General features: G+C 32.7%; 4 protein-coding genes across 5 annotated transcripts in view; 1 reads left to right on the forward strand and 3 right to left on the reverse strand.

Moving 5' to 3' along the window:
- Positions 1 to 1,939: 1,939 nt before the first annotated feature.
- LOC124353997 lies at positions 1,940 to 5,514 on the reverse strand. Its single transcript, XM_046804105.1, has 2 exons — positions 5,311 to 5,514; positions 1,940 to 2,621 (listed from the first exon to the last, which is right to left on the reverse strand). Exons 1-2 carry the CDS (start codon positions 5,425 to 5,427, stop codon positions 2,007 to 2,009), a joined length of 732 nt encoding a protein of 243 aa, XP_046660061.1. The 5' UTR covers positions 5,428 to 5,514; the 3' UTR covers positions 1,940 to 2,006.
- Positions 5,515 to 9,122: 3,608 nt separating this feature from the next.
- Positions 9,123 to 22,286, reverse strand: LOC124353998. The gene is made up of 9 exons (XM_046804106.1): positions 22,182 to 22,286; positions 20,064 to 20,213; positions 17,941 to 18,027; positions 16,523 to 16,798; positions 16,029 to 16,304; positions 15,424 to 15,654; positions 13,650 to 13,760; positions 12,029 to 12,076; positions 9,123 to 9,345 (listed from the first exon to the last, which is right to left on the reverse strand). The coding sequence occupies exons 4-9, from the start codon at positions 16,790 to 16,792 to the stop codon at positions 9,223 to 9,225; spliced, it is 1,059 nt and encodes a 352-aa protein (XP_046660062.1). The 5' UTR covers positions 16,793 to 16,798; positions 17,941 to 18,027; positions 20,064 to 20,213; positions 22,182 to 22,286; the 3' UTR covers positions 9,123 to 9,222.
- A 762-nt stretch (positions 22,287 to 23,048) lies between these two features.
- LOC124355634 (aconitate hydratase, mitochondrial-like) lies at positions 23,049 to 47,970 on the forward strand. Its single transcript, XM_046806797.1, has 11 exons — positions 23,049 to 23,069; positions 25,867 to 26,044; positions 28,664 to 28,836; positions 29,489 to 29,618; positions 34,225 to 34,382; positions 35,611 to 35,869; positions 37,959 to 38,164; positions 39,768 to 39,865; positions 41,222 to 41,318; positions 44,587 to 44,838; positions 47,510 to 47,970. Exons 1-11 carry the CDS (start codon positions 23,049 to 23,051, stop codon positions 47,645 to 47,647), a joined length of 1,710 nt encoding a protein of 569 aa, XP_046662753.1. The 3' UTR covers positions 47,648 to 47,970.
- Positions 47,971 to 66,019: 18,049 nt separating this feature from the next.
- LOC124353999 overlaps positions 66,020 to 72,089 on the reverse strand; it is a 15,367-nt gene continuing 9,297 nt past the window's right edge. The window contains exons 3-4 of one of the 2 annotated variants that reach the window (XM_046804110.1): positions 66,806 to 66,944; positions 66,020 to 66,514 (exon numbers count right to left, since the gene is read on the reverse strand). In XM_046804110.1, coding sequence (XP_046660066.1) covers positions 66,214 to 66,514; positions 66,806 to 66,944 — 440 coding nt within the window. In that variant the 3' untranslated portion in view covers positions 66,020 to 66,213. Of the gene's footprint in view, positions 66,515 to 66,805; positions 66,969 to 72,089 lie in introns of both variants that reach the window. The other variant, XM_046804109.1, reaches the window with a different exon arrangement.

Genomic DNA, 72,089 nt, shown 5'->3' on the forward strand with positions numbered 1-72,089 from the left:
TGCATCGACATTCTTATCAAGGACCCTCCTCTTTAGAGTGTTTCTAGAACAGAGAAAATTTTTGCAGCAGTTGAATACGCCATTCCATCATTTTTAACAGCTTCAAATAGCTCTCTGCATCGCAGCTGCATCCCATGATTGCTGCTGGGTTTTCCTCACGTATTTGTAAACCATTTCCAAATCTAAAACAAAAAATCTAAGTTGGCTTCCTAGTATATGAAATTATATCAATATAAGTATTAATTTTGCTTTTTTTTTGTTGCTCCTCTTACAATGTTTAGTAGGCATTATAAAAGTGTTACATTAGGTTACTAGGCATATAATTAAAATTTAAATATATTTATACTAAGTTAGGTATATAATAATAATATGTTGCCTGTTACTGTCATGCCTATTTAAATATTTAAATCAGATATATAGACGTAAAACAGCCTATAATGTGGGTTAAAATAATAGTAAACTCTTGTTTAATCTATAAACATATTATTATTAAGCAATGTACATTGCTAACTACGATATTCAATAACACTATGTAATATAATATTGTTAAATATAAAAGGTTTTATAACACAGCCATTCTTTAATACACTTTAACGTTTTTGCACGAAATCAAATCCGATAACATTTTATTTAATTACAAAAATTAGAATTTACATACTATACTTCAGAGTAGCATAACATTAAGAGAATAATAATAATGGATTGTATGAATATCCCAATAGAAACAATCACGGGCAAAGTGGACATCTTGGCCACTTTGCCCACTTGCCTGAATGGCCATTTTGCCCTAAGCGACGCCATTAATTTGGATCGCTCTACAACAAAATCAACTGAACCTATAAACTCAACTGAAACATAAAACTAAGGGTAAATGTATACGTTTCTTAAGCAATGTGCTTGATAAACCTCGGGGAATCAAAATATAAATACAAAAAATATAGTATTAAGTACATACCTTAGATCACCAGTAGAAAAATCACTGTTTTCTTCATAAAATCTGCAAACACAAACAATCGGCTTCCACACTTTTCTCAGACACACGTGTAACGGGCTGCAACGTAAGTGACCTGACTGCCGCTAGTAGCAGCACCTTACAGACAAAATAACCCCTACTGACCACTTTTGCCCGTGCTGGCCGCTTTGCCCGTGTCTCCCCTACAAATATCATGTAATATTAATCCCTTATTTGTTCGAAAAATATTACATAGCACAAAAATAACACAGCATTAAAATATTAAATAGTGTGCACTAATTTATACTAATTCATGTTTCACCGTTGATTTAGCTTCTTCTTTCTCCTTCATTTTCTTAGTACGTAGGTGTAGACTATTATTTCACGAAATAAAAACATTTTCCAATAAATAATTATTGTATTTAAACTTTTTACACCAGATTCTTCTATGATGTAATGTATTGTACAGTATTGAGACCGTGTATAAAATGTATTATTGTACATTGTTGTTCTATGACTTAATTTTTATGTTATTTTTCTAATATTATATAAATAATTAATAATTCTAATTTTATGAAAGAGTAAGAATTGTTTTGTAATCATTCACACTTTGGCAAATGAAGATACTAGATAATGTAAGAATGTTATTGTTTGATAAACACCTTGAAATTACATTTCTTTTAGTAATTTAAATATATTACAAGGTGGTGGTTTTTAGTAAAATTTCGAATAAAACTCTACTAATACATAATGGGACAGTGACGTTTTATAACTACCTAATTAACTGTATTATAATAGCACCCTCAAATGCGTGTGTGTGTTTTATTTCATATCATTTTATGGATCATTATATCTATCGTTACATATTTAAGAGTTTCACAGACCCATTTACTTTGTGAACTAACTATTATTGTATTTGAATTTTTGTTTGTGGTAATATTAGTTTGTAAATAATTTTTTGTGACTTAAGAAATCAAACATAGCAAAATAAATCAACATATTTGTTATCTTTATATACTTTCACCACAGAAATTCTTATTATTCATTCATCGAATTATTTGTTTTCAGATTGTTTGAGTAAAGTTTTATGAATTTTGTCAGCAGGCATTCTCAAAATTGTTGTTAAGTTCAGTGGTCCCCCGTACATTCTTGAACTCTTTGAGACTCGATCAAACGACTGGTTGTGTATCATCATTTGTGCCAAATCCAAAGTGGATGCCACCTTTGATGCATCTTCTTGTAGATCGTTTTTCAGAGGATCCTCTTTCGTGAGATCATCTTTCGGCCTGACTGTTGTCAAAATAGGGGTACTAACTGCTTTGTAGATGTTCAGAAAGTTAGAGTTATCATCTTTTATCCCATGGTCTAGTGTTGATTTTTCCTTTTGAAGAACTTCCTTTACTTCGGGACGCAGATTCTGTTCAAACGCGAGTTCTGGAAGTTCTGCGAGACTGTCGGGATACAGCTCTCGGTGTTCCTGGAGCAGTTCAAGTCTCTCTCTCATCCTGGTGAAGTTCTTAGCCTGTGCTGCCGTCTGGAAGTAGTTAAGCTGAGACTCTGGAGGCAACCCGTTCAAAAAGTTCCCTAGCGTGCATTGTTTGATTTTCAGGATCCGGAAGTAGACCCTTTGGACACAAACTCCAGCACAGCATTCCTCCGTGTAGGCACACTAGAACAATATATGTGTGAGAATACACTATAAAGAATTTTATACACTTAAATAATTTCAAAATTTTCAAGAAAAGCAATTCAGGTTTTATTTGAAAATTTCAAGTTATTTTAATGTTATACTGTATAACAAATCCAAACTTATATAAACTCAAATTCTATAAATATGAATATGGTAGGTGTATCAAAAATCACGTTTGAAATTTCTATACAGTATTCTACAGTTCATAGTAAGATTTGCCTATTTTTGGCCAAAACATTATTTTGAATGATTTAACTATTTATCAGATAGTTATCTGATTACAGACAGTAAATCTAGAGCTGAACTGTTTTGTACACGAATGTATATAGCGACTATTCTGTGAAATTAATTTGGGAATTTGTTTGTGGAGGAACTTATCTCAAGGAAGGACTCGTTCGTCAGCGATGCTAGATTTGGTGTGGGTCGGTATAAAGGGTAGCAGAATGGTTTAAAATACCAGGTTGTAACTTCTATCGTAGAACATACTTGAAAGGCAAAATTATTTTAAGGGATGTAGATAATCATTTTAGATTAATATTAGTTATGTTACTGTCAATCAATGAGACAAATATAATGAGAATGGCGTATCATAGGTTTTTTGAGCTCATTGGTTGGAACGATAAGACGAAGCAAACGTAATGCTATCAAGCAAATGCATAAGAGGCATCTATCCACGAAATCTTTTCTGATAAAAATGTACTAATCTATAAGACACTATTGAGTCCCAAGTCCCTCGACACTTTAAAATCAAAATATTGTGTATTTTCTGGGACACATAGAATAAATATCCAATCCTAGGTTTCAGACTAAACCTAATTCATCACAAAATTTTGTGAATTGCCACTGTTATATAAATTAAGTAAATAATTTTCTTAAGCATCCAGATATTTTGTGATAATGTTATTTAGATTTCAAACTGTATGTATACTCAGCTTATTAGCTTCTATTGTGTAATAACTAAAACAAGGTAGGAGTACGCCACACAACTTCTCGCGTAACGGACTTCGCTCAGGTTGCGTGCTAAATGTAAATTTTAAGTTTAGACTTAGACTGTACTCTGTTTGGTTTTCACTTTTCGTTCTCAGGCAATCGTACAAAAAAAGCAAATTTTACATCTTCCGGCATACAAAAGAAACATTTCGCCAGTCTATTAGTAGGTTGTGTAGTAAGTGATAGGCTTCAATGAACCTCATTTTTATATAATATGTAATATAGTTTACTGATAAAATGTTTCGTAAGATATCTTGCCACACAATACATTCAAATTGTTGTTTATTAAGTTAGGTTTCATAATAGAGTGTTTAGATAATAACAGTTCTAGTGACCAAGGAGGGAGGTGCTACGACGCAAGAGTGCGCTGAAATAAACTCTTGTCATCGACTTTTTTGGAACTCTATAAATAAAGGTAAAGGTTAAAATTTTACAAATTTATTCATTCTTCTATTTTCTAATTGCCATCATGGTTACCCATAAGACCAATGTAAACATATTTTTTTAACGCTCAGCCAAATCCTACAGAGTGAAATGCAACATAATCGAACTCAGCGTTGCCTATAAAGAAGTGAATCATTTAGCAAAATTTCAAATATACAGGTCAGTTTGTTCTTTTGATAACGTTCGGACGGACAGACACATATACTGTACAAGAAGACAGAAATACACTTTTTCCACCCCCTCGAGGGATACGTTTAGTTAATGCTCAACCAGTTAAATAAAGAATTCCTACATGCAAGGTCAAAAATCTCCTAACTGTGAGACACAAGGCGTTTGAAAGTCATAGGGCACTAAATGTTCCGAATACAAAGTTGATTTTCAAAAAGAGTAACATACGAGTGTAATAAAATGCGTCTCCTACAAATTAAAAAAGTACGACCTACATAGCATAATTATAATTAATAAAAAAACAGTACACTTAACGTATGCAATAAAGCATAAACGATATACTATTTAAAAAAAAAAAAAACACTCATAGGCCTACGTCTGGAAGTAAAAATTAAAATTGTGAAACACATAATACTAAGGGGAAGGGTAAGAAGTACAGCACATGCTAACATTTTATTTTCATTTGGTTTAACTTAACCGAATAATTGATAAACAATACAATTGATTCCCAAAAATAAAACTTCAAATCAGCTTCAGAGCGCAAAAATATTAAAATACAACACTATATGAGCGGATCGAAGAATAATATATTTTTCCAAAAGTTTTATCTTCATATAGTAAAAATAATACACCGTTAAAAATTGTTCTAGACATCCTATAGATGGCAATGGACCCATTCAGAGTATAACATTCTATTTATTTTGATTCACAACTTAACAAATACAATTATTTCATTCTATTGTATCGGTCCATGATGCCATATTTTTATAGATAACATGCGTTTTGAAAAAATAAGTTCAGAGGCCAAAAGGCTCATACAGTAATCATGCAAGTCTGTAATGTTCATTCCCTTTGGCACTTCAGGAATATGCACATAAGTTTTTAATGTAAATATTTTATGTTAGTTGAACATATAATAGTAATTTATAGAGACGACGAGGTTACTCTTGAGTACTATTTAACTGACATTAAATATATACGATATTAATTTTGTATTTTGGTTTAATTATAACAATCCCAAATACCTTTAATGGCTCCTTTTAAATTTTGATTAGTTTTTACTTACCAATAAATTTACAGGTACGCAAGAGGGCTGAAAATTAAGTCCCCAGGAAAAACTCTCTATTGATTTCAGTTGGAAAAACAAACACAAAAACCAACACTGGAGAAATTTTTCTTGCATTTTGTTCTCGTTTCATATCCGCAACCAGTGGAAGTACTGAGCAGAGTACTGCACAGAAATACTTGTAACGACACCGTGTGGCTATCATAAAGATTAACAGTGATATCATTCTTGTTGTAATGAGGTGGACATTAAACTATATTTAAACATTGTAAACTAAATGTATCGGCGGAATGAAAGCCTTAATTAATGGATGCAGTAAATCTTATATTTCGTTTATTGAGACGTCTCACTCTCATACATAGTATTACTTTTATTTTCAAGGATAAGGAAAATGACATCTCCCCATAAACCCATGAACACTAGTTTGATACATAGTTGTAAGCTATATTCTATGAGTCTATTATATATTTAGTTCTCATTAAGACACTTCCTTTGCACAGTTCTTGGTGTGTAGGTTGTAACTTATAACAATTAAAAAAATATTGTACTTGTACATTTTCAAAATGTTTTATACTAACTAAGAAAATAATAATTATTTTTTTTATTACATATCCTGCATTAACAGAAATTATAACAAAATCTACAATACATTTTTGTTGGCATAGGAAGCTAAATTAAAATTTGTGTTCCATTAAAGTTTGTGTTTTTTGGGATGTACTAAAACACAATCATAAAATACTAACTTTATAAAAAACAGTAAAATATGACAAATTTAATATATTCACATATTTGTAGAATACAACAATTGACATATTATTTGTACAGTGGAAATATCTACCCAAACTCTATATAAATTAGGAATAGGAATTTGTAATTATACGGAGGAACAGGCAGGTATAGAATAATAATTAGGTTATTTACAGTTGCATTAGTCCCGTTTTTGGATGCAAACTGAAACCAAGAATACATACTCGTATAGTGCATGAACCAATTAAGGAAGTAGCTGTAATACCAATACGTTTTAGCTTCGAAATTATAGTAGAAAACCTTTGTTAGATCTAAAAAATTCAGAACTACAAGATTCTTAAAACGCACTTCTCAGCTATATTCTTTGAAACCCTCAATACAGCCTAACCAATATTTTTACTTAATCTTAAACCATATTGGCAGTTTCCACCTATGTTTTCTCGTTTCATTTACTCTGAAAGTCAAATTTTAATACATTAGTATATAATATTTTACCTATGATAAAAAGAAGAGGTATTTGTCTAAAGCTACTCATAACTGTATTTGTACCAAATTTTGAAAATTAGAATGAGATTTGTAGTTTAAAAAATTTAAAGAAATTTTAAAGAACAAATATATATATATATATATATATATATATATATATATATATATTTGTACACATAACGTAGCTATGGTTATGGAAGAGTTAATTCAATGTGAATGTTCAATTTAGCTCTAGTTCACTTCCCTCTTATTGCAGCATCTGGAATCTCACTTCTGGATTCGGGAGTCATGTTTGTCTGAAGGGATCCAAAACAAGTCGGTGATGAAGAAGCTCAAAAAGAACTCTTTACATCATACTATAATATAGTATAGTAATAAAATGTAGTATAATCTAGGTTAAGAGGGAGGTTTCATGGAGCGGGAGATCACACAGCCCAGTACTAAGGTTCTGAATAAGTCAAGATCTACACACTCTATACCGATTGGGAAAACCACCGACGAGAGAGGCGCTTCAAGCCTTTTTTTGAAGGTAGAGGCGTAAGCACCGAATCCGAAGACAAGGCGACGTTCGCTGATGCAAGGATCCATCGAGCCGTTGATCCAAAAACAGTGGTTGAAATCCAGGACCTCGACGGGCTGTCCACAGAATTTCAGGTCACTGAGGCCATAAGGAAAGTTGTCTCGGGCCTTTGGGGGAGTACTTTCAAGCTACGGCTGACCAAACGTAATAGAAGCCAGCAACGGATGGAGGTCGACGAAATCGGTGAGAGAATCGCCAGTAAATCACTGAACCGTTTGCACATGAAGTAATGAGGCAATTCCACTCGAACCTGTAGGGTAGCTGACCGTTCTAAACATTGCTTTCACTGTGGAAGAATGACCATAAGAGACAGGACTGCACACCCCTTCCCTGTTTTCTACCTATATAGCAAATAAGTTTGGCGTTTGTTTCAATTGCCAAGAGCACATACCGGGCTCGTGACAGTGGGACATTTTTAAGGCCACACTCGTAAACGGGCAAAGGGTAGCAGCATGTAATCTGGCTCCTTTAGTCAACCGTCAGGAGATCTTGGACAGCTGATAGGCTACTTGATCGCCGGAGTCCGATGCGTTTCAGGTCTGCGAGCAGTACCGAGACAAAAAATGTCTTGGATGATCGATACTCTCGGTACTGACGCTTTTACCGTGGAAACCACAAGAAGCGCTGGTTTGGAGTTACGGGCAAAACCGAGGTTTCGTTTGGGCATAATGTGAGGACGTAACTATTATAGTTGCTACATCACACACAACGAAATGACTTCCATGCACAGATCTTCCGCCTTTAGAGGAGACGCGGTGAAATTTATAGTGGTAATGCTATGGGGAGTGCCAAGGAACCCTGCTACTCGTAAGACAGCATTTCGGAGGCGCTTGTTACATCTACGATGAGATCTAACACAGGTTTATTCCACGCGGAAAACCGCGGCGCGATAAGCAATTTGTTTACTGGTGGACTGACGAGCTAGCAAATCTTCGCAGAGCCTGTATAAGCTATAAGGGCAATAGATTCTGCAGACGTATATGTCGTAAATCGGGCTATAGAGCTGCTCGAATATATTTCCCCCAAACCATCAACCGAAGCAAGTACTACTGCTGACGGAAGCTGAGAGAGTATTTTGATTCTAATCCATAGAGTCTGAGTTACAAGATTTTAGCCCAAAAGTTTGGCGCACGCTCACCTCTTTCAGTAATGGTTGGAATCTTTCAACTAATAATTTAAAAGAGCATTCCACTCTTCAGCGATGAAGAGCTGGAGACAGCAGGTCTCTCCCTCAAGAATCACAAAGCTCCTGTTCCGGATGGGATTGCGAACGAGGTTCTTAAAGAAGTTTTTAACACCAAATCTGAAATTTTACTAAACGTGTACAATACCTGCCTCTCCGAAGGAGCGTCTCCTTAACAATGGAAAAGAGCAGGTTTGTACTTATTACTAAAAAGTATAACCTTGACCTGCCATCGTCCTACAGGCTATTGTGCAAGCTGAATACGGCGGGGAACCTGTTTTTGTTGATCCGTTTCCGACTGACATCTGCCATAGAAGCTGGCATCAGAAAGTGACAGTTAATTGTGTACGCCATTGAGGAGGTCTGGAAAGCCATTGAAATGGACGCGTTACAAAGGGTCACGTCTGGAGACAACACGCACTGTTGGTGCTTTTTCGGTGTACTCGTCCTGGGCAATTCGTCCAGGGAATCGTCTGGGCTAAGAGGATCGATCTAGACCTACACACGGTCTAGATCACTAAATCTTTTGATAGCTGGATTGGTGCAAACCCTGAGAGTCAAACTCAACCCTAGCCTAAAGTGTAATAAGCAGTGTCCGATTTGGAAATTTGAAGTACAGAGCACGTTATTAGTTGGAAGTTCAGGCTAGTGAGAGTCCCACATTATAGGCTTGCCACCTGTATGCGGAAATGCGTTTTCCGTCCTCTCCCCAAAACAACCTTCAGTCTCAGCATTCGGGTTTCCTTTTAGTTAAAATTAATGTATCTTAGATAACACTTTGTGAGTAGAAGGTTTAGTCTTCAATTACAACATCGATTCTAATGAAAATAAACTTTTATTTTTGTTAACATAAAGTACTATAACTGTAGATCAATATTATTTTGACACTTTTCTATCCAATTCCTAAAGTAACCTATTAAAATATTTCTGCTGTGGTGTTAGTTTGAGTAATTCTCATTGATGGGGTAGTTGGTGATGTTCTGGTGCTCCTTCTCAAGACGCTGTCAACGAAACTCATAATTTTGTTTCTCATGAGACCCTGAAACAATTTATGAATTTATGTTTCATAAGAGAGTCATGTCTCTTATGACGCAGAGTTCCATACGAAACTTATAGTACCACATTAATGTTATTGTGTATGTTAATAATTATCTATTGTATATTTAAAGAATACCACATTTGAATGAGGCTTTATTATAATTTAATCACGCAAAAATATTCTGATAATCTCACAATCGACATATGCGAGAGCCGGTTATCAAGCTGTCTTTGGCTTAGAGCTTTTTATCTATGGGCTTTGCACTTTTTATCAACACTGTCGACGTTATACTGCACTGACTTTCTCTCTTGTTTTGATACATCCTTGCAGAGGCCAGTGGTCCTCAAGGATAGGCAGAATAAGGCTAAAAAGAGGATATGCTTCTACTTTTGTTACAAAACGACAAATATACTCACCTTAAAGCATTTAAGGTCTTGGGCGTTTACATTTCTTTTTAAGAAATAAAGAGATTTGTTCAAATATTGCCAAGTTTTTTAGAACCTTGTATAAATAGTTATAATACTGAATACAAACAAAAAGTTATAAGAATGTTTTCCATATGTAATTTTTTAATAAAATAATGTTATAACCAATGTAATTACAACTGTTTAAAATCTAAATTAAAAATTTTAGTACAATTACTTGTAGTTCTTAGCTATAACTTCATAATTACATTAGGGATTACGTCAGTGCGGTCTGCTCATAAGACAATTATGGTAATTTTAAACTTCTCATCTAAATTTCTCCGTTCATAGCGCGTCAAAACATTACGCACTTGACAACAAATCTTGAGATGTATGCTATCTGCCTCTTGTGGAGAGCCGAATTTATGGGTTCGCTAAGTGGATGACGTATGGACGGTATGGACGGTTTAGTCGCTCAGAAAATACTGCTTATACCGTATGTATTTCTGTATTATCTGAATATAAAATACAATTTGTGCAAACAGTAGTTTTTCATAGAAGCCCAAAACAGTCAGTAAACCAATTTTGGACATAATAAGGAAGAAATTAGGCCTACGTGGCTGTATACCACATTCGGTACCAGGAAACCAACACATAGGCCCACCCATATATATGTACATGGTCAACCACTCCATCATTCAGCTTACATGAAAGGTGTAGGCTATTGAATAAATCAATCGTGCTATTTACATTGTACATGTCAGACGTGGATAATTAGAATGCAGAAGAGAGGGACGTTGTACATGTACAAGACATAACACGAAATGAGTACACTACAACGCGTAAGAACGTAGCCTTTTAAAACAGAAATGATGAAACTGAGGTGTCTGAATGTGCCTGTGTTAGATCCAAATTGCAACAAAAAAACCAAATTTAGCTAATCGCCTTTACATATAACGAAAGACCCATAATGAAAGATATATTAATATTAATATGACAAAATATTAAAAAATGTCCACTATATAATTTTACAAAATTAAAACACTGTATGAGATCAGTAAATGCCACAGTTACACTGTGTACGCCTGAAGTATACGAAATTCCATCTAGTTGTGTTTCAGTATAAGTTGAATAAATAAAAGATTTAGTAATTATCATGAATCGTTAACGAATTGATCAGAATATGAAAAAAATCTGGCATAGCAAACATTTTAAAAACCAATCATGGAATAAAATTCTACAAAACAAAATATTTGACAGATTCCGTAGGTCTGCCAATAATTCTGGGATAACAAGAGAAAATTTGCAAATAATTTAGAAAGAAAACAACCAACAAAGGAGAAATTGTTGTATTTATCTTCATACGTAAGTGGATGTGCATTCATTTTAACATGTGCAGTTTCAGTTGAACACCTTTTAACTACATCTTTCCACAGCTATACCGAAACAACTCGAGATTTTAATTGCTTTGGCAATGTTTCGACCCCACGTGGACTCGGAAATTTGGAAAATAACATCGGCCGAGTGATACTAAGAACTAAGGTTAGATCTGATTTCGTATTGAACTTTAACTGGGGTTTGTTAAAAGTCGTTCAGGATATGATTTGGAACCAAGTTAAATTCATCTGTAGTTCTCGGTACGTGGGAAATATAATGCTTTACTTTGTTATTTCCACATTTTTTCTCCAACAGCTCTTCTCCCAGTTTTTCATAGATAATGCCACCCTAAAGATAAACCTGTTCTCAATTTTTAGCTGTTATTTTTTGTTTATAATAAATTACCAATGTAAAATAGAAACTTAAATTAGACTTTATGCACTTTCTACAAAGAACATACAGGATTTGTCACATTTTAAGAAAAGGTGTACAGGTAAAAAACATAGCCTATATGTTAATTAATCAGGCTTTGATAATATGAAACCGATAATTTTGGAAAAATGCAGAACTAAAATTCAAAGGCTATAAGAATGCCATCATTTACCATTTTGATGTTAACACGAAGCAATTCAAAATTGATATCTTAAATTCGATTGTAATCACATTCTCCATAATACTAAGCATTTCTGAAAAAGATTCGTCTTATATCTCAACAGATTCCTTGAGTATTAAATAGAGTATATCTGATTATACTCTCTGATAGATACTTCTAATATTTGATAATTGCATTAATTATTTCCATCACATTACAATGAAAGATAAACTAATGACTCTTTCACAGTTTAAACAAATATTAAACCACTACATTTAAAGTTATTTTCTTCATTGCTATACAGTCTTACCAGCAATATAGACTGCTTCGTCTCTGAAGTAATTGGAACTTTCCTTTTCTGAAACGAACAGAAAGCGAACATATAATTTATTTATATTACTGGGAATATTACTTCACATTAATTTATATAAGAAATAGCTAAAACTATTAAGAAGTTTGATCGCTTAAACGATGGATGTTTTAGTTGCTTAGTTTGTAAACGAAACACACTGGCACGAGCGCGAACATATGGTGTAAGATATATTAGTATTAAGCATAAACTAACAATATTATATCAAACGTTAGAATACTGCCTCATGACATAAACATTAAGCCAAATATAATACTTCATCATTAAGGGATTTGTACAGTATCAGGGGAACGGTTATATATTAATAACTAAATTCATACCCTATTTACTTATTTATATTTTATAAATCATAAAATGGAGTTCGTGACTTCACTTTTTTTGCGTGAGAAACATATCTTGGGGTATATATTATATTTGTACTATGTATAATATGTATCGTAAACTTGAAACTTTTAAAAATATTTTAAAACCATTCCTCCAAATATAATGTATTTCGTAAAGAATGTATTGAAAAAAACCCAAACTATAAAGAAAATATGTTAATGAAAATTCAATCTCTGAAAGTGATACAATTTATTTGTTTACTAAATATTAAATATCTGAACGGTAAGGTTCCATTAGACACAAATTAACAAGTACAGTTATTACCAAAATGTTGTCCGGAAGAAATATGATGTAAAATTTGTCTTTAGTTTATTAATTGAATTATATTTTTGTATATATTTTTGAATGTAGTGGCATTTTCTGGTTTTAGAGTGGTCCTAATTCTTTTCAGTGCTTCAATTTTTCTTTTCATGTCATTTTGCATTTCATTGTATTCCACATAGAACCGCTCCTAAAAATTAATTAAAATTAGATGTAAGTGGTGAAATGAAAATTAAATTTTAAAGAAAAAAGCAATAAACGATTTAATATGTTTATATATATATATATATATATATATATATATATATATATACAGAAAATAATAATTTTGTGTTACTTATTATACATTATTGTTAGTTATTTATTTAGTAGCAATTTGAATAATTAGATTATAGGCTAGTTAGTAATAATTAAATTTGTAAGAATAGTACGATAGTTTGTGTTTTAAAGCACTGTCATTAAATAGCAGATTTAAATGAACCGTCCGTTAAATTGTTTACTTGTTATTATTAATGAGAAATAAACAGTTTTACATAACTATATTTTTATGAACCATCGTATTTAATTTCTTCAGTAACATAAAATGTTAAAATAATTCTTGCCAACATCAACAGATAGAACTTGGAAGCTCCATGCAGAATATATAAAAATACAAATGTCATGGATTTAACCAGTATTATTTAATTACTGTTAGTACTCGTATGAAAGAAACACCAAGTTTATATTACTTTAATCACCACTATCACTCTGTTTATTGGGTTACAATATAAATTGTTATAGACACTGATACAGACAAAAAATTTAATAAATATCATTGATAGTTATTGATTACTATGTTCCTACTTACGTTTTAATGAATTGCCTAATATAACTTTATGTTACAACAAATTTATGACAACATCAAGTGTGATGGTACCTCAGAAGTTGTCCAGTCAGAGTCTTTATCACCGAACGATCCCTCTAACTCTTCGGCTTTAATAACTTCCTCCATTTCCTGTTTCATTTGCTTCCTCTTTTCTCTGATTTTCTGCAAGTAATCATGACAATGTCATTAAATCTGTTACTTTATTTTGTTTAAAATGTCTTGCTACAGTCCATAAGTTCAGTAAAGAAATTAAATACTGATGCACAGAAGTATGAAACATTTAATATGCATACGAAGTCGAACTATTATGTCCTGCCTCATTAACATACATTTTCTCTATACTATATCTATATTAATTCTATTTCTCTCTTTATATACTTTCATTGTTTAAGTATAGACTTAAACAGTGAAAGTATATATTCTTAGAACAGGCAAGTATAGACTTGGCTGTTCTAAGGACATTTCAGTTTAATATCGCAAGTTAACATGTGAACTGTCACAGTTGGAAGAAACAAACTACTGGTAATCGTTAAGTAAGCTAATCTGCTAGCAGAAAAATTTGTAATAGTGGGTTCATCTTCGGATCTAGGGGGGATTCAAAATTTCATCTTATGTTTTAAATGGATAATAGCTCACTATAATATGCCAAGGGAGAGGAACTTTTCTTCTCTCCCTCTCCCTTTAATACGTATTATTAACATTTCCAGTGTCTTTATTTGCCCAACTCATCGTACACCGTTACATCATGTTTTGACATGGAGTAAATATCTAGTCTTGGAGGTGAGAGCCAATTTCCACAGTACAAACACACAACTTGGTTTTTTATCGATAGAGTCAAGACCTTTAAAAAAGACACCATTGTCACACGGGCTAGTTTTAGTCAAGGTCGAAATTGGAAGGAGTCGAAACGATTCTTTGTTTCTCACATTGTACCTTCACAGGTCGGGACACACATAACCGCGCCACGCCCGACACGTGTGTTGGCCGTCATAAGGTGAAAGAATTGCAGCGCAGTTTTCAACCATTAAGTCCACACATGTCCGCACCGACACCAGACCGTCGTGGCCGCACCGTCACCGATAAGGTCGGGACACACATACCCGCACCGTGCCCGACACGTGAGTCGGCCGAGTGTCGGTGCGGGCACGGCTCGGTTATCGTGAGGCCACACATGTCCGTAGGCAGTCCAAGCGCAACAATCTCACTGTTGTACAAGAGCATATTTCTTTTTAATTTACAGTGACAGATACTTTAAAAACACGTTCAGCAAGTTAAAAAATAGAGACTTAGTCTTTTTACAATAACTGGTAAAATGTAGTAAATATTTGTAAAATATATACTAAAGTATAATGTTTTTTTCAAACTCAAACCTTACGACTGCAAATAAACTATTTTAATCTTCAGACTGTACTGTAGTTAAAAGAATAAAATAAATATGAAAGGTCATAGAAACAATTTAAATCCAAGTCCTACAAAATACAGGGAAAAAATGTCACAAGTTAATAGGATACACGCGTGAGAGGAAATCCCCCATCCTACTTTCTTTCTGACCTTAAAGTAACATTTAGAGTAGAACTTATTATTTAGATCAAGATGTAAAATAACAAAGCTCTATAATTTTCTATGTAAATCCATTATTGAATTGACGAAAAGCATGGATGTGAAGTGATCTCTATAAGAGATGTTTTTAAAGGAAGGTTGGCAACTCAGACAACAAAACAGCGAGGACTAGAGATGTTTAGTATTAATGAATACATTAAAATGTATAGAAAATAATTGGATCTGAATTACTAAGAAGCCTAAATTGAGTATGTATTTAACTTACGTTTCTTTGATCTATTTTAAAAGTCACAGTTGCCACTTTGGCCAGCGTGGTGTAAGTTGAAATACATTGTTCTGTTGTAATCAGTCTCGAATCTGTGGACTCCAAAGTATTATTTGTGGATTCAGTTGTTATTTTCTGTGTAGTTGAACTATTCTCAACAGAAATATCAGTTGTTGACCGATTTATTTTCCAGTTTGAATGCTCTACTGTTCTCACAATTGTTGGCCTTCCCTGAAAATAGACGTAATTGATATATAGAATAGTAATAGAAATAAATTTTATTGAAATACATGTATGCTTAGTATACTGAAGAAAAAATAGTTGCACAAGTACTATTTTAATGCCAAGTAGTATTATTATTATTCAAGTTACTGAAAATTAGTCTCTGTTGCAATAAATTGTATTCCACAAAATACAACAATTACACAATTTCTTCAATACAAATTACATAAATAGGGCAGTAATTATAACATATAGACAATATGTCCTTCATAATGGTAGGTTTTAACGGAAACTGGACATTATGTATTGGATGATTCTATTATCACTTAATAAACAATAAAATTCTTCTATTTACTTAACCAATTAATAAATATTAATAATACCCTTGTGGATGGAGATGTAGGTGATACAGGTGATAAGGTAGATATTTCTAAGTCTTCCGCCTTTACTAGTGTTACTTTTTTTGTCCTGATCGGTTTAGTTTTTGTAGGCACGATTTCATTGTCTTCTTCCTGAGATTGATGTGTGGCAAAAGCAAACTTTCTAACTGGTTTTCTCCTTTTTCTAATTTTTTTAGTTTCTCCTTCAATATTTTCTTTTACTTGCGAGATTTGCTTTTTCATTTCTTTGGAGGACGGGGTACCTTCAGTTAATTGCACCTTAAAAAAGACAAAATGCAAATAATTCGAGAATAAAAAATTTTAAATATATATTTTAAATATTGAAATAATTTGACACAATTTGATATTGAAAATAAGATTTCAGCAGGATTTCATTATAGCCGATTTTACTAGGTAAATGACAAAATCCAAGTGTTCTGTTAAAATTCTGTAGTTTGGACCTTAAATCTTGCCAGAAGACAAGAACGGTAACTGACCTTGGTGGTTTTCCTTTTACGGTATTTTCTTGTCGGTGTATCTGTCGTAATTTTTGTTTTCCTCCGAGTTTTCTTCAAAGCCGTCTTCGCTGCTTTCAACGCTGTTAGTGACTTTATACTAGGAGGCCTTCCATTGCTACCCTGCTTCTTTGAAGATTTAATGGTATCGCCTTCCCTTCTTTCTCCATTACTTTCGTCCTGAGAAGCCACGAAGGGTCTCAGTTTCTTGTTATGCCTCAGGAGTTCATTTGGATCCAGTAGTTTCTTCATGTCTTCCTGAAAAAGCCAAATGAAACATTGAGCTCTGCGCCTGTTGGCTTGATTGAATTATTTTAATTACTTGCTTATTGCACTCGTAAATCATCGATGGTAATTAAAAAATAGGTTGATATCTGCAAAGATTCTATTTTGACACTCAGTAGAAATGCGCTTAAAATGGTTAATATTGGTTACGGAATTATAGAGGAAAATAAAAAAAAAACTTGTAATTCGTCCCGGTATACGACATGGCCGATATTTTCAGAATTTCATATCGACTTGCCTTTATCCCCCCTCCGGATTTTTTCTTAAAAAGGAAATCTAAAAAAGCAACATGAAAGACCTACGTAATAAGGAATGTTCAAGTGTTAATTAAAAAAGTTTTCAAAACGTAACTATTATGTATATTTTGTTAAATATTTTTAAATAGGCTTATTTTTTTGATTTAAGACAATAATTTATAGTATACCACTTAACATTGGTTTTGTTTAGAGTTTGGAAGATAGTTTTGACCAATGGATAGTGAACTTCATAATTTACATGTACTCCAGCCAGCCTTTATTCCAAGTACAATTTTATTCCAAATACATCTCGTAGTTTTACCTAAATGTATACTGTAACACCACATCTCACAAAAGGCTCATTAAACTTTTAAATCTTAGTTCTTATTTTATGATTGACAAATTTATTTTTTTAAAGTTAAGCAACTCATCGGCATGGAATATGGTATATTAGAAGTCTAAAATCATTATCTATACAAATAAATGTATTAGTTATCAATTAAATTCTATGTTCTTTCAGTCATTTTAATGACATTAATAATATTTCCACATAGAAAGATTTGACAACAATCATAATTCATTTACAAAAACATAATCAAATCAAATCGAGTTTATCATAATGAATAAAGAAGACACAAGAAAAAATATTTAAAATAAGATATGAAGAACTTTATATATATAAAATACGGATTAATATTATATTAAAATATACTGTAAAGAATACCTACATGAACAGCAAAATCCGTGCGTAGGCATGAGTTGTTTAAAATTTCGTACTGAGAACTAATTGGTCAATAAATATTTACTGGTCAATGAAATCTACAAAATTATCAGAACCACAAAAATAATTAATTATCATACTGATATTTGGTTTTATACCTCAGAAGATGTCCATATTGGTGATTTTGGTAGCTGATTAACGTTCTCCAAAACATGTGTTTCCTCTTCCTGCTGTTTCAAAAACTCCTGAAATTTTAAAGTCTAAATTGAATGACAGAATGAAATTGTACATAAAAGTACTCTGATGGCATTTCATATGCTATTAATATCTTACAAGTAATTGAGATAAGTTTATACTACATAATATATGCAAGTAGTAGGGTAAGAAAATCAATTGAACAAGTAAGCGAAATTAAATTTTTCTAGGCCATACAATGTTCATTATACACCGTATGGAAATATGACTAAAATAATCATTTTGGAGGGCAGGGGGCAGTGATGGGCATTGTCGAGGGAAGGGGGGTAGTGAAGAATTAATCTCTACCTCCACTGAACAATTATTTTATCATATTATTTAGCACCTTTTAGTACATTTTAATTGCGAAAGAAAGTATTGTGTTACAGTTTTTAGTTTATAGCTTTTGAAAATCCGTTTGTTCTGTTATAACTTACAAAATGTGTTTTCCTCAAAATTAATATTGCAGTCTGTGTATTCATGCATTTGGAATTGTATGTTCTGTTTTAAGCATACTGAACGCGTAATAATACAGAGTGTGCCTAAAGTCTTGTAACACTATAATATCATGGACGTACTTTAGAGACAAAAGGTTCGAACAAAGTTATAAAGTTTTAAAAACTCTATCCACGAGTGTTTTTTTTTTCAATTGGTTTTATGGGGTCACTTAAGATGAAAAAGCGTATATTTAGGCACGGGTAAGATGTATTACATAAGAAAACAAAAATCTTTTGTCGGCAAAGATTTTTGTAATCCTGACTGTTTATAGAAAAATAGAACAGCGAAATGTAAAATATGATCATTTTTGACAGGCACGAATGTTTCTGAAAGAGAATAATAAAATTTAAATAAAGACTCTTAATTAGAAAGGTCATATTATTTTCTGTAAAATTAATGGGAAAATATGAGTTTTCGTGAAAAAAAAAACACAGAAACAAAGATTACACATTTTTAGGACTAAGCAGTGTGCAAAAGATTATATTTCTAAGTTTTGGATGGAAGTTTTAAGGTTTATTAGTTAGTGGAAGTTAATCCTCATTATTACAAAATTCTTTGTCTATAGGATTTTAGGTGTCACGTATGGTTCTTCCATGGCAACGCAAATTGTTCAGGTGATGTGATGCATTTTCAAGGTTTACATAAAGTTCAATTGGCTATCTCTTAAAGTTTTGGATTAAAGTTTTAAGGTTAAGAATACTTAAATGTTTCTATATCTATATCTATGGATATTTTACCTGTTTTTAGACGAACGCGCGCAATCTTTTAATAATTCCTACATGATTTTGCAGAAAATAATATTAAACAAATAAAATTAAGTCATATTGATATTTGATTTTGATTATTTGCGTTCAGAAAGTTTCATACATTCCTTGTTTGAAGTTTGCTATTGGCGGTGGAAGGTCTGAAAGGATAATAAAATTTCCGACACGAGCAAAAGTTGGGCATTGAGCTTGTACGGGTGTGACGTGTGGTTGTGCTCAACTTGTGTGCAGTAACAACACCTGGTCTCATTTTCTCTCATCTGGACTTGCAGTTGTCGGGTGTGATTCATTTCTTTTACTTTTTTATTGGCGGTCCATTGCCGCACGTTGTAAGTTTTAGAATACATATTTATTGCATGTACTCTTTTTCTTTGCACCTGACGAAAAGGGTAGATTTTAATCCCAAACCTTGGTGTTATACATTTTGTAACATATAAAATTTACACAAATTTACGTATCTTGTTATCCTTTCATACTTGTCAAAAAATTATCCTCTACGTTTTGCTTGCTATTTTTTCATAAACCATCGGGATGTATTCGTGGCAAAAATATGGTATCCCATCTAAAAATAAACAAGCTATCCCCCCTATCTCTCTCTCTCCCTCTCCTCTTTATCTCTCTCACACCCTCTCTATATACACACACACATATATTTACAACGATCATTGTAATATTCAAATATATTTAAAAAGTAAGTTCTTGATTAACGCTCGATGTTCAGCTCATTACGTTATATATTAGATTGGAGATTGCGATCAGTCCAACGCCATACACTTTAAGCTTACCTGTTCCAACTTGGCCTGATAGGCTTGTAGTGGGGAGAGAGAGGTAGCATCTGATTGGTCGCTTACTACGAAGTCCCCAACCCCAAGAACTGGTTCTGGCCAATCCTCCGGTGGGGGCTTGAAATTGATATTCTCTTTTCTACGAGAATGCTAGAAATATTTTTGAAACGTAAGTTTAACATGTCAATTATGTCTTTGTAATTTGTAATTGTTGGTAATAAAATTATTTAAATAGCCTTATTTGAACGCCAGTGGGTATTTTTATTTCTATAAGAGAGTCTTAGTTGAGTTAAAAGATAGTTCTTCCCCAAATTCTAAAGAGACCTATACTGTAATGGGTTTCGTCGTTGGGGAAATCAAAATACATTAGGAATAAGACTGAAACTCTTTCCCATATAAGTTCCCAGTTACCTAATTTGAAGCACCGTACATTTTACATAACCCCATTAAAAAAATAAACGTTGGAGATTACAGTCACAATGCAATGCTAAGGGCCTAATAACGATGATCTCAACATAGTTTATTGATCAGTGCCCATCCAGTAACCAGAAAATTTCAGAAACACAAAATTTGACAAGCATCACGCTACGTAGTGATATAAAACAAAAATAAAAAGTCCAAAATTTAATTCTTATGTTTTGATTATATTTTGAGCAACATCGAGTCAGCTGTAGTGATATTACTTGCCTATTTATTGTATACGTAATGAAATATTCTGTGAAAATACTGAGATCAAACATCAACGACGATGTTTACCTCAAAATTTCGAAATACTGGCTAAACATCAACATGTTGTATTAAACAATAGTTCGTTGAGAGTGCCGGAGAGTTGTATATTTGATTGTATAATACAATGAAAGATGTCATGGGGAAAATAATTCTCTCGTTTCGAATCGTTAATCGAACTGTCGAAGGATGCATTGATGCCGGGGCTTCATGTTGCTGTTCTAGAGTGTAAAAAAATAAAACATTAAAAAATTACAAACTTCAAACCAGATATTATTGAAATGACCACGATATTTCTTTACTTTGATTATTATGAACTTACAGTTTTTGAGAACATTTGATTAAACTTAATAACACAATATTCATTCATTAATAACATAAGTCACTAATAGGTACACGACTAGTGCAAACAACGAAAGCGATGAGAATTGAGCGATGAGGAAAGACCTACGTTAAGGCAATTACAAATTACCGTTCAAGAGACGAGTGGTAGGCAGGCGTTCATGGTCATTGCTCGTTGTCTCTCTTGTTCGAAGCGCGGGAAGTGAGGTCTGAATTATGTTTATCAAACCCCACGGTCGTAGACAGACTCGCCATTCCGAAAATTTACGAAACATGAGTCTTGTGGTTACCATACGTCAGTTGTTTTAGTTAAAATATCAAACAAATTAAAACAAAACTGAACTATGTTACATTGTTCGACTACAGCTTCAGTTTAACGCAAGTTAAAATATACCTTGAATATTTTTATCATTGGGGGGGAAGGGTTACTATCCCTAAAACTCTCCCCCTATGATTGGGACCAATAATTTTTATATTATTTCTAAATGACATATATCGAAGTACAATTTGTGGCAAATTGAGTTTAGAAGCAGACGACACTTGTTTTTAATCTGGATCCGTTTTTGGCAGATATTGACGCTTTTGTAGACGCTCGCTGCTTCAGTGGATCAACAACAACTCTCTATAATTGCCAACACACAGAAAAACCAGGATTATGAATGTTCACGCCTGTTCTCTCAATACAAAATTTCAGCAAAACTTCTTAGTGAAAGACACAGAGATCACGCCAAGCTCAAAAAATTAAACAATCTTGTTAGACTATTGATGACAAACTCTCTATTTCATATCTACTTTATTTTTATAAGAATCAGTAGTCTGTTAATGTTTCGTAGACGGCGGGCTATGCGGATAGACAGGTCCTGTCTGCAGGTATACATTAGAGAAATGTTTCTTACTCATCAATGTACTTTTTGAAGATTTTGGCTACAACTGTTAAACACTATACGTGTAATCGTAAAACTGTATATGCCACTGAAGAATTGTGTTTCTACGTTATATTTAATTATTAAAAAAAAAAAATAATTCTACAAAGTATTTAATATAACTTACCAGTCTACGACGCTTCAAATCTTTAACTTCTACGCCGCTGGATATCTCAGCATATCTGGCGGTCGGAGAAACTATAACGGCCTGTAAAATATCAATAAAATTAAAAAATGTACGTGGAAATAAAAAAAGTATAAAATAAGCTTCATTTTAAGAAAAGGAAGCTTAGTATTTGTTATGAAAACGACACTTATTAGGCATTCCTACCTTGGTATGTCAATTGTGTAGATTAAAACTGTAAGAAAATAACCTAGGTACGGTAACGCAAATATAAATTGGAATTTTTCTTAAACATTATGCTTAAAAATTACTAAAACTATCTTACAACTATATTGGTAAAATTAAACCCTAGATTACAACAAGTGGTTTAAATATTATGTTTTGTATATTTTTAGAATTCGTATTAAATTTACAATTTATAATTATAACCGTGAGGATTATGATTTAAATTATTTTATGGTGTGTAGTTGCCCAAAACTTCTCTCAGTATATATTTATATATACCATATATACTATACATATATATATATATATAATATATATATATATATATATTGTAAATTTGTAAAAAGGTTACCAATACCTAAATACCCGATTGTACTTATATAATAACAATTACCTATATAACTTAGCTAACAGTCTACCTGAAAAATAACACATTTATCTTAAAAAAATACAATGTTGAAATAAGTGAGAATTGTACTACAATATACTGAAAAACCATTGTAACGGTAAGAAAAGTTCACAGCCAAATGTTTTATCCGGAAAAGTATCAATTTTCATAAATAGAATTTTATACAAAGCAACCATATTTTCTGTTGAATCATGAATTCAGACACTTACAATAAACTAGCAGGCTATGCAGTTAATATGTATTATGTGGAGAATCAAGTAAATGTAAACCCCCCCACCCCCCCCCCCCCCCACCCCCCCCCCCCCCCACCCCCCCCCCCCCCCACCCCCCCCCCCCCCCACCCCCCCCCCCCCCCACCCCCCCCCCCCATATTGCTGCCATCTATAACAAAACTTAGATACCACTATTTATAATTACTATTTGTATCATATTATAACAGCTGAATTTATTGTTGCAAATATTATATACTGGGACTCTGTGTCGCACTAAATCTGTGACTTGATCAGTTGCCAAAAATAGTGCCTATCTTTACAGTAAATAAGTTTTCTTTAAATTACTTTTAAGACTATTTGTGAGTTATATTTTGGAATACAAATATTTTCATGTTTGCTACTGTTGTCTGAGTGATGTACATTCCAAATCTCGTCCGATTCATTTATAATATAAAGGATTATTTTTGGTTCATAAGTATTTTCCAAAACAGATAAAGTTATATGTACATAAGGGATTGGGTAATGTAATACATATTAGAATTTGATGACTATTTTATCATATACTTAAGTTATTGGATAAAACTTATAAATAAGTAAATAATTTAAGACAGAAATATGTCAATGAAATCAAAAGAAGTTTTATAATACTTTTGGGGATGCTAATTAATATAATAATTATGATTGGAAACAAATGAGACGTTACAGGCCTTTACGAAATCTTCAGTTTAGTTTCATTTTATTTTGTTATGACATAACATTTTTAAACTAGATTATGTTAATACATTGTTATTATCAGTGGTTTATAATTACTGAGACAAGACATATTTTTTCACCAGATTCCAAAAATATGAAATTTTCAAGAAAGATTTCAGATGATATTAGGTTGTAAAAATGACTATGTGAATTGTATTTATCTACAAAGATAATATAACCCTCTTGAGACCAACTGACAACATAGTCTGTCACATATATACTTTACAACACCACATAGTGTGTGGTCTTATAAGTGTTAAAAAAAGATTGTTAGGTACAATATTATTATATATATTGATAAAATAGCTGCATAAACTTGTTTCTTTTGCCGGATGATGTATTTAATTAAGTTTATTTCTAAGATGTAATCTCATATTAATTACTATTACAGTTAAATTGTGTAAATGTACAACAAATCTTTAGAACCATTTTGAACAGGGGGAAATTGTAGAATTCTGTAAATTAGTAGTGTTTTCAACTAATTCCTAGATTTTATGCATTATTATTTCAATTCCTTCCTCTTAGTTTATTAAAACTTTTAATAGGTTTTAGCATAAAAAATTATATTACATTAAATAATAGTTTCCCCTTTCTTAAATCATATTGACAGTAATTATTATTGACAGTTGGTCATATTATTAATAATATCTAAATATGTAGTTAATAGTCTATGTTAAATTCATATACATTTAGTTTAGCAAGTTCTACAGTAGCTGTGTTTAACCTTGGAACAAATTCAGATAACCTGGATTATAAGCCTCATTTGTCATAGATAAAGGGATTATATTCTTTCACAGTGTCACTAGTGATAGTGTTCTTGATTTCTAAATCAATAAAACAATCATGGTTTACAAAAATCATGATCATGACACCACTTAAATAAACAAGTGCCTGCCCAATGTATTCTAAATTTTAAGTATGGTATTGAGTATTATTTCTGATTGTATTTCTCTAAAGTAGTAGTAATTTCAAATTTATTAGAAACAGATAGTTTAAATTGAACTGATTTAACAAATTTGTATAGTAGAAGAGAGTTTGATATGTTAATCAATCAACACTTTGGACTTGAATAACTTTTGTTCTAAAGAACTGTTTAGAATCATCATTACTAAACAACAATCTTTTAGAATTCAGGGAAAATGTGTTACTTGCCATTTATTAATGTGTTGACTTTATCATTGTCTTTGAATCTCTAAAATACTAAGAATAACATGTATTACCTTAACGTTTTAATAAGGATCGTCATCACTATATCCGTATGCATTCTTAACCATTTCAGGTTTTTGCACAGCCTAACACCCCCACTTGCTACCTGCTTATTTTTAAATAACAGATTTCAAAATGGCTCTATATCCATTTCAATCAAGATACTGTCTGCAGTCACTTTCTACAGAAAAGTTATAATTTTGAATTGTAAAGTTATAAATTAATTTTGATATAAAGAAGATTCTGTCTGGCATTACCATGTTAAAACGTAATATTCAATGTTTGGTTATTTAACATGTAATTAGATGTTATTGAATAGAAGTGTATATAATTTGCTTCAAAATGAAAGTTTATTATTCCAACACTGATATGAAACCTAATTCAATTAACAAAGATGTGAATGTATCGTGTGGAAAGGTATCTCGAGAAAGATTTCACCTGTAGACTTTAAATTGTATGTGAAACTTAATGTAAAAATAATTCATTTTCCCAAACACTGAAGACAGAACATAGTGAAATGTTTTGGGTAGTAGAGCTGCCTCAAACACTGGTGTCCAAGGGGTTAAATACTACATAACTCAGTTTAAGAGCCTGTTGTATGGTTGTAACAAATAATCATAGATAAAGGACTACTATATTCTCTCAATGTGATTAAATTTGGTTGTGATTAAATTTGGTTTGAAAATTGCTTTTACTTTATGTCATGTAGATATTTTACATAAAATGTTCCCAGAAATCCACAATTAAAAAGTGTTATTGAGAGATCCATGCTGTTGATCAGACTATTACAAAGATTCTGTTTATCAATCTTTTCTGAGTGCCAATAAGACACAATAACACAAGCCCTTTGATGTATGAGAACACCACAGCAACTTATGCATAGGTTAAAAATCATGTTTTTTGCTTACAGGTGATCGGAGTGAAGTTGACTGGCCAGATGAAGGGATGGACCTCCCCCAAGGACATTATCTTAAAGGTTGCTGGTATCCTGACAGTCAAGGGAGGTACTGGAGCTATCATTGAGTACCATGGGCCGGGCGTGGATAACATCTCTTGTACTGGTTGGTATTACAAATCAGTATAAACATGGAGTTATTTGGCAGCAGTCTTTTTAGGTCTATGCATTTTTCCACATGAATGGCTTTTCCTAGTTGCCTTCATTATTGGCTAAGCATTAGGAAAGCGTAAGACTGGACAAATTTCATTCCTGTCTGCCTGCAAAACATAAGGAAAATACCTACAGACTTGAAATGTTGAATGAAGCTTCATTTCTATATAGACAACATTGAGTCTGATATTGGTGTTTTTCACTCCATGGGACTTGGCTCAGCGTTAGCGATTTTATTATATTGGGCTTATGGGTAACCTTTATGGCAACCGGAAAATAGCAGAATAAATACATTTTCAAACAAATTGAGTACAATCTTATGAGATTTTAACATGTGACATTTTTATTTATAAAGTGCAAGAAAAAAAAATACTAGAGTAAAAATCAGTGGCAAGATTTGATTTCAGCATGATCTTGTGGTGTAGTACCCTCTCTTGCTCATAAGAACTTTTATTATTTGAACACTGCTATGAAATCTAATTTAATGTAACCAAATTGTGAATGTATCATGTGGCAAGATATCTCGAGAAAGATTTCATCAGTAGACTTTAAATTTTACATGAAATTTCTTTTTTCCATAGACTAGAATGTGTTCTGAGATAGTGCATGTTCAACCATGAAACTTGGCTTAGCGTCATTGAAGCTTATGACTCAGTAACACATTAGGCTCACACTTTTTGTCTGCTAGGGGGATGTTAAAATTTCTCTTCTTTATGATTAGTCTTAGTGATTTCTTTATGTTACTCTGTTTATCTGTCCGTATAACGTCTCAAGAATAAACTATAGATTTGAAATTTTGCATGCAAGGTCAGCAAAGCCTGTTACGTGACAGATGGTGCGACGTACTCCTACCTTGTAATAAATATGAATGAATATAAATTATTTTAATTTACAACTTTATTAGATGTATGCAAGTGTCTTAATTGTTTTACTTTATATCTGTTTGTTGTTTAAAAATTTGTGGGATAAGTTATTATTTTATTGTTTTATTTATTTAAGTGGAGTGAAATATATGTATTTATTTTTTAAAGTAATAATGAATGAAAAGTCTAACAGACAAAAAATTCAATATAATTTAATTTGATTTATGATAGAAGAGGTATATAGAGATATGCAAATGGCAATCAAGTAGAAGGTGGGAGGAGGGAATGGAAACTATAAGTTTTTATTGACAGGCTGTCTTATTATATCACACTTATGTTTTCCTGCTATCTTCTAGATGGCTTTGTTTCTTTACAAATCTAACATAAAATAAAAGTGTTTAATTTTATTATCACACCAGATTTGAATAAACAAGAGCTAAGTAAGATGTTTTAAAAGCTATCACTATATTAATAAGTATACCAGTAACCAGGTGTGTTTTGACTAATAATTGTCATGTTTATGAAATTTTAAAGTAGGCTAAATAATTTGTTGCTGAATTGTGTTTCCATTAATTTAATATTTCCTACGTAAATCACTTCTGTGGTCATTTTTAAAAAATCTCATAACTCTTTTTAATCTGCGATTGGGTGTAATCGTATACTTCATTTTAGGCTAAAGAAATAATTACGTATTTGTTAAATCTTTATCATTAAATACTTGTATTGAAGTTAATTCAGTGTACAATGGAATCTCTCTAGTCGTCACTCAAATAGTCTGGTGATTCAGTTACCCATTAATCTAACTAATCTACCTTTATATAAATACAATAAATATTGATAGACATTTTACTACATCACAATATTTTATTGTTAATATCCAACTAGTATATTTACTATTCAAAACACAGATCTACTGTAGGCGAGTCACAAAAAGATCCCAGGTTTTTTTGCATACCTTCAAATTCTAGGTGCTAATCACCTCTCTCATGAATTCTAACTATAATCGTGTGCACTAATGTTGCAGACGTAATTACTGAATTATGTGCCAGCAAACATAAGACGATACCACTACAATAAACAGCTGTGCCGTATACTAGGCCAAGGGTCGTCTCGGGACTCTTTTACAATAAATGTGATTGATTGTAAACTGTTTCTCTTGGTAGTTTTCGAAACACATCTTATAGCCATATTTCTTATTCATTTAAAAAATCAGATCATTAATTATTCTTTAAAAATTATTATCAAACATCAGACTTCAAATTAACCTCCTAGTGACACCAAATTATTCATTAGTTAATGTTTAAGAAGGTTCTCTACTAAAAAAATTATCATTTACACAAATTAAAATATGTTTTCTCTTTCTGATTGAATGGTTGGTATAAGTTAAAAATGATTTAGTTAAAATAAATTGTACAATTAATTTTTTAAGCGACAGCTTCAAGATTGTTCACGATGATACTTTTGACTGTTCCCAAAGTTAGTACTTCTGCATCCGCATTAAAATAATATCTATTTACAAAAGTTTATTTTTTCTTTAAAGTCCACAATAGTATGTAAAATGTTTGTCTCCCAACTCATGTAGTGGTTAACAACTTTTTAAAATTGTTTAAAGGTAAAATTTTAAATGTTTATACACAATTTAAAAAAAAAAACACCTTTTTTAATTATATTTTTAGTTGGAAATTTACTACACACTAATTTTTTGTTAGGTATGGGTACCATCTGCAACATGGGTGCTGAGATCGGAGCCACAACCTCGCTGTTCCCCTTCAACAAGCGGATGGGTGACTACTTACGTGCAACCGGCAGGGGAGACATTGCTGCACAGGCAGAAGCCAACAAGGATCTACTCACCCCAGACAGTGGTGCACCATATGATCAGGTACTGTCCGCTGAATTTTGTTCAGTTAGTTACAGATATTTAACAGCTTTAACATTAGTCTGGAGAAGCTTTCCAACTCTTTTAACTTTTAAACTCAAATGTAGATTATTTCCACAATAGTGAAATAATATCAATGTAATTATTTATGAGCGTTGTTTTAATACTTTGGAAGCTTCTGTTAATATGATTCAATTTATAATATATTTGTACAAGTATAATAATGGCTGGTGTTTTCAAAATATTTAATTAAGTAGAATATAAACTAACGCACCAAATAAGTTAGGGCTTATGGTGTAAAATGAATCATTGTGTGTTGCATTTAAATTGGTATTTATGAAAACAAAACTGAGATTCACTGACAAGCAGTAGAGGAAGAAAAATCTGGAAAAAATGGAATGTTGTGACTTATTTATAAAATGGTTTTTATGTTGATAACTAATTGAAGCATTAAGTTCAGTGAAGTAAAAACCAGTTTGAATTGCTTGAACTGTTAACAAATGAATACATTAGTTCATTGTTTGATTTCGTTTGAGCTGGAGATTGTAGTGCTAGACTAGTTAAGATTTTTGTCCTTTTATAAGAATTCATAAGATCTATAATGTTTATTGGACCAGTTTTAACTGCAAACAGTGACATATGTTCTCTATACCAGCTTATCGAGATTGACTTGTCTACCCTGGAGCCCCATGTCAACGGCCCCTTCACCCCCGACTTGGCACATCCCATCTCCAAGCTGGGCGCCAACGCTAAGAAGGCAGGTTGGCCCATTGACATCAAAGTCGGTGAGTTCTGTAATTGTAACCTGATATTCTGCAATTAAGGAGATACATAGAATGTTGAGTATTCTGGAAATCCTGGAAAACTCTGGAATTTGTGTAAAAATCATAGACAAAATATTTGGCTCTCCACAAGATTTGAATAATTTTTCTCTCACTTTTAAATGGTGGTATGTTGTCCATCATGTCACACAATGTTGCATTCTCTAACAGCCTTTCAAATAATCTACAGAATTCTATATTTTAAAATTTAATGTTTATGAAATAAGACATTTGTGGGAAGTCAAACTAGAAACTTGACAAAAGTTGAAGACATCTTGAGTTGTTAAGTTAAGTAATGTGTCAAACTTTAATTTTCAGTAAATCATTCTCTATTCAATTGAGTTAAACTTAGATTAATTAAAATGCTGTAGGCTGATGCAAAATATATCTAAATATCACTGTACCATACACCATTTTTAAAAGCTACATCATACGGAGAGTCAAAATGCTTTATTCTGCTTTACTCTGATATGGATTTTTTATGCATAACATTTTTTGGCTAATTTTAAAGAGTGTTATGAACCAAAATATTAACCCAATTGATTTAAACCCAGTAGGATTCATCTGAATGGACCTCTAGTAAACGTACACATAAGCCACAGAAAAATTGAAATTTCACCAATACTTGTGTCTTCTTAGGATAGGGGAGAAAATAGAACCTGTAGTTAACTTTCTACTATTAGCTTCCTCAGCTGGATTCCCAAGTCAGCTGTATCATCTTATTGGTTCAGGCCTCAAAGGCACAAGCAATTGGTAAACTTGCATGCTGCAAATAAGCTCTTCTCTTGAACTTCATAAACAAACTGCCATCCCCACCATATAAGCTCAAGACAATCTGTTCTTTACATTCCTGAGCAATATTAAAACACGCATTTAAAGTTACCATATTTCATTTCTTATCCATTTTATGAATTATTTGTTGAAAATTTTACAGATGCATTAAAACTCTCTACTTTGTAAGTAGATTTAATTCTGTACTCATTTCTTAATGCCAGCATTATGTAAGTAAAGTTCTGCCAGAAAGTTAGTGCCCATTCAGATGGTATTGTCTGTGGTTGTATGTCTTACTGATGGAATATATCCACAGTGCCTTAAAATAACAATAACAGTACCTATACATAAGAAGGGTGACAAAATGAATTTAAACAATTACCGGCCTATTGCCCTAGTACCCGTTATATCAAAGTTAATAGAGACTATTGTGAAAAACCAATTGGAATATTACTTTGAGTACAATAATTTGATTTCTTCATCTCAGTATGGGTTTAGGAAAAATCTTTCAACTGTTAAAGCTGTAGAAAATATCGTATCTTATGTATTGAATAGCTTTGAAAATAAGGAAGAAACAGCTGCTGTGTTATTGGATTTAAGTAAGGCATTTGACGTTGTACCTCATGATGAACTCATTCAAAAATTGAAATATTATGGTCTGGAGAACAATGCTTTGTCTTTGATTATGTCTTATTTGAGCAATAGACTTCAGCTTGTCAAAGTAGGTGACCAGAGATCAGGACTTAAGAGGGTGGCAAGCGGGGTTCCCCAGGGCTCAGTCTTGGGCCCCTTCTTGTTTACTGTCTTCATTAATGATCTCCCTAAATTTGTCCCTGGTAAGGTTGTCTTGTATGCTGATGATACTACTCTGTTATCATCAGACAGAGACTCAAAATTAAATGATGTCGTTATGGGCTATATGAGGGAAAGGTCCTATCTCTGGTTCTCTGCTAATAAATTAACTGTGAATAATAACAAGACCGAGGAAATTGTCTTTAGTTTACGTAATTCTGTAAATAAGTCTGTAAAACTACTTGGTATCAATTTAGACTCAAAGCTTAGCTGGGGAATCCATACAAACCATTTATGTATTAGATTGGCAAGAGTAATATTTCTATTAAAAAAACTAAAATTGTATACAAGTCTTAATCTTGTCATTAGCGCATATTACGCTTTCTTTAATGTACACCTTCTGTATGGGGTTTTTACTGTGGGGCAACTCTAGTGGAGCCAAGACTGTGTTTAAGTGGCAAAAGAAAGCCATACGCTGCATAGTAGGAATTAGCGACAATGAGTCCTGTAGGCCATTTTTTGAAGAACTGGGTATACTTACGCTTCCATGTATATATATATTACACAGTTTAGTTTTTGTTAAGGAAAATCTCGACTCTTTCAATCTTAGAAGCTTTAACCATGAACACAACACTAGAATTAAAAATACAATTGATGTGCAATATGCTAGGTTAAGTAAAACTCAACAGAACTATGCAATAACCGGAGCTAGGCTATTCAATAAGTTACCATTAAGTGCTAGATCAATTTCTGTTGGTAGGTTTAAGAATGTTGTTGCAGAGTGGCTCAAGAGAAAAACATTTTATTCTGTAGATGAGATTTTTTATGCTAATTTTAGTGACTTACAATTTTAAAATTTTAAACAATTTTTAAACTTTTAACATAGATATAGATTGTATTTATTTTAGGCTCTGTAGGCCTACTTAGTGATATTTTTAATATCATATTTGACTTTGTCAATACAATTTTGTAATTGTTGGACGACAATAAAATGATTCTGATTCTGATTCTGTCTTTTACGGGTCTAATTGACAAACAACTGCCTGAAATGTGTGAAAGCTCTAATATAGCGTTCCTTATTGAGAGGCACCAACATAAATACTGTTATCTTCATCATAAGATAACACATCCGTTTAGTGTTGGATTTTCCTTAAAGCACAAATCATTGAGTCAGAAAATTAATTATTTTAAATATATTAAAATCTAAACTATTTTTGTTTTATGATAAAACAGTAATGGCATTCACCTGTTTCAGCTGAACCAAATTTCCTGGCACTATGACTTTAATTTATAGAAACAAAATAACAAAATTTCTAGTTTTGTAGCAGTAGTGCATGAAATATTCATCTAAAGTGTTTGTTTTTGTTGTTCCCATAAAATTACAATATCTCGATTACTAAGTGTCTTTTACTAAATGTTTTTTATTTGTCTTGGTCATTGACTGACCTATCGTCCCTTTGAATATTATCGTTAACTTGTAGAACATCAAAAAATATATTATATATTACTTATTTACCTATTAAAAGTATAAAATAAAACAAACTTGTGTTTATCGGAACATTTAATTTTGTAATATTTATTGGCATTATTTACATAAACAACTAAATATACTCAATCAGAAATTGTATTTTCTTGTAGTTCTTAAAGCAAATATCAATACAAGTGCACCAAGACTATAAATTTAATACTTTAAATGAATAAAATGTAAACAAAACTTGAATAACACAATTTAAAATAATTACTGTTGAAGTAGTAATAGCTGACTTGTCCATTATGTTTCGTCCTCCAACTGATTTAAGTTTTTAAAAATCAGCTGACAAAAATAAAAAATTGGTAATGACAAAAAGGTTTGAAAAAAAGAGGAATACTTCCAACTGATGTTGATTTATCACATAGTAATTTTGTGTACATTATTTGAAAATCTCAGCCTTTAATATACAAAATAGCCAAGCGGAATTGTCAAAAAAATCTACCTGATCCTTAATGAGAAAACCTCAAAAATTAAACTTTTGGAGCCATTCAACTGCCAGGTTTACCAGAAATCCAACTTGAAAGTGATGCAAAATATCTTGGATTTATTATTGACAATAAACTAACTAGGACTTTACATTTAGACCAGCTATGTAGAAAATTAAATACTAGCCTATATGCAATTAAATTAATAAGGTTCTCTAGTGACCTAGAAATGGGTAAAGTAGCATACACGCTTTTTGAGTCAAATATTCTGTCAAGAATGTGAATGGATTGTTGGTACTGCAGATAGAAGCAGTGAAAATGTATTTGAATCTGAACCCATCGTGCCTGGAACCTGACATTTATAGTGCTTTAAAATATTCACTGTAGTTTTATTCATTCTGGAAGTGGTCAAACATGCCATACACAAAGATCACCAAAAGTGAAGAGACAATTACAAATGCAACAGTAGAAACAACACAGACAATTTTACCATACAAATTCGCCATCAGACCCTCTATGAGAGCCAAGCTTTGCAGGGGCAAAGTTGCTCATCCTCCTATCTGACAGGCTCAAGAGAATTCATGAAAAAAATACTTCAAAAAACATTGTACAAAATTGCTGGAATACTCTTACCCCTCGTAAGAATTTACAACTTGGAGGAACACCTAGAAATTCTTTTCCTTACAAACATCAACACCTTACTGATTTCTGATTACTGCATCAAGATAATTTGCTAACCAAGACTGTCTTGTGAAATCTTGCTGAAGAGTTAAACAATCTCCTTATTGTTTATAATTAAAATTCACATTCATAATGATATTTTAAAAGTAATCATTTACTACAACCATACTTTGTTATTTCCACCTACTGTGAAATGTTATTAGAACATTTCTAAACTAATTATGCAATACATTAAGAAAAATGTATAAAGGTACGGCAGGAATGTAACCATTTGTTTAATGGATGTAACATAACATAGTTTTCAGATTTGTTACAGTATTACAGTAATAGGTACTGGAGATTTTTGTCTGCTGAGTATGAATGTTGGCAGGGCTTATTGGTAGCTGTACCAACTCCAGCTACGAGGACATGGCGCGTTGTGCTGCCATCGCCAAGGAAGCCATGAATCACGGTCTCAAGTCCAAGATTCCCTTCAACGTGACCCCCGGCTCAGAGCAAGTTAGGGCTACCATCGAACGTGATGGAATTGTAAGTGTCTAATTTTTAATTTTCTATTTATTTCTCCTTTATTCTTGTGTTCTCAGTTTTCTAGTTTATTGATGTTAACCAGTGAAACCAACATCATCATTTGTTTTAGCTTGGTCTTTAATCCTTCACCTGACAATTGAAAAAAAATTGTGCTAAGCCTTTTTTCACACTGTCATGTTTGCATAGCTTACTTAAATGCTTCTTTAAAATTTAACATAATATAAAAAATTGAATTTGTACTGTGACGATTTGTGGTAAAATACTTATATTAACAGAGTTCTGATAAAGTTTAATATAAATACAAAAATGCACAAAGTTTATTTTAAATTAACAAAAGGTTTATTTGCAAAAATAAAGCATTACATAATATCTACTTACAGCCATTTTTCAGATAATCAATGATTAATACTGATTTATATGTTTTTATTAATCATAATTTATGATCATATCTTTTACATTTTGGTAAAAAAATCAATACAGTTCTTCCTTGAAAGGAGAAAAACCTATGTACCGAGTTTCAAGTCTAGGACTTTCTACCGGAGTTATCACACAGACAGATAAATTGACATTTGACCCCAAAATCAATATGATTCTTCTTTGGACCAACAGAAACCCAAGTTTCTGATGAATAATCAACAATCAAAAAGTGTACATAAAGTAAAAAATAAACAATTTATGATGTAAATTGTTTTTAAGATGTTCTGACCCTGTAGAACAGAGGACAGGAGTAATAAATTTTGTTCGTCATCATTTCTTCCATTGATAAATTTGAAAGAATACTGTTGAAAAATCATATAAAACATTCAAAGCTGCTCCAGAACTATAATTTTGTAAATCTTGTAGACCTTTCTTCTAACTTTACACTCTGCTATTTAATTTTAAGTTTATTTATACAAGGGTGACAAATTCAGACTAATTCATCTCTGAATAGTGTAAATGAATTTAGTCATAAAACATAGTTTCTTTTCTTTTCTTTTGGAATCAAGCCAAAATCATTACTTGTCATAAATAACCTGCTACCATATTATTTTTCCTTAACTCTTACCAGTGTGTTTTAAAGTTGGATCTACTTTTGTTTGATCATCCTTCACATATCCTCTTGTTTTGTTCAATCCGTTTGATACTTTTTAACCTCTAATTAACTTAATCTCTGTTCCATAGATTCAATATGTAACCATTTTTGTTTTCTTAACATTCAGTATGCAGCAACTGTGTTCTGTTTCTCCAGGCGGAGACACTGCGCCAGTTTGGTGGCACTGTGCTGGCAAATGCCTGTGGCCCTTGTATCGGCCAATGGGACCGCAAAGATGTCAAGAAGGGAGAGAAGAATACCATCGTCAACTCATATAACCGCAACTTCACCGGGCGTAATGATGCCAACCCAGCTACTCACGCATTCGTCACCTCCCCAGAACTGGTGACAGCTCTCAGCATCGCTGGCTCACTGGACTTTGACCCTACTAGTCAGAAACTCAAGGGCAAGGATGGTGAGTCCAACACCACATATAATTTGTTTTTTCCTCAGAAGTTATGATGTATGTATATATTTTGCAAAGAAAACTTGGTATAATTTGTAGGAAAAATTGTTTTGCTAACTGTTAATAGAGAAATCTTACTAATCATCTTGCAATAAAACCTTAACCCTTTGAGGTCTCAATAAAAATTGCTTCGACTGTCCTCAGGTCGTATTTAATTTCTGTTAGTTTACAGTTCTTTGACAATACACAAATGCAAGTTTTAAATCCCTTTTTCTGCAACTTTTGTATTTTTTTCTTTTTATATATCAATGTAAATAACCTAAAAAGAATGTTTACATTATTTTATAGTATTTTTTTATAACTTTAAGTAACATTTAAAAAATATAAAAAAGAAGTATAAAAATATAAAAACATAATTTTTATTTTTTTATACATATGTAATAAACCAAAATTACATGAATACAGGTGAAAAGGCACTAGGATCTCATCAGATACATGTTATTCATTATATAATATTATATATAATACATTATATATATATTATAATTTTGCCTTAGTCCAGCCCTAGGCCTACTTTGGGCAACATGTCTAGCTCTTCCTCTTAGTCTACTAGTTTGTAGCCTAGGCCTAACTCTATTATTTGCATCTCCTTGTCCTACTTCTATCACATTATCCACGAATTGATCAAATTCTTCCCCATCATTACCTAGTTTCCAATCTAAACACATCACTTTCGTCGTCTAGGTTACCGGCGACTAGGTTACCGTCATTTACCACAATGTTTTCAGAAGAATTTTCACTATGATTCAACTAACAATCACTATCACGGTCTTCTTCAATAATCTGTTTTTCATTTTGGATACTAATTTCACTGAAAATACTATCACAATCATCTAATTCATCTAATATTTCGTCATCATCAGTAAAACTTGTACTTGGACCAGCCATATTTGTAAACACGGCGCAAGTGCAGACGTCAGTTGTCTTCTATTTTCACTTCCAATGCCTCCTATATCGTGAATAAAGATCGTCATAGCATTCACGTAACCAAAATAGAAGTCCAAAGTACCGAATAACTCAAATACCAAACAGCAATAGGTTAGAAATGGACAAACAAGCAGTGACATTATCCGGTCGACCTATTGTCGACATGCGAGCGTTCAGCGAAACTGACGCGGTCGACTTATAGTCGACGACCGACCGCAAAGGGTTAATAGTCATTCTTACAATATATATTGTTTACACTCATTCCATATTATTATGAATGATTCCTTCTCATAGATCCCTGAGATCATGAAGAATAGGTTATTGTGAACAACAACCGTTATATTAGCTATATTATTTTATTCAAATAAAGGTTAGGTGACTTATTTCAAATTCAAATGTTGAACTCTGATTATCTGTGAAGTTGGCAGGTGTATATAAGCAAATTGCACAGATAATTTGCAGATAATAGGTACTAAATAGCCAATAGTGACTAAAAATGGTAATGTATTTGATTTAATTTGGATAGTATTACTGTAGTAGAACAAGTATTACTTAAAATAACAAAGTAATGTACATTTTGTAGTAATATACTGTATTGCTTTGTTTTCTTGATCAAGATATTTATTAAGACCATGAATGTGTGAAAATCATGTCATGGTGTACTTATTGCTGCACCTGATCTTCCTGTTACTCCACTTTACTTTCCTGTGAAATGACAATATCCTTGAATGTACTATCACTGTACAAGTTAGCTCTGTAATCTATAGTATACATTTTCATACATCCCTGCTTGTCTTATCACCAAGAAATGACAATATCCTTGAATGTACTATCACTGTACAAGTTAGCTCTGTAATCTATAGTATACATTTTCATACATCCCTGCTTGTCTAATGTGTCCACCATATATCATTATAAGTAAATACATTTAAAACTATTTATATAATTATTATGGTAATGCAATAAATAATTAAATGATAGCAGAATGCGTTTGAGTGGGCACACACACAGTGTGCAATTTGATTCGGTGTAGTGAAATCATAGAATCAAATTTTGCTGTGGGCACCTAGAGTTATGTGTAGAGATGGTTAATCACTGCTCTGTCTGACAGGCAAGGAGTTCAAGTTGTCCGATCCATTTGGCCCCGAACTGCCTGTGAAGGGATTCGACCCTGGTGTAGATACATACCAAGCTCCACCCCCTGAAGGCGCTTCTCTTAAGGTGGATGTTGACCCCAAATCCCAGCGGTTGCAGCTATTGGAACCCTTTGATGTTTGGGATGGCAAGGACTACGTGGACATGACCATTCTCATCAAGGTGCGTGGACTACAGGGCAGATTTAAAACTTTATTTATTGTTGTGGTGTTTGGCAGAGTTGGATTCAGATTATGATCAACGAAGATAGTTTCTTTTGGAGGTCTAACCAGTTTAAAATCAGAGAAGATTTGGTCAAGTTAGTTGTTCCTTTAGAAAAATTTGAATTTATGCTTAAATCTTTAACCCCGGTCATTATATTAGTGATGTGCCAAAAATTCCTAGCCATTTTTATACAAAATGTAAGAGTTTTGTAAACAACTCATAACTAGGTTATTTTTGAAGTTATCAAGCTAATTATTTTTTGTTTTACTTCTTATTAAATGTAGTTTACAAAAATATACAAACAAAATAATATCCTAAAATTTTTTTATATACATATCTGAATATAAAACTTAAGTTAAAATTTTAAAATGTCAAGTTTGTCAATGAAAACCATATTAGCTTAAAAGAGATTTGACATGCAAATATCTATTCATTTTATGTTAAATTTAATTCTTAATTTAAGAAAACAGAAATTATGAGCCTACATTATTTACAAATGGAGTACCATCCATTTTTGTAAGGACATGTCATTTTTTATTTTTGCCATTTCTGTACAAGTAAATGTAACATGAGATTTGAAATTCATAGTACTTAATATAAAACATAAAACCAAGTTTTATCTGATGAAATAATTACATCTGTTCATAGTGTATATTACTAAAATTTAAAAGATTTTAATACAGTATTTACATTGTTACAAAATATCTTCACTACATGTTGTCAAGATAGCCATAAGACAAATTGTCTGTGTACAAATCCACACCATTTGCTACTAAGTTACTAGTTAGTGTATTTTTTCACTTACTGAATACTTTGAACGATTCCTTTTACTCATTTCTAAAACAAACAAATACCAAACTAATATTTCACATGTAATAGTAATGGTTGTTTATTTAGTCTGGGTATTTTACTGAAGCTGATAAAAATATTTGGTCAGTAAATGAATATCTAAACATTGAAATGTGATATACAGAGTATTCAATTTTACTAATATTTGTATTACTATCTAAATTTATATATATATAAATTTGTATAAATGGCAATAGCCGAATTTAATTTCAATAAACATTGAATCACAAAAAGTACTTGCTCCGCCGGGACTCGAACCCGGCAAGTGGGAGTTCCAGGTTCGAGTCCCGGTGGAGCAAGTACTTTTTGTGATTCATTGTTTATTGAAATTATATATTTATATATATATATATATATATATATATATATATATATATATATATATAATAGTGTAATGGTAGCACATTCACCCGGCAAGTGAGAGATCCGGGTTCGACTCCCGGCGGAGCGAGTACTTTTTGCGATTCAATGTTTATTGAAATTAAATAAGGCTATTGCCATTTATACAATTTATACAACTGTAGAGATTTTTATCTTCAAAGATAAACATTATTTTAAGTACAGATATTTTTTGTATGATAAAATTAGTTTAGTGTTTATAGTATGTTCATAAATTTAAGTACTCTTAAAGTTTATCACCATTATCAAGGTGTAGTCAAAATATCATCTTTGGGTACTAAAAGTGATTGTGAAATGAAATTTTTCCCATCAGGTAAAAGGAAAGTGCACGACAGATCATATTTCTGCCGCCGGACCTTGGTTGAAGTACAGAGGACACCTTGATAACATCTCAAACAATCTCTTCCTTACGTAAGTAGACCATATATTGCATAAGTTCATGATCTGAATTATTGGTTCATTTAATGACCTGCATGTTACATAAGCCGTGTACAGAAGAGATTTTATTATCTTTTTTTAAGACACTGTAAAGACATTTGAAAACAGCAAAGCCAGGATTACTAAAATCTTTTTTTATTTTTTCTATTCCAAAATATCAAGTCTGGGCTTGGTTCTTATTCTTTGAGTCAAAGTATCAGCATGATATCCTTTTTTGGTTACATATTAACAATTCAATATGTAACCTGCAGAGCTACTAGGGATAGGGAGTTTCCTGAGACCAAAACTAGTCAGAATCTGTCTATTAATATGTGGCTCTATTCTTAGCTGATCCAGTAAAATTAGGATATAATGGCTTATTCTGCAGTGTTATGGTATTTATCTATGTATATGGCAATTTTAGTGCTGCAAAAACGCTTTTGCTTAGCAGAAAAAAAACCATTCGAATATTAGCTGGATCATCCAATAGTCTTGCAGATAGAATGTTTCTTGATTTAAAATTTTGAACTAGGCCTGTATACATATTTACTATAACCTAATGTGTATATATATAAAAGAAAGATAAGCTCAATTTGAAACACATTGTTCACTCCATGAGTATGATACCAGGTCAAAAAATAATCTCAACTCTGAATATGGGACGTTTCTCCAACGGCTTTTGAGATAGAATGATTTAAATAAAAACCACATATAGACAGATAGTAGACGCTAATTAAAGCGAGATAGGACATTAGTTTTGTGTCTACAATCACATCCAGAAGTTGTCCCAACTTTTTGCAAAACACTCTGTATATATATAAATGGTTTATAAATATATATACACTCACAAAGATTAAGAAACTATAAACAATATTTTTTCCAAAAAATAACAATAAAGTTTGTAGAATTTATAGAAGCTTTTGGAACCACAGTCAATGGACAGAACTGTCTTTCTAAATCACCTAGATTATTAGTGTATTTACTGTATTTATTTACTATAAATTGAAATATTAAAGTGTACCCAAGTTTGTATCGTTATATGTACATGACAAATAAATCAATTAAAGCAAAAGTTACATGGGTATAATCGGTGCAAGTTTGCTCGAAGGACCTAGGAAAAGTTTTGTTCCTAAAAAGTTGTTGTTATATTAGTTTTATTCTCCCATTCGATGGTACACTATTTCAAGGGAACAAGAAAAATATTTGTTTGTTGATAATTATAAATTCAATTAATTGTATTTATTTAAGCCATTAGCAGATAATTTGTGCAATGGGAGATAAGGTGGTATTAATGTCAGTAATAATGGTATAATAATATATTAGTAGTTTTTAATTAATTGAATGTTGCAGAGCAACAAATGCTGAGAATAACGAGCTCAACAAGATCAAGAACAGGTTAACAGGCGAGTGGGGACCAGTGTGTGATGTTGCGAGGGCTTATAAGAAGGTATGTCACTTGAGTACTGGTGGCGAGAGAAAAGAAGAGACCTGGCCCGTGCCGGCGCACAGCTGTGTACTAGTGTGTTGCCGCGCGGTAATTTCAGGCGCTTCTCTCCACAGCCAACCCTGCGAATTGTTTATCCTAGCAATGGAACAGTGAAACAATAATGGAATTACGAAACGAGGCGCGGCAACATACTAGTAGTAGCGCCTGCAAATTTCAGATAGGCCAGAATCCAGGTCTCTTCTTTTCTCTCGCCATCAGTACAGTGTGTTAAGGCTTCTAAATTATTCATTACTAAGTGCTTAGGTATAAGATGCTCTTTAATCTCATTTCTGATGCTCAGAGATCTCATAAAACATATTGCCTTTCTCATCAACTAAATTTTAATTATGCATAATATAAACAGAATAATTTAATTTACATTAAAATTATAATAATTTTTCCTAAAGTTGTTAATATTGTTCTTTTTCCGACATTATAACATGAGATCTAAACATGATATGGATATGGAATTAAAACATTTTAAAGATGTTCAATGCACATTAGTGTTTAACCCGCGATCGCTCCCGTGGTGAGAAAAAACTTCACCAAAGTACATTTTTGTTAATAGTGTTTTTAATAACACAGTGTTCGTTTCCATCATTCAGGTAATCTAAATAGGTTATATAAGAAAACAGACAAACGCCATTACAAGCTGGTTGTCAAAGGGGGGGTGAGCAGTAGAGGGGTGAAGACAGCGCCGTGCCCTTCCGGTCTCAATCTCACCACGCGAGCGACCGCGTGACTGCTCGGAGGAAGTTTTTTCTCACCACGCGACTAACGGCGGACCTGTTTAGTGCAAGAATTGTATTACAGCTGTTTTATAATTTTGTGTGTGTTTACCAGCCGTTCATGTTTTGTTGTTAATATTTTATTGTTTTATTTGTGTTTATGCAGTATGTGAGTATCTAGACTAAATGTAAATAATAGTATTGTGAATTTAAGTGTAATGGCGTGTTTTCAAGAAGAAGACATTGCCAATTGGCTCTTAGAAGAGGAAAACTTTGATGCTAGTGGAATAGTGTTAGACTCAGATTGTGCAAGTGAACACAGTGATCACAATTCAAATTCTGAACAAAGTGGTGCTGATTCGGACACTGGTGAGACCATAGCTGATTTTTCTGAACATCCACCAGCAACAAATAATGAGGTACGTGGTGACTTTTATAAAGGCAAGAATGGTACAATGTGGGAAGCTCACAAGCCAAAACAGACCAGAACACCTGCACAAAATATTGTGCAAAAACTTCCTTCTATAAAACGTCTATATCAAGAGAAATCAAACCTTGTAGATTGCTGGAAGGTTTTTATTACAGACAATATTATTGATAAAATAATTTTAGGCACAAATCAGAAGTTAGATGTAATGAGGAGGAATTATTCCCGGGGGGAAAAGGATTGTCCTCCTACTAATAGAGACGAAATTCTTTCCTTTTTTGGATTGCTATATTTGATTGGCATGAAAAAAGGAAACCATCTGAGCACAGACGAACTTTGGGCAACAGACGGTACTGCTCCAGACATATTCGCATGTACAATGTCTCAAAGGAGATTTCATACTCTTGTTCAGGGAATTAGATTTGATGACAAAGCAAGTAGAGCTTACAGAAAGGCAAGAGATAATTTAGCTCCCATAAGGGAAATATTTGAAGAGTTTGTGAGGCAATGCCAGGCCTCATATAATGTTGGAGCATTTGCAACAATAGATGAAATGTTAGAACCATTCACAGGTCGTTGCCGTTTTCGGCAGTACATTGCTAATAAGCCAGCCAAATACGGCATTAAGATCTACGCAGTTACTGACTCGAAGACTTTTTATACGGTTAACATGGAAATATATCCAGCTAAACAGCCGGACGGTTCATTCAAGATCGATAATGACGTGTCTGCTGTCGTAAAAAGAGTTGCTGAGCCAGTACTGAATGGTGGACGTAATTTGACAATGGACAATTTTTACACTTCAGTTCCTTTGGCCAATGATTTATATCATAACTACAGAACTACAGTTGTAGGAACTATTAGGAAAAACAAACCTGATCTACCACCTGAAATAACAAACATTACAGGTCGTGCTAAATGCAGTACTATTATTGCTTTTGGAAAAGACCCTAATAAGTGCACTATACTTTCTTATGTACCAAACAAAAAATCTAAAAAAAACGTAATCATGTTATCCACCATGCACAGTGATGACACTATAGATGAGTCTACTGGTGAGCAGTTCAAACCTGATATTATAACGTTCTAAAACAGCACAAAAGGTGGTGTTGACATAGTAGACCGCATGAAAGGAGAATACTCAGTCACCAGAGTAAGCAACAGGTGGCCATTTACTGTTTTTTTGCGGCCTTTTGAATGTTGCTACTATCAACAGCCAAATTATGTTCAACTTCAACACTTCCAAAAGAGTTGCAAGAAAAGATTTTATAAAAGAATTGGCTAAATGCCTCATCAAACCTCACATTGACCAGAGAGCTTCAATTCCAACACTAGCGATCCTGCTACGGCAAAAAATAGAAAAGATTACTGGATACAGGAATATTCACAACCTACGACAGGAGGGTGCCAAATCAAAATGTTACTTCTGTCCCGCAAAAAAAGAACCGATACTCAAAAAATCGGTGTTGCAACTGCAAAAAATTATTGTGCAAAGAACATGTTAAAAAAACTATCTTTGTTTGCAATGACTGCTACGTAAGTGAAGATAGTGACTGAATAAACTGTAAAACAAGTCATTATTATTTTGGGATAATATTATGATTTTTGTAAAGATTTCAATATTTGAGGAATTTTATTGAGCCTATGTGTGTAATTTTTATTAAGATTTGAGTTTGTAATAAAGGCTATATAAAAAAGTAAAAGTGTTTTATTTGCCTTTTGGTGACATTTGGTTTCTAAAACTATACCGTAAACACATTAATAGGTTTTTAGGGGTTATTAAAACCATTTAAGTAGATTTAGTGACTATTAATAAACAATAACCAAAGTGAGAAAAAATCTCACCACGCGAGCAACTACGCAACATTCCGATACGCGAGCGATCGCGGGTTAAACATCAAGATGCATAAGCGCAATTATATATATATTTTTTTTGCCTGAAGGTATGTACAAATTTATTCAAATACTGATTATTGTAATCCATATTATGTCTAAAATATGAATTTTGATTATAGAAATCATAAACAAAAAGTTATTTGGCTTGATATTCATTGCCCCGTGTTTATGCTTGTAGGCTGGAGTTAGGTGGGTAGCTATTGGAGATGAGAACTACGGAGAGGGCAGCAGTAGGGAGCATGCTGCACTGGAGCCACGTCACCTTGGCGGCCGCGCAATCATCACCAAGTCCTTTGCACGTATCCATGAGACAAATCTGAAGAAGCAAGGCCTGCTACCCCTCACCTTCGACAAGGCATCTGACTACGACAAGATCCAGCCTGGAGACAAGATCTCACTGCTCGGCCTCAAAGATCTGGCACCTGGCAAGGTAAGTGGAGTTTCCCAAGATACTAGTGCCCTAGTTTTTTTTTACAAATAGTGCAAACTAATAGCTACTTTATAATATTTGAAACCGGAAATTGAAATCAAATGTTTTGTGTGGCTATTATAATTGGGAATCAAGATGTAAAATAGAGATTAAATAATAATTTTTGTAAATCCATAACCAACATGTAAAATAATATCACTTTTAGTATTTGAATTTAGTTACATATATTTTCCATATGAAAATAAGAGGATTATATTCAATATAGAAGATTTTAAAAACAACGTTCCTTTTTCATTTTGTTACATCAAGTTATGTTATCTTCACATTTAAGAGCTTTTTAGTTGTCTCATATCCCTTTGAAATTGGTACAGTCAGTTTGAAGCCCATACAAAGAAAGTTATATTTATTGCCTTCAAACATTAAAACAATTTTTATTATTTCATCAATCAATCAATCAATCAATCAAAATGCTTTATTTACAATTTCATCAAGAAAATGTAATGGCGTCAAAATACAGAATTGTCTTCATGCTTCTTGCTTTACAAAATTAGTAGGTTTGTGTCATGGTGAAGAATTCCTCCAATGTGTATAGCGGTCGTTCCACCAGCCAGTCCTGTAGTTGTCTCTTCAGTTGTTGGGTGTTCAGGTTCTTCAGTGATTCTGGTAGTGCATTATACAGTTTACGTCCGATGTACGACGGCTTCTTGCTGTACTGTGTAGTGTGGTGTAGTGGAAGTATGTAGTCTTTTGCTCGTCTCGTGTTGTAGTGGTGGATATTCTCCCCTCGTCTGTAGTCCTGCTGGTGTGTGTGGGTAACAACAGTGTGGATATAGTGACTTATCACTGTTAGAATTCCTAGTGCTTTGAAAGATTCTCTACAACTCTCTGTTGGTTTTAGATCAGCAAGTGTTCTTATTGCTTTCTTTTGTAGGACTAGGATTCTATTTAGGTTTTGTTTGGTTGTGCCACCCCACACTATCAAACCATACCTAATGTGGGATTCAATCAAGGCGTAGTAGGCTGCTTTCGCTATATCGAGTCCTCCAATCCACTTCATTCTTCTCACAACAAAAACTCCTGATGCCAGCTTCTTGCTCAAATTATTGACATGAGTAGTCCAGGAAAGATCAGAGTCTATGGTAACTCCCAGTAATTTGGCTTCTTTTTCTACCAAGAGATCAGGAATTTTTGGTATCTCGTCCAGTCGCCTACTAAAGTTTATGCAGGTTGTCTTTTTTGGATTTATTACCAGGTCGTTTTGGAGACAGTAGTGAAGTGTTTCTTGCGTTGATGATATTATGTCAGAGTGGAGCTCTTCAGCAGTATTTGTGGTTAGAAGGAGAGTAGTGTCATCGGCATACATTACAGAGTTATAATTTATGGAATTTGGAAAATCATTGGTAAAAAGGACAAACAGAAAAGGGCCCAAAACTGAGCCTTGTGGTACTCCTCTATTTGAGGGTTGAAAGGTGGATTTGAAGGATGTCTTCTTACCATTTGTTGATGTTTGTAATTCTACAAGCTGTTGGCGTCCTTCTAGGTAACTCGCTATCCAGTTCCCCGACCCTCCCCTGACACCTAGAGTTGCCAGTTTAGTTAGAATGAGGTCGTGTCCCAAGCAGTCGAAAGCCTATGATAAGTAAATAGGAAGAATATAGACTATTTTACTACATATTTTATTAAAAATTAGTCGGCAACTCAATAATAAGATAATCTTTAATCCAAAGACATTGAGACAGGTATCTCACAAGAAAACTATTTACTCTAATACAGTGCAGTCTCAGATTAATTGGAACCAGAAGTGATCCATATAAACAAAACTGGATAATCCAGGGATATAGTACATACACAGTAGGTTACATGTAATAAGCATATGTTAGTCACAAATATAATAGGAAAAGAGAGCTTATCTATCACTTAGTTGTACAGAGAAAAAGAAATAAAAAAGAAAAATAAATGTTGTTTACTGTTTTATAAAAAAAATCTCAGTCTCTCTTTTGTTTAGCTCTCATACACTACTTCTGGAAGGTACGATCGCACGTTTGTTCAAGTTAATTAATTAATTTCACTGACGATGTCGGGTAAACTGCACCATGGTATCAGAATGAGATATGACATTTCTGGTTCTTCATTATCTTCTGTTATTATTACAAAAAAACAAACTACATCGGTTATCACACTGATGATATTGTCGTTCTGAAGCCAATCATTTCCATGTTTCAAATTTAGAATTATGAACCTCTTGTACCCCTATGACAACATTGTCAATTTGTTATAATATTCTACACATTATTCTGAACACCGAACATGTGATAATAGAAAAACAAATTACTCAGGAAATACAACAAAAACATTGTCTATTCTGCAAAACATTTTAATTCCTCCTCTCTGTAAAATTGTTCCAAATAACCTGGAGATCTGTATGAAGCGGGATGAGGTCTGGATAAATGAGGTTGTACTGTACGTATAACATTTGTTAGATAACTTCCGTTATTACAATATTTTATTATGAGTATTTTTTATTTTCCATATACCATTATAATAAATACTAAAAGTAAATCATTCTGTGATGTACTGTATTTAAAGAAATTTCAGGTGAGCAAAAATTAGGTGATCTTGTGTCATTTCCTATTAGAATGTTTATAATAATAATCAAAACTGTTTGCTTCAGCCTGTTGTCTGTGAACTGAAACATGAAGATGGAAAGACAGATAAAATCCACCTCAATCACACATTGAACGAGCAGCAGATCGAATGGTTTAAGGCAGGAAGTGCCCTGAACAGGATGAAGCAGCTTGCGAAGAAGTGAACTCAATTTCAGCTAGACAATAATTAACTCTTAGGTCCCGTCTCATTTAGAACAGAAGACTGCAACTTCCAAATTTTGAGTCGAATTACTCTCAAGTAAATCGATTGGTGGTTAGACACTGAATCGTCCCGAGACCCCTGGGCCGATTTGGTGACTAAAGGATTGAGTTTTGTCAACCGGAAGTATTAAATTATCGTAGAAACCACTCTGCTGTGAGTGTTCTCAGTGGCTACCGATGTAATTATTATTATGCCTTAATAACCTCTATCCTACTCTAAATGTCTTTTGTAAATATTGTTACAAAATAAAAATGTAAATTTCAATAGTGTTTTATTTTTACCTAATTTTGAATGATGGGAAATGTTTAAGAAAATTGAAGAAAAAGATTTGACAAGAAAATACGCACACACACATACATAAATTATGTTTAATTTTATTTATACATATATATATATATATACAGGGGGCTGACACCAACCCTCGAGAATTGCATCAAAGGCCTTTGCATTCACCGAAAGTCACAGTGTGGTGACAACAGTCATGACAAACGCCAGAAATCGGCTTACGCAATGTATGGAGAATGGGGAATGTCACCTAACAGATTTGATCTTCAAAACAATGTAAATAAAAACTTTAGACATGTACCTACATTATAAAAAATAAATAAATATTTTCTGATGCATACAATAGCTTTTATTGAGTTTTGAAAAAAGGAAGTTATGCTGCCGCACCCTGTATATATAATTTACCCAAATTGTTTAATTTTTTTATATTAATTGCTTGGGACCATGGTTTGAAAATATTTTTATTCCTAGAACTTTGAAACTTTAAGATAGCCAAAAGTTGTCTTGCCTAAACCCAAATGAATAAAACAGCAACTATCAATTTGAAATTTAGTAACCAAAACCGTAATTGTTAATTATTTACTAAAATTACTCACATAAGAACATTACAGGATCATAATAAACACGTTTTATGCAATAATCAATGAATATTTACATGTAACGAACGTAATAAATAAACAAAATAACCAATACAGTCAGTCAACAACTGTGCCGGGCTATAGCAACAGAGTTGAAAATAAATTCCACTATATAAACAGCTGATTGCATCACCCGTCCATTCGCTACAACTATTGAAAAAACTGTCTGTAGACAGGACAGATTCTGATGTTTGTAATATTGGCCAAATCACATTGATAGTAGAGTTTAAGTACTATAATAAGTGATATAGTGACGCCATGACTATCGACGACTGATCATCGATTGCCAACCACCGCAGGCCTATCACCAACTAATAGTTGTCGATTGCCAACACTAGGGTTGAAATGTCTGGTTGAATATTTGTTAGGCACATAACTATATCCTTCTCTCATGAAAACCTGTTTCTTGTTTGGTTTTAATCGTTACCATTCTTAAAAATTCAGATTTACATAAATATCATGTTTCAGATGGAATCAGTGGTTTTAAAGTTTGAAACACCAAATCCGGATATTTATTTTTTTATACCTACCCAAAATATTTCCACATAATCGCTCTTGTACTACAGTTATTTTATTGGTTGAGTTCTGCTTTTTCCACCATCCTCTCATTGAACGGAAATAAAACCCATTGTGAACCAGAAGTATCCTCATTTGGGATGTAGCCCAAAAACTGGGTTTCAAACCTTCCAGGTGATTAAGGTACAAGCAGAAAAAAAAAGTCAAGTCAAGTGAATCATCTTGTACACCAGAACAAATTCTATAAATTCAAGCATCAAAGGAAATTGTTCAACTTTTTCTTTACTTGTTTGATCAAAGTGATATTCTTTTGCAAACCCAATTACATTGCCCTATGAAATAAAATTGTTTTATCTAGGCCTTGCAATGTCATGTTCAGAATGTTTATTTGGGGAAAAAATATCAGCCAAATACTCGTGTTGGATTAACCATTCTCCATCAGCAAAATGTTCTGCAAGCTGGGAATTAGCATCCCCAAAACCAACATTTCTGATCATATCTAGTCTGCTTAACACGTTCCTTTGGGAAAGCCAACGTACTTCTGTGTGAAGCAAAAGATTTTTATGTAAAGAGCCTATCTCTTCACTCAGAGGAGAAAAAATATGTTTTTGTAATGGACAAGCATTAACAAAATAAACTATTTTCACTGCATGATACATAGCTTATAAGTAGTATTTGTTTTTATGCCTATATGTCCAGCAAAATCATAAAAAATCGTACTTTTAATATTTTCCTTCATTTTATTTTTGAGCTTATTATTTGAGATACATGCATGAAAATTTTTATTTACATAAAAACATTGCCATACCTTAGGTAAAGTTAGTTACGTTAATTAGAAATGTTTATTTTGTTTATATGTTGAAATGTTTATTTTAAAAATAAATGTATGTACAAAATTATCAGTTATTTTGAATTAATAGTTTTATTACAAATGCAGTATTTAGTATATTCAATGAAGATTTTACCGTAGACAGTGGTAAAAAAGTTAAAGCTCTGTCTTTTTTGGATCTTATGGTTTGTTTTAGAAAGCTTTAACCATCATCTTGCATTTTTGCTGAATTAATTGTTGCTACCAGTACTGCAGGGGACATATTTCTTCAATGGGTTAAATTCCAGATTTGTAATGTTCATTCAATATTTAAAATTTTTTTTTAGGTTAGGTAAGTTAATTACTTTATGGTAATAGTATATAACAATGTTACTGATTCAACCCATATTATGAATACACAATAAAATATCAGAAAAAAGTTTACTTTTAAACTATTTAATGAATTTTAGGGCTACAAAACACAAAGCAAACTTTACTCAAGATAAATGGATGTTAACAAAAATAGATATTGAAGTAGATATACTACAAATTTTAGAATTAAAATACTAACAAAGTAAGTAACCTACTAAATTTAACCAAATTGATAATTCTCTGTAGCACATAAAGAATAAAAAAAACCAATAAGCGTACCAGACATTTCTGAAGGAAAAATGAATGAAAAAGTATTCTTCATTAAATTAATAATTGAGTGTCATACAATCAAATTTTGTATATGTTATTATAGATGTAGTTATCTAGACATAACCCTTAACAGTCTCAAATCTGTTTCTATTTTGAGGTTTGGGTTATTAATTGTCACTAGCAAACATGAGAAATCCTGTAAAATAATCTATGGTATATTTTGTTATATTTTAGTACTTATATTGTGTCTATATTTACAATTCACCCATCTGAATTTTTACATTGTCTACAGGCAGTTGATTTACTCAGCTGTTATGGGTGGATAATATACTGTTGATTGTTTTTCTGTTAACTTAGTTGCAGTTTTCTCAAACAAGTTTTATTTTATGTTGCTATAAAAGGTAGTTCTTTAAAAATAGCAGTATATTTGAATTAATCACTCTTTGAAGATCTACAGCTTGTGTAAGTGGCTGTTCATGTTAAATTCCATTATTTTGTTGTTTATTTATTTATGCATAAATTTAAAATTATAGGATGATTTCCCAATACAATTTTATCCTTACCAGTATTAATCAACTTTCTGACTGTCAACATTTTTACAGTTTAAATGGTCTATTTCTTTCGAAAAAATATACCCTTGCAAAATAACTTCTTGTAATAAACTCAATCAGCGTAATTTAGCCTTGATGCTTATTGCTTGTTGAGTAATAATGTGTACTAAGTACATACTGAAATAATAAAGTTTCAATAAAAAAAGTTGGTTTGCCATTTCTCCTCGCCCACTTCGACAGAGTGCAAAATAACTGGATTTTGTCTTCTACTTTTTATGTGGAAAATTTCATTTGGGAAAATGGTCAGCTACATCACTGGGTTCTGAATTTATTCCTCAACAAGAGCCTCTCTTCATATATTTTTTTTATTACTCCCTACTGCGAAGAAAGACATCCATACGGAACACGGTTACAGTAGAGGCATTTCTATAGTATCAAACAACCAGTTTTTATAAGTAGCTATTATTTTATAATTTTTCATTTTATTATAAAGTAGTAATTGTACCAAGTGGCATCAAACTTTTCATCGTAAAATTTGTCATCAAGTGATATATAATAGTGAAAGTTTCAAAATATAATAACCATATATTGAATACGTCTAAATATTTTTGAATGTAAATATGTGAGTTTTGTAAAAACTCAAAAATTTATTATTTTAATACAAAAATACCATTTATTGTAGCAAAGAGTAATTTTTTATGTGTTGTATTAAACACTTTTTAGGGGCCATTTACTAGAAAGTATAGAGTTAGCTTTATAATAACATTACTTCTTATTTCAACCTTTTTTGCAACCACTGTTGAGCAATGAGTAATAAAATAAGCAGATTAAGTTTTAATAAAAGTGTACTTTTAACTTTACATTTTAACAGATATTAAGTATGCAGTGCTTGAACAGTATTGTAATGGAAATATCAAAGACAAACTTACTACCTAACTTTTACTATAACTTCAAAGACTGTGACAGAAGTAGGTTTCCCAGACCTGTGTATGTATATATATTTTCTTAATTGGGGAAATAAGGCCAAATCAACTGTGGCACACAAAATACATAGACTAGAGTAAATTGCAATGTCTATAAATATACACTTTTTGACATATCTTCTAGATTGTGGCAACAAAGGAAACTCAACTGGTGTTGAAAATATTATTAACTTAAACCAAAAGTGCTCATACATGTGCCAAGCCTATGATATTGTGTGTAAAGCCGTGGGTAGCTGCTAACATGTATCATTATCATCTTAATTATCATCGTTATGATTAGTTAAAGTAATAAATACTCTGAACTTCTGAGCAGATTTATGGTAAAATTGAGTATTTTTACAAGAATTACTTTCCTGTATACAAAATAATCCTACATGTGTGCCAAATTTGTTGTAATTCATATTAAAAATGGTAAACACCTGGTATTGTTTTAACTTCTTAGTATACTTAAATGTTTCAATGTATGGGGTTTATGGTCTGAGTGTTTAGCAAATCCAGTCCCATCAGTTGCTGATGAACAAAATCTGATTTCTGTCTGCCTGTATGCACAATAAGTGTCGAACGAGTTGATGAGTTTGAAAATTGACTTCTGTATCCCTGTTAAAAATGATAAATATCGGTCCTTTAGAGTAGAGTATTGTACAGTTTAATCATGTGACTTATCAACACATATGAAGATGTTACTTTGTTGAATTGGTTGGTTTTATATATTTTTCAAACATTTTAGCTTAAACCTGTTATAACATTTTCATTACAAGCTAAGCAGTAAAAATCTGTTTTACTGTTTATGTTGACTGGGATTACTATTGAAAAATGGGATGGATGGAGCAGGATCTCATGTATGGTAATTTCTAAGTTTTATACTAACTCACTTTATTTTCTGTTAAGCACAAATATTTTACTGATTTTTTTACACAGTTCAAAAGTGGATAGCTGTATAATATGTAATTTACACCTTTACAAAGCCAACTCTCCTATATACTTGCACATTCATGGAATAGTACCCTCAATATAGAGAGATTACATTCTGCCAATTGAAAATCAATAGATGTTGTCACTGGCAGTTTTTATTTGTTTTAATGGCTTTACAGACACAAGTGAACACTGTCTCCCTATCCGCACTGAGCTTGGCCACCAATGCTTCATTCGTTTAAGCGGAAGGACAGAAGGTCCAATACTTTTTAAACAGCCCTCGTATGGTTGTGCTGCCATGAAATAATTTTTACACAAAACAGTCCATTAAATTTAACAAGTTCTTTCAATTAATATTATTTTATTGCTGTAAAACCAGTGGGGTATAGCCTGAGGAATTTTCAAAATAAGAATAGGCCTTATATGTTAACTAAGAATGGCAATGTAAAATTTCAGCACAATCATTTCAATATTTTTTATATGATGAGTAACACACACAGTCAGACACCATAAGACTTTCATAAAATGGTGTAGATATGAATAATAACATGAACCACGTGCGTGTGCATTTGTTTATATACTTCTTTATAACACTGTCTGACCGATTTATGAAGGATATTATTGTTAAACAAAACAATATAGGGAAGTCATAATTGCTCAATAGTTAATAGTGTAAGCTTCAAAGGGGGATTATGACGTTTTAATCTATAGACTAACAATAGTTTAGACAATACCATAGTTCTTAATTTTTTGTGTTACCATGTTTCTATATAAAAATACGTAGTAGCGCAAATTATATATTATAAATGACTAAAATTTTCAAATAAAATACTGTTCTTGTGGTAAGTGCCGTCATAAATGCATAACTCATTGTTTACAAACAAAGTGTTACTGAGACACAATGTATTATTCTAAGTTTACTTTAAAATACTTTAAAATATTTTCGAGGAATGGTTTACTCAATTTATTTGATAGCACTGAGATCTTTCTTAGCTGCCTAAAATTATGTGGTTTTCTTTAGTTATTATGAGAAAGTTACTTTATAAAATACTACATTGTTTCGGCTTCAATTTTACCCTGAGCAATACAATTTGTGCCTCAATCCATCTTTTCTTCTAAAAATATTGAGAAAAATCTGGTTTGCATATCCTGTATTTCTGAAAAAACATGTATTTATTTCAGATCGTGTAACTCAAAATGATTTGTCTTCCAAGTAATGAAGGGTTTGAGAACCGGAGAGTTTATGTGATGAAAAAGTCTTCTGTAAAACCAGTTGATTCCACAATTTGTTTACCTGCAACGTTGCAGGCATTTGCTAAGAAAAGAAATTTAAATTTGAAAGTGAAAATCATCACCAAGCATAGTCAGCTGAAAATGAAATCTCTGTCAGTTGGTGTGAACACCAAATTGGCGAAAAGATCTGGTCTTCAGTTATTTACTAAGGCAAAAAATCTAAAGAAAGCCCTCTTTCACTCTTCAACACTGTCTGATCGCTTCAAAAGAGATAGAAATATCATACTACGATGTCCCTGGGAGAAAGAAATAAAACATTCAAAAAGAGAAAATAAACAACAAGACTTTAAAATGCTTTCTAAAAACTATGGAAATATTTTACTAAGCAAATTTGGAGATAGTATTAAAAAAATATCCAGGAATGATTTAAGGCACAAACTGAACAATAAAACTATTCCATCACGCAAAAGTAATAAAGATCATGAATATAAAAGAATATTATCCAAAGTAATTAGACCTAAATATTCTGAAACTAGTGGTTATATTTCAAAAACATTTTTTAACGATTGTGTTTCCCAAGAAGAACTTCTTACCATATCTGATAAAGGTTCAGCTTGTAGAAATCCCTTTAAGGATTGTGAAATTTTGTTACAACAAAATCATTCCAATAGTAAACTGCTGGTTAATAAAACAATTGTTAATGAAAGTTTAAAATTACATATCACTGGAAGGTCTCAAAATAAAAGAGGCATTTTAGCTTTAAATGACAACAAAAGTATGAAAGATGTAGAAATAACAGTTAAGTCACCAACAAAATCAAACAGCCACCTAAGAAATGATGATGTGCTTGAATTACCGTACATTAAAAATACTGTTATTAAATCTAAAAATAACACTCACATAAGTGAAAACCAATTGGATTCTTCAGACAGTGAAAGTTCTAATCAACACCCAAACAGACGTTTGCAGGGTGAAAGAATGGCAAACAACAAAGCAGTGGTGGGTTTGATTTCTACAAGACCAACTACTATAATAAAACACCACCAAGACCCTCCTAAAGTATTTAAAGCAGCAGAAATGTGGGAGGACATCTTGAAATCTCCTAATATCTGGAAAGTTGAAGATTATTCAGAAGATATGGAACTCACCAATAGAAAGACAATAGATTACCATGGAATGCTAGAACGCTTTGTCTTTGAAGATATGGAATTGAAGGCACACTTAAGAAAGGGTGGAGATACACTTAACGAAAAGAGGTTTATGGAGAAACTGAACAAACCTGACTTTAGAGAACTGTTATTGAAATTCTACATCCCTCCTGCACAAGGTAGTATAACCTTAATGAACATTTAAGTCAAACTTTTGGTCATAAAAGTATCTAAAACTTCTAAATCACCAGTGCTTTTTAAATTGTTTTTCAATTAGTCATGCTTCATATCTCAACTCTACGATATTGTTATTTTCAAAGTGGAAGCTTAATCTGATTGATTACAAGAAATTATAGATCAATCTTTAATTGGGCTAAGTTCTTCAAAAGCTCTAAGAATCATTGTAGTTTAGCGTAGATGTTTGTTATCAGAACTAAAAACGAGCCTCAATCATTGAACAGACAAAATTTGAGAAACACAGCTGTAGTAAAACCCTGTTATACAGATAGATGAGTTACAGCATTTACATAGTAACAAATAAAGTTTATACTTACTTAATTGTTCTACATTTGGCAATGGAAAATTCCATTAATTAAACTTATTAGAAGGTTATTTTATTCTGTAATTTAGTAATTTGGAGGAATAATAGGATTTTCATAAACTTAGTTTGTTACTGTCTCTCATGTTGACATCTTCAGAAAATCGTCAATATCCTGAAGAAAACAAAATTAACCAATAAACAACTTATGGATTCTGGACCAGTTTTGAAATAGAGCCAGCCTAATAATTCAATATTTCATTGTACAGTCATATTAAGAAAAAGTCACTCATTACAAGTAAACATTAACCATTTTTTTGGCTATCCTTGTAGCAAATGCACGTTAATTATTGTTTCGTTTCAGCACTTTTTAATCTAAAAATCTGCAAAATATCTATTGTACTATTTTGAAAGTCACATATTTGAATTCAAATATTCTAGAGAGGATATAGTCTATTAAACTGTTAAACATACCTTTTTTAGTACTTTGGAATCCTACAAATTTACCAGTTTCAGTGGTAGTTGATTATACGTCAATATTATGTACTTGTTTAGAAATCTTTGATGTTTACACCTTGTGAGTCTGAGTACAAAGTAGTTTCTGTAGCAGTGGCCATGAAACAAACTAGTCTTGACTAAACACTTTTATATCAGTATCTCTCGTGAGGAGGTAGACAAGTTGTAGTCTATCAGATCTTCATAGCCAGGAAAGTTTAGTCTCCATGCTGGCTTTACGTTAAACTTCATCATAACACATTTAGATTTAATAATTAGAGATAACATTGGCTGATGTAGAATATTTGTTAGTAATGAATAGCTCGTTATCTGATCTCCATATCACTTCTTTATCTAGCATTTAGAGAAATAATATGGAGATTTCCTCTCAAGTCATTCAAATTCCTCCACTGAGCTCCTAATTTCCCAAATTCACTCTTAAAGGATCACCTTCATGACCAATTGCTCATTAATTTATGTCGGTATTAGTAAAACCTGAACATGATTGATACACAATGTTAACAGGGATGGGATTTGGCAGAAGGAATTGAAGACGCGTTTTATTCTGATTCAACTATTTCACATCAGCCAACAATTCTTTACAGTAGGCGTCTAGGTTACTGATTTATAATTCTGTGCCAAATTGCATGCTTACTAATTGTCTGGGCCTACTGCAACCTGCTATTGTACTGTATACTGACCGATGATGATAAAGTAGATCCGCTATATTTCTTGACCCCAGCTGCGTGTGTAGAAATATAGTTGGGAGTTACGAGAGAGAGCTGTTCGTGCTAAACTCCTGGTTACGGGATCACCTGGGTTGTGTGTAGGCTAGGTTCAGATTACGGCAGTGGAAGATTCGTCATAAGTCCTGCACATTTATTCCAGTCTGTTCATCTATGAACCGCAGCATCTTACAACGGAGTAGAGAATCTGAGGGGACTGTGCGCTTGGAGGATCTTCAAGGACTAGTCAGTCAGATGTGATACTGGTGCGGTTTGTCTATTCTTGCCCCTTCTACACCCCTTTAGGTTGTGGTAGTTTATGATAATAGTTCCATGCCGTAGCGAACTAGGTTGATGGTGTTTGTATGATCCACAACTTAAAATAAAAAAAACCACATTTCTACCTATAATTGCTGCAATCAGGTGCGATCTAATATTCTTGTGAAAAACTTCTTGCCAAGTTCTTAGTTCCTTTTTTTATAGTTACAGATTTTTGTAATCTGTGTATTTTGATTTGAAATTATTATTATAACCTTTATACCGTACTGTAGGTTGCAACAGCTTTTTATTAACGTTTATAATTTTTTAAAGAAGAATCATAATTTTTCTTAGATGTAATGAAATTAAGAATTGGTAATTACAAATTAGTAATTTTATTCAAACAATTATGCACTTAAATGCTCACACATTTTTTATTTAGCCTCCATACTAGTGTTAATAACACTCTTATGGAAACCGCGGTCTCACACGCACTAGGGAAATTTGTTTCTCTTGTATTGGCAACACTGCGCGAGCGTGGGGTCTGGTCAGTTCAGTAGCTGCCTCCCTCACCCCCCTCTACCACTACTACAAATATTGATCAGTTTCGGCAAAGCGTTTGACCTTGACGTATCGCTAGTCAAAACCTACACGGTCTGTGTGACCAGGCGTTTCCGTGAACGTTGTGCGCGTAGCGGTCTGCGAGACCAGGTGTTTCCTATAACGTGTGGTGGGTATTTGAGACGAAAATGGACCGGCCAAGTACCAGTAGATCAGTGAACACTAGTGACCCAGATTATAGTGACAGGATACGTAGGTTGTTGGACTATGAAAGTGATGTCGATTCAGCCGAAAGTTTTGAAGAAGTTGACGATTCTGACGAAGACCCCGATTACATACTGTCCGAGGAGGAAGCTGCTACGAGGGAGCCTGTAGTACCAGAAGAATCATCAGAAGATTCAGCAGATGAAGAAGCACTACTAGATCGTGACCAAGCTGATTATGCTCTGCCAAATCCTGGTAATCAAAACGTTTCTCAAAAAAATATTCAACCTGATGCTGCCTTACCGATTTTCTTTCTTGAAAGGTCAAAGAAAACTGAATTTGGACCTCCCAATGCATGGACTTCAAAACAGCCTATTACTCAGGTGAGAACTCCTGCCAGAAATATCATTAGAACTGGTTTGCCAGGTATTAGGGGTGGCGCTAGAGAATTAGGGAACAAACCAAAGATAACAGAGGTTTGGAATCTTTTATTTGATGATGAGATGATAGACACTATTGTAGTAAATACAAACAAAAAATTGCAGAGTCAAATTCCAAAATTGGGAGACAAAACGAATAAAAGTAACTAGGGATACTAATAAAAACGAGATAAACGCACTTCTAGGTATAATTATGCTTTCTTCAATTCTGAAGTCAAATGATGAGAAAATACTATCTATGTTTTCCAAAGGCTCTTTCAGTCGACCTATATTTTCTAATACAATGTCTGAAAAACGATATTTAGTTTTAATTGCTTGTTTGAGATTTGACGATGCTAATACACGCACTGAAAGACTGAGAACCGATAAAACTGCACCAATATCAGAGATATTTACTAAATTCATATCTAACTGTCAGAGAAATTATTGTGTATCATCTGAAGTAACGGTGGATGAAATGTTAGTACCATTTAGAGGAAGATGGAATTATAAGGTCTACATGCCAAAAAAACCCAAAAAATATGGCATAAAAGTAATGTGTTTAGCGGATGCCAAGACATCATACTTGCTGAATGCATACATTTACGCAGGCAAAGGAAGTGACAGCTTAGGAGTAACAGAATCTGAGAGAGAGTTGAGCATTCCTACGCAATCCATAGTCCGTCTATGTCGCCCTATCCAGGGATCCAACAGGAATGTAACGGCTGATAACTGGTTCACCTCCATTGAAGTAATAGATGAACTGTTGAAGAGGAAATTGACTTACGTAGGTACAATGAAAAAAGACAAAAAACAAATTCCTGAAGAATTTCTGCCGAACCCTAATCGAACTCCTGGTTCTTCCATCTATGGATTCCGACCAAAAATGACTCTTCTAAGCTACGTTCCTAAAAAGAATCGAGCTGTTATATTAGCATCAAGTATGCATCACACTGCTCAATACAATGAAGAGAAGAAAAAGCCAGAAATTATTTTGTACTACAACAGTACAAAATGTGGAGTAGATCTTCTCGACATGAAATGTGCAGTGTACTCTTCAAGCCGTAGAACCAGGCGTTGGCCTCTTGCTGTCTTCTACAGGCTTGTGAGCATAGGAACCATAAATCCATTTGTGATGTACATGAGTTTCAAGGACATACCCGATATGACACGCTTTGACTTCATAAAAGCCTTGGGCTACCAACTCATTGCCCCTCATGTACAAGCAAGATTGATGAACACCAACCTTCCACGTGAACTACAGGCGAACATAGAGAAGACCATGGGTGAAGAGCAGCCAGAGCCACATCAACAGCCTCAAGCCTGACAGCTTCAAGCCAATCTCCCACAAGTTCCGTCTGATAAAATGGAGAAAAGGAAAACATGTTCTACTTGCCCATGGGCAAAACAAAGAAAAACTGCATACATGTGCATTGACTGCAAAAAGCCCGTGTGTTTGGAGTGTAGTAGAAAAGTTTGTTTAGAATGTGCAAAATACAAGTAATTTAGATTCTTTATCTACCATAGACACTCGTTTCCTCCTTTTTATTAGTATATTATATTAGTAGTACGTAACAAATTAATTAAATATAAATGTTCCATAATTAAATTTTAGCTTTGATGGATTTAGATTTATGATAAAGAAAAATAATTTATCTTTTTATCAAATTTTTGTTGTAATATATGGTATTTTTTTGTATATGTACTTAAAATAAATATCATATAACAAATGGAACTTATTTTTTTAATGTGTGACCTTTATATTCAATTTATATTTAAGTGTTGTGATAGAAGGCTACAAAAACGAAAACGCGGTCTCAGAGACCAGGTGTTTCCATTGACGTAATTTTGAATACGTTTCCGTAATAGTGTTAATGTTGTGTATGTAGTGTAGGGGGGTAGTGTTTGGGGGTATCCTACCCCCCGTGTCTACGCCGCTCCGACCAACGCGACGTAGTGTAGCGGTCATCCTATCTATCTTGTGAATTTAACACCGCTCCCAGGATTTCTAAATGAAGAAAAAGCACCACATAGTATAATTGTACTCAATTGTCGAATGTTGCACTGTTTGAACCAGACCTTCAGGTTTGAAGAACTTGCGAAGGTCCTCCTTCCTGGCAAAAACTTTCAGGCGCTTTTTCTGGAGTCGAGGTAAAGGACCTTTTTTGTTGGAGTTGGTCTGAAGAAGATGGTGTGTGGTGGCTTCTTAACCTTGAAGCTCTCTTTTTTGGGTTATTGACCTCTTTCTGATACAAGAGACTCTAACAGGTGGTTCCTGACTGACATCTGAAAGCCTTCTTTCGCGGCTACTACTGGTGCTTTCTAAAAGACTTTCTACGATGCCTTGAGTTTGTGAACTTCTCTTGCAACAAAGGAACTTCCTGAGCTGAAGACTTCTTACTCCTTTTTTCTGGTTATGGAACTAAGGGAAGACGATCGCCTCAAGGTTACCCTCCTGAACTTCTTTGTTGCCCTTCTTTGAAAGTTACTTTAAATTGGTGAGTTGTTTCTACAATGCAAAAGTAACTTCAAAAGTCTTCTAAATCATCCAACTAGCTCAAGCCTTTTTCAGTAAAGACACTTGGTTTCCACGGAAATAATTAATAATGATGATTTTCAATTACATGTCAATTCCCATGGCAGCAAATGTATTTCTAATATGATTGTCTTTCAATAGCAAATAGGCCTATTAATTAAGAGTTTCAATGCATTTATCGTAATGGTTTTACGCCAAAAGTGAACCTGTAAAACTAAATTTTTTATAATCTATATCAGATCAAATAAATTGCAACCGATAACAGTGTTGGAAGATCTAAAACTCAATCCAAGATCATTACTGTATGAAAAGTTACATTTTCACAGTCAAATTTAAATTTGTGCAATGTCAAGCAAAAACACTGTACACTGTACTGGATTAGATATGTGATGAATGTTATGTATATACATTAGATATCTTGTGCTATGTGGGTATTCTCTTGTAAACTTCTAAAATATGCTAAGATCACTATTTCTCACGTACTCAGTAAAGAAACTGAGGTTGTATGTAAAATTTCTGTATATAGAAGTCATTTATTCTTAAAATGTCCTGTGGACAGACATGCAGAATAGAAATTAGTATGCCCACCCTTCAGACAAAAGAGATATTGTGCCAGCAACTGAATGATGGACTTCAATGATGCTCACCCAAATCACATGGATAGAGGTGCATCATCATAGAACTCATTCTTCATGTATATGAAGTTTTATGAAAAATTTATAAAGTATACAGATGACATCTTTCTCGAGATGTCTTGCGGATAGTTAAACTATATGTTTTACTATAGCACACTTTTAAAAAGTGTCATTTGATTGTATCCAAGTTGTTTACAAATTTATTTATTTTTGTGATATTCTTGTTTCTATCATGATTACACATAAGGTCAATGTAAAGCTTCAGCTGAATCGCATGGAATTATCATTGATGTATACTATGGATTGCACACTTGGTTATTTTCAAGCCAAAATCCGGGGTTTGTGTTTTGGGATCTGAAGCCGTTGTGAACTTTCAAAAGCCTGCTCTGGGCACACGCTAAGCATTACAATAATTTTGCTAAAAACCCCTGTAGATATTTTTCATATTAAATCATTTTAGTTGTATTTGATATAAATTTTAGTAATTGTTGCTATCCACTGAAAAAAATGTTTTTGCTGAATATTAAATTATGATAAATAATAGAATTCACCTCGCTGATTTACAAATTATGAGTATATCAATTACTAAGACATCTAGAAGTGCTATGTAAAATGATGTAACTTTTTCTATAGTGGTTATATTTGATTTGAAGCTACAAAATATTCATGAGATTTAAATATACACTACATTTTGTAAATTTTAGTACAGACAAGAGACATCTTATCTACATGGTAGAAAATAACATTAGTCCTACTTTAATTAGTTTTTGTTTTATTCCTCCGTTTGATTTTTTGGTCAAATGCAAATTTTATTGCAATACGGTGAGAAATGGTCTTGAAAAATAACTTGCATACAGATTTAATCAATAGTAGTAATTCATGGCTTTCACTGAATTCATTGTTACCTATATACTCTTTGATAAACTGTCTTTAAAATTGTCACAAACTCTTTTGTTAAATCATGAGTAATTATTTCTAATTTTTGTATCAAGATTATATGCATACTTTACAATATTTAACACATTGTCACTTTAATTAATTTTCTGCTACATTTGAAATCAGTGAAGTGAATAAGCCTATGTGTCCTGAGATCGAAGTTACTGGTCTGGAGTAAAGAACTATAAGCTTCACATTTGATATTTTTCTATTCATTTCACAATCACTCCACAGATGTGACTTAAAATTTCATCCCTAAAATTTGAATTTTGATAATCCCTAAAATTTTCACAATCAGTGCACCATTCTCAACTTTGTTGTTATCTCTATTTGCCAGATCACAATGGTCATGACCTAATTCGAGAAGACCATTGTGTGATCTAGGTTTAAATCCAAGGCGGTTTGTATATATATGTTGTTTGCACCATTGAAGTTCCTCCCCTTTCATCTACACCTTTTGCTTTACTGCTAGACAGTGGAATACAGTTCCAGCATGTTATTTACCTTTCTTCAATTTTAGTATTGGATCCGATGACTTCTCTGATAATTCTACTTTGTACAAAGTCAAATGCTTTTCAGTCAAACATCTTTAAACCCAGTATTAGAACAGTACTTTTTTGGGCATATCCATTAAGATTTTGGCTCAGGTCTTTGGATGGAAAATACAAGCAATTTTCATCTGTACATTTACATCAATAATGTGTAATGATAAAATGTGTAAGTGATTTTTATATTGTTTATTCGACATTGCCTATGCTATATGCTAGTCTTATTGGAAATTGGTAGTCAGTTTTGTTCTGTATTTTTTATGTGTTATTAAAATATTTCATACACTGAGCCACTTTCCATTGCTAACATATGAGGTAAGGGTGCTGAGTGGGTTTCGAGAGTACATGACAGGCCTGACTGAATTTGACAGTATTTGAAGTGGCTACGTCATACCTATAGATAGAATCAGTCCACATCTCTTGTTTGCTAAAGTTAATAGAATCAACAAAACTTGCATTGGGAGTACTAGTGCCCTCCTATTGCTTTTTGTTTTTATTAAAAACCCGACAGGATCTTCTTATAGTTGTGTTGTTCACCCACGCAATAACACTTGATAGAAAGATCACAGAAACTTGACACTTAGTACATAAGTTCATTTGATTTAAGGAAGAACATTATTAATTTTCAAGTAAAGATATGAAACAGGTCAAAATAACATTTTATACTGGTCTCATGAGTGGAAAGAGTAAATTTCAGAATAAACTAATTTGTAAATAAATAGAGTAAAACCATATGTGATTTTATAAAGTGACATACGAAAAAGTTAATTTATTAGTTTGTTTGGTTATACTTTCATTGCATTCTATTGGGTCCTTTGATGCTCCGTTGTAGTAAGGTAAATTTTTTCTCATGTATGAAAACAATAATTAATAGATATAACATCATTTTGGCAATCTTTGGTAACAAAAGTAACCTTTTTCCAGTGGAAGTTTTCTACCAAAGTTTAACTGACAACTTGACAGCTCAAGAGTGTCTGAGCAAGGTTTGCAAGGCAAGAAAATGGCCAGATCCCAATTATATACAATTGCAACAGCCTGAGGGATTCAAATTCTGTTGCTATCTAATGGAGAAAAGGTTCATCCCTACAAAATCTGCCTCAAATGAAGCGCTTGCTAAAGAGTTGGCTGCCTCTGAGTGTCTTGATTGGCTTGGAATCTTTCAGAGGAAGTCGGAGATCAATTCATCCTACTGTGAATACACAGCAGATACTTATTTCAGCTGAGTAATGTTTTGACCTGTGAGAATTGTGAAAATTTGTAATAAAAACTTAATTAAAAATCTATGACCTCTCTTTTACACTAGTGTTTGTATTTACAAAAAAACATAATTCTTTATGGATAAATTTTAGATCTAATTCTCTGTATAATTAAAAACACAGTTTTACTTTCAGTAATTGAGAACATTGCTGTAAATTCCACTGGTGCCATACCTGCCATCTGTCGATTTCATATGATTTGCTCTACTATTGTGAAAGCCATGTGAAATTGGTTTAAGATAGTTTATTCCACATTATTTACCACTTTCACCTTTAACTTTATACTCAATGAAGCTGACTATACTTTGTTTCACATTCAGAATGCAGTAAGTTGATGTTGGTTTTTAGTTTCTATATTATTTTCCTGTTGCTATCTTACGAATAGTAGTAGGCTCTTTCACATAGCACTTCAGCAAGAATATTTTGATATAGTAGCCTGTACAAAAAAAAAGAAAAAGTAATACCATATGTAACAATAAGCGAAAAAACTTGTTTTAGAGTTTGTGTGTTCTCTAACACTGAATGATGACGGTTTTCCGATTGTTGTTCTTAATAGGAATTAATTACGTAATCCATTTAAATCCTATATTGTCTAAAAATTTTTTTTATATAAATTATTATATTACATTATTTTATGTACTTGTAGTTGGTGTGCATTCCACAAGTACTATGTCTACAAGATTTAGGACTTTAGCTCACATCTGTTACTATGGGAGATGACTGACAAATGGGCATCTCCAGAGTAGGGGCACCAAGCTCGACCCTCTGTGAACCCTGTTACCTTCAGTTTTGTCCAAACTAAGTGTGATAAAAAAGTCTTGAATAAAAATGTAATGTAACTCTTTCTCTACAACTTTGCCACTGACGAAATCTCTGACCAAAAAATAAAAAAAAACTTGTTTGCTTATTGAAAACCTCGTTTTATTATGAAAGGTGTGAAAATTAATGTAATCTTTGAAATTAAATATGTGTATAATATACAGGTATTTCCCTATTTTTTGTTAGGTTATCACAGTTCACTCATGGAGAGTGGAAGTCCAGAATTTCAAATGGTTTACTCAACTCTGAGTATTTAAAATGTTAGTGTATTTGAATTCGTACACTAAATTATTTTAAATATGTACATTATTAATTGTTAGGATACAATGATATTAAAATAAAACATTTTTGCATTGGTTGGTACATAATATTTTGGAAATACACAAATTAATTACTTTTTGATTTTTTTTTTGTCTAATATGACTTGATATCAGTAACTGTCCCGGCATGGAATCAACTGTTTTACTCAGAGTAGTTGTTCCGAAATTTTCCATTTGGAATACATTGTTTTTGGACTTGCCACATTACATTCTGAACGTAAAATGGAGTATAGGAAGTAGTTATCAATCTTATTGGAGCAAATGAGTTTTCTAAGTTAGTATTAATTCAAAGTAATCATAATAAATGTGTTTAAAGGCACAAAAAAGGTTAAAGTAAAATACTCACAACAGCTTTTAAATTTTATTTTGTCCCACACTTCACCAGTTCATCCTCTTTTGAAGTGCTGCAAATGAGTTTCCATTATTAAACATTAAAAAAATTGGAAACCCAGTGCATTAACCTCAAATTACCATACAATTAACATTTTAATATTGAATATTTTCTGAAAAATAAGAGAAACTACCCAAATTTGCAACATGCTTAATTCTTTATTCCATCAAAATATAACTTTGAAGGTGTTGGAATGACATAGATACCAGATTTCTTGGGATTGTTCTTTACAACTCTTGGTCCATCATAGATACGAGTACCATGAAAATCTTGAGCAAAATTTTGTGGAAAAGTGAATCCAGAAGGAGTCTTGTTCCCGTAGAAACCTGCTGGTCTGTATGCACCACTGTGAACCCCGTAGTTCCTGTAGGAGCGAAGATTGGTAGGAGCACTCAAGGGAATGTTATAGTTCCCAGATTTTCTTTGCATGTCTAAAATGTTACTTTTGTACCTGACAAATCAGAAAAATTAAAACTAGTGTAAGGTATCTTGTACTCATTTCTAAAAACAGCAATAGAATAGATCTTAAAATATAGCCTTGAGAAATACCATATAATTTACATGAAAAACAAAAATCTGTTTCCAATAAGTATGTTATGGATTACTATTAGAAATATTGAGCACATTATATATCATTAGTGTTTATTTCCTTAAGAAATTTTCAATTGTTGGTTTTTACCAAGATTCTCTGAGAAATCCATTTAAAAAATTTAAGTCATGAATTAATTTTAATTCAACTCACCTAGAGTTCACATCTCCTGAAGCATAATTGTTGTAGACATTTTTATCCAACCGTGGATTCTTGAAATATTGTGATGATGGTGCAGACATCATCTTAAAATTGTTGAAGTTTCCATGACCTCCACTTCCACTTGGAGCACCTGCATAGGAGAAACTTGGACCATCTAAATAGCAAATTTGTTGATAGATTTATGAAACAGCGGATGATAAATCTGGAAAATAATCTTAATATTGACTCTGCATCTTCTCAGTTCAAGATTGGACAGATAAAAACAGCTGAAAGGAGAATTTTAATAAAGCATTGTATAACCCTTAAGTATTTGGATATAACAATGGTGGTAATTTTAAAGCTACAAAAAAGAATAGCTGCTACTGTAATTCAATATTAAGCCCCTTCAGCATTTAATAAATCTAAGTATTTCTTCCGGTATTTTCCCGGATATCTTTAAAATCGCTAAGGTCATTCCACTGCATAAAGGAGATAGCTTCTTAGATAAAAATAATTTCCGCCCCATCAGCCTTTTGAGTGTATTTCTCCAAGATCCTTGAGCGTATAATTAAAGAACAATTAGTTGCCTATCTTTCTAACAACCAAATCTTGTGTGAGTGTCAGTATGGGTTCAGAAAGGATAGGGAACATTTCTGATGCTCTTTTTGATGTCAACAGACAAATCAATGGATGCTATATCTAAGAACCTGCGCATTATTTTAATATTTCTTGATTGAGGAAGGCCTTTGATAGCATTGATAGAAATAGGTTGCTCCTTAAATTGGAGGCCACTGGGAGTTCGGGGTAATGCACTTTCATGGTTCTCGACCTACCTCACAAGTAGGCTGCAGACCGTGTCTGTCTGTGTGGGACCGAGAGTGACGCGCTTCCGGTGGACTACGGGGTGGTTCAGGGCAGTACGCTGGGCCCAATTCTGTTTTTGATTTATATTAACAATATCTCTAAATTGAACTTAAATGGCAATCCTGTTTTATTTGCAGATGATAGCTTAATTTTAATAAAAGGTAGCGACTGGGTTGATGCCCGTTCTAACGCTCTACATGACCTCATGGTCTTAAAAAAAATGGTTTGACCAAAATATCCTTTCATTAAATACATCAAAGACTAAGTTTATGCCCATCTCTCTCCGGGAGACCACAGACTATGCCCTCGGCGACCTCGTGGTCCATAATTGTGGCAGTTACAACAATGAACTTTGTTCTTGTGAAACTATTGAAAATGTATCGTCTTATAAATATTTGGGTGTATTCTTTGATAAGCGCTTAAATGGTCTGTACATGTTGAATATGTAAAAAAAGAGAGCAAGGAAATATATATTTGCGTTTAAACAATTAAGTGAAATTTTAAATGAAAAAGAAAATTAAACTTGCTTATTTCGCCTATGCCCAATCGTTGTTCTCGTTTGGAATAATAGCCTGGGGTGGAGCGTATTAAAACTCTTTTGCAACCTCTGCAAGTGGTTCAGAAGGCAATCTTTAAAAGCCGGTTTCAAAAATCTAGGAGATATCCTACTGACACTTTATATCAAGAAACTGCCATTCTATCAATTCGAAAAAATATTTCATTAAAACACTCCTCGTTCATATTTATAAACATTTTTATACAATTTTCTCTACAACTTCGCATTCTCATAGCACACGATACTCACGGAATATTGGTGTCTCATCAATGCAAATCAGTAAATCCTTCTCATCTACAAATTCTCTTTATATATCCCATATTCTGTATAGAAATATCTGTAAATACTTTCCCTGACAACCAAATATTCAACTCACCGTCGATATATACATGCAAGAAACGCTCGAATGAATGGCTGTATGCTATCAGCGCAGAAGAGAGGCCGAGGCAATTATCACGGCTGACTACAGACGGACCTGACTTTTGACCCTGCCTCCCTCCTCTTAATGCCACTTCAACAGCACCGATGCCTCTATGGTTTTTTCCTATTTTATACATTTATTTTTTATTTCATAACATTTCGGCAAGAAATCTGCTAGTAAGTTGTAATAGGTTAGGTTGTTCTGCGTGTTGACCTTTTGATCTTGAAAATACACCATTCCTTAATTGTTTTTCATCTCAGTAAATCTTTCCTTTAAACTATTGGTAGTATGTAACGCTGATAAATTTCAATACCGTAATATGTAAATACGGTTTTTTTGGCGCGCGCGCGCGCGCGTGTGTGTGTGTGTGTGTTGTGAGTGTGTGTTTTGTGTTGATGTTATATGATAATTAATCACCCGATTTAATTCGTCCACAATCTCCAGGGAAGCAACTCGAGCCTACGCACAGGCTTTCTGCCCATGTAGGCTCATTTTCCTAGGCCACTTTAATTTGATGAGTGTAATATTTTTCATGTTTAATGTTTTTTAAGTACACATTTAAATATTATAGTAACAAGATAATATAGATTTGATAGTAAATGTGCTAGCATGTAAATATTTTTGGGAAATAAATTATGATTTGATTTGATTTGATTTGATTTCAATGCAACCAAGATAAATCAGATTTTGTTACTATTATAAACATCCAACCCAAAACATAAGTGTACGGTATTTGGAATAGAAAACATAATACCTTCTCCAAATATGCGGACACTCAAGTAACTTTGGTCGCATACTATGGGTTGATATATCCATACCTGTCTTATGCTGTGGCCATTTGGGGTTTCGAATGTAAACGCACTAGGCCAATATTCAAACTTCAAAAGAGGGCGTTGAGAGCAGCATTCGGGAAACCTCACCGGTCTTCGTGCAGGCCAAGGATTCCAATATTCTTACCTTGAATGAAACAGGATTTTTGTTGGAATGAAAAAAATCCTGTTTCATTCACAATCCTTCCATTGTCAAAAATAAACTTCAAACAAAGGACTCTTACCTTTCCATCCATTTACATTTTGAGTTGTTTAACCTTTGTGCGAAAACACTTTGAGTTGTTTCACGTAATAAACACACCAATTAATTGATTCCTATCTTAGGCAGTCCAATAACATCAAAATTCTTAAGCATCACAAAAGTTTTCTTGATCGGCATCTCCTTATCAACGGCACCAAGCTTTTTATGCAATGTCTGACTCCCTCAAGGTGAAAGTGCCATAAAAGCTTTCGAAAAAGGCATGACAACTCTTTTGAACAGTTGCCCCTACAGCGTTCAGGAATATTTAAACCGTACTATTACGGCTATCTGAATGTAGAATATTTTATTATGTGTGTATTTTAAAATAGTAATATTTATTACTTTACTATATATATATATATATATATATATCCGTGAAAACAGATCCTAATGACGCTATTGTACAGTTGAAAACTATGTATAATAAAGAGTTTTTAATTTCATGCTAGTCTCATTATTTGATTTATACTTATATTATATTGAGTGCCTGAATATGTTCTCTAAATCATGACTTAAAATTTCGATTGGTTTGACCAATGTAATATTTATTACATTTGCTACATTTTAATTTGTAGGTTCCTGGTTTAGAAATTTATCCAATTGCTGTTTAGATTTTTTGTACATTTTTTGAATAGTTTGAAACTTCTTTTTCTGTTTAATAAATCAATTTGAATTTTGATTTACTGAAGATTTTCCATATTGGTTTATTTAGTTTTTTTGTTAAGTGTTATAAAAATATATTCCTATGGTTCTTTTTCAAGTTATCGTTCGTTAATACTATTGATTTACTTTTATTTTCATAATTGAATAAATGTTTTTTAGGGTTATATCCATTTTTAATAAAAACTAACAATAATATATTTGCCAATAGAAAAATTGCTTTGAGATTTATTAGTAAGTTACCAAGACATATTGTGACAAGGTTGGTTTCATAAAAATCTGAACATTTAAAAACTTAATTATTCAACTAGCTTCATAGTAAACTAAGTGGCTAGGAATGTGTTATATTTTTACTGTGGATTGTTGACTAGAATGGTTGATTTAAAATGGGATATGTTGTGTGGCTCCCATGTAAGATATTGTTATCAATTAAAAGTGAAAGTTTTTATTACCTTGCTTTCTTGCCTCTCTGTTAAGTACAAATTTTGTAATAAATTTAAAAACTAAATTCCTAGAGGCTTTAAATGTTGAACATAACTCAGAATTGTATCATTATGCACAGTATAATAATTATTACAAAATCAATAGATTAAAAGAAAAGAAAATAATGTTTTATTTCTATAATTTGGGAGATTTAATAACCCAGACTTCAGGGAGTTTTAAATAAACTAATTAGTATTAAAACAAATATTTTAAACGTGTTTTTAAAACATACCAAATGAGTAAAATAGCTTCTTCTATGTTCAAACACACACGTTTATATGTTTACTAAAAATGTGTATAGTGAATTTTACAAGATATAGAAATACATGTAAAAATTAAAACAAAAACTTAAGGCTTAAGAAAGGGATAAATGATTGTGAAGCATTATCAATCATGCAAAATGTTTTTGATATACCAATGCTAAGCATCTGCAACTTGGGAGTACCCCTAACATTAGGGTAAGGTATAAAAGTTATCCTGTCTTTTGTCAATTTGCAACCAGAAGCACTAGCTTCAGCTCTATGTACAATTTTTTTTGTCTAACAGTCCCAAAACAGGCATAAGTCCATTTTAACAGTTTTAGCAATTAAGGGCTCAAAAATTCTACATTAAATTATAGCTTATATCCAGTTAAGTTAACAATCTGACTTCAAAACACTTTTTTAATTTGTCAAGCCAACGAATACTTGCACAAAAGTCATAATTTTGATAATTTTGTTATAAGAGAATGTCATTTTCCATAAGAATGTCACCTGAAATAGGCATATGAATGCTTCTTTCTTGCATGAACCGAGCATGAAGTACATCTTCTAATTGGGGAAACTCAAGAGTTTTCAAATTTTTACTTACACTGGCAGAGGACTTGAAGAACAACTCAGTTTGGTCCTTTTTTGTTCTTTATATCGTGTATTGTTGCATCACCAATAATCGTACTAATTAGACAAATGAGCTACTGTTCACCTTTCTCTAAATGTTTTAAAATGTTGCCCTTTTTATCTAGGATTAATGTCACATGCAAATAACTTGACTATGCCTCTTTACCAGTGACGAGTGGTGGAATGAAACATGTGAAACAGTGTTTCAATAAATGAAAAAATAAGGGGAGGTATGTATTTATAAATATATAACAGTGTGTCAAATAAATAAATAGCTCCGGTCACTTATTATTTAATTGAAAAAACAAAAAGAACATACGATTACAGAATATATGCAGCACTTCAATTCAAACAATTCCGGTTTAC

Source organism: Homalodisca vitripennis, chromosome 2 (genome assembly GCF_021130785.1).
Source record: "Homalodisca vitripennis isolate AUS2020 chromosome 2, UT_GWSS_2.1, whole genome shotgun sequence".
Taxonomy (NCBI): domain Eukaryota; kingdom Metazoa; phylum Arthropoda; class Insecta; order Hemiptera; family Cicadellidae; genus Homalodisca; species Homalodisca vitripennis.

What these genes read in the sequence shown, in the direction of transcription:
- LOC124353997 (XM_046804105.1), bottom strand. Translation starts at nt 5,427, where the DNA reads ATGCAAGAAAAATTTCTCCAGTGTTGGTTTTTGTGTTTGTTTTTCCAA. An exon ending in GCGTACCTGTAAATTTATTG is followed by an intron (nt 2,622 to 5,310) that starts GTAAGTAAAAAC and finishes ATATTGTTCTAG; the next exon opens with TGTGCCTACACGGAGGAATG.
- LOC124353998 (XM_046804106.1), bottom strand. Translation starts at nt 16,792, where the DNA reads ATGAAGAAACTACTGGATCCAAATGAACTCCTGAGGCATAACAAGAAA. An exon ending in CTACATCTCCATCCACAAGG is followed by an intron (nt 15,655 to 16,028) that starts GTATTATTAATA and finishes GTCTATTTTCAG; the next exon opens with GGAAGGCCAACAATTGTGAG. An exon ending in CGAAGCAGTCTATATTGCTG is followed by an intron (nt 9,346 to 12,028) that starts GTAAGACTGTAT and finishes AAATTGTTTCAG; the next exon opens with GGTCTCATGAGAAACAAAAT.
- LOC124355634 (XM_046806797.1), top strand. Translation starts at nt 23,049, where the DNA reads ATGTATTATGTGGAGAATCAA. An exon ending in GGATAACATCTCTTGTACTG is followed by an intron (nt 26,045 to 28,663) that starts GTTGGTATTACA and finishes ATTTTTTGTTAG; the next exon opens with GTATGGGTACCATCTGCAAC. An exon ending in TCAAACAATCTCTTCCTTAC is followed by an intron (nt 39,866 to 41,221) that starts GTAAGTAGACCA and finishes TGAATGTTGCAG; the next exon opens with AGCAACAAATGCTGAGAATA.